The sequence below is a fragment of the Arachis ipaensis genome, chromosome B2 (assembly GCF_059453495.1).
Source record: "Arachis ipaensis isolate K30076 ecotype BB chromosome B2, ASM5945349v1, whole genome shotgun sequence".
Classification (NCBI taxonomy): domain Eukaryota; kingdom Viridiplantae; phylum Streptophyta; class Magnoliopsida; order Fabales; family Fabaceae; genus Arachis; species Arachis ipaensis.
The window spans coordinates 73,312,190-73,384,278 of record NC_142437.1 but is presented as its reverse complement, the minus strand read 5'-3'; the positions used below and the strand labels follow the sequence as shown (position 1 = coordinate 73,384,278).

General features: G+C 39.5%; 4 non-coding genes across 4 annotated transcripts; 2 read left to right on the top strand and 2 right to left on the bottom strand.

Moving 5' to 3' along the window:
• Positions 1-24,351: 24,351 nt before the first annotated feature.
• On the bottom strand, positions 24,352-24,458 carry LOC148574387 (small nucleolar RNA R71). The gene has a single exon (XR_015906404.1). It is a non-coding gene; the product is annotated as a small nucleolar RNA R71 (small nucleolar RNA).
• Positions 24,459-41,925: 17,467 nt separating this feature from the next.
• LOC148574386 (small nucleolar RNA R71) lies at positions 41,926-42,033 on the top strand. Its single transcript, XR_015906102.1, has one exon. It is a non-coding gene; the product is annotated as a small nucleolar RNA R71 (small nucleolar RNA).
• A 9,181-nt stretch (positions 42,034-51,214) lies between these two features.
• On the bottom strand, positions 51,215-51,318 carry LOC148574385 (small nucleolar RNA R71). Its single transcript, XR_015906626.1, has one exon. It is a non-coding gene; the product is annotated as a small nucleolar RNA R71 (small nucleolar RNA).
• A 9,448-nt stretch (positions 51,319-60,766) lies between these two features.
• Positions 60,767-60,874, top strand: LOC148574384 (small nucleolar RNA R71). Its single transcript, XR_015906636.1, has one exon. It is a non-coding gene; the product is annotated as a small nucleolar RNA R71 (small nucleolar RNA).
• The last annotated feature ends 11,215 nt before the right edge of the window (positions 60,875-72,089 follow it).

The window sequence follows — 72,089 nt, the reverse complement described above, 5'->3', positions numbered from 1 at the left end:
TACTTGAGGTGTGGAGGGAGGGTCTTTAATTCTAATTTCTGCTCATAGCTAGGCTCTGGATCATCCAGGGCTGGTGATAATGGCAAAGGGTTCTCATTGTTTTCAGAAAGTGTCTCCACACTTGGACCTTGCTCCATGTACTTCTCTTCCATTTATTCTTGGTGAACCTCAGCTACAGTTTCATCAATGATGTCGCATTGGAAGATAGAATGATCTTCCAGAGGATGCTTTATAGCTTCATTTAAACTAAATTTCACAGTTCTGCCATCTATTTCAAAGGAGTAAGTTCCTGAAAATGCATCCAGCTTGAACTTCGAAGTTTTCAGGAATGGTCTTCCAAGCAGGATTGATGATGGTCTTCCTGAGTCATTAGGGGCATTTCCAGGATATAGAAGTTAATAGGAAATGTGAGCCCCTTAATGCTCACTAATACATCTTCAACAATTCCAACTACTGTAATAATACTTTTATCTGCTAACACAAAACGAGCTGCCGACCTTTTTAAGGGAGGGAGCCTCAAGGTATCATATATAGATAATGGCATTATACTAACACACGCTCCTTGATGTTGAAAATTGTCGTCGGTCTAGATTTTCTTCATAAAGAAAGGAATCACTTTGTTGTAAGCATAGCTCCAAAATAACAAACAACTCTCACATCAAATTAAAATATGGTTTTGTCACAAGTACAAACCCCAAATGAAAACCGAAGTATTTAGACTCTGGGTCGTCTCACGAGGAATTGCAATGAAGTGTATAATTATTGGCTAAGAAGGATGTAAGGGGGGGTTTTGGTTGATAAAAGGGCAAGAAATTAAATGACAAGGAAAGTAAATCAAGCAAGTAATTAAAGAAAGCAATTAATAAAGAGAGACATTCATGGCAAGGTTGAGATCATAAGCTTTCTATCCTAGTCATACAATGATTAATTCATCTTATTTAGTCAACTCCAACAAATGGAAGAAAGTATCATGTTATCTTCACATAGGGAGAATGTCAAACAAGACTAATCAATAATATCACAATGATAAACACGAATTTATCTCATTTCGTCATCTCCAACATTGGAAGAAGATATAGGTTATCTTCCATGAGAGAAAGTCAAACAAGACTAGTTAATCTCAAATCAAAAGTCCTAATCAACTCACTAATTGAATTAGCAAAAGATTAGCGTCATTAAAAATGATATTAACTAACAACTCTATATCACCAACATAAGTTGGGTTTTCATGACTCAAGATTGCCTAATTACTCTTTCCAAGCCAAGAATGCTCAAAATCTACTCTAAAATCCAACCAAGCATTTTGTCAAACACTTGGAAGGCATAAAAGGAAAGCATAATAAATGACAAGAAATAGTAAAATCTACCAACTACAAATTGCAAGAAAGTAAATCAACAACTCAAATCAACAATTATAAGACATCAACATTAAATTTCATTAAATGTAAACAAGATCCAACATGAGTGTTCATAAACATAAAGAGACATAAAAGTAAAATTGACAAGAGAACTAAGTAGAATAGAGTAGTAGAAACAAAAAATTGTAAAAGAAACAAGATGAGAACAATAATCAAAACCTAGATCTAAGATGGATTAGCCTAACCTAATTCTAGAGAGAAGAGGGAGCTTCTCTCTCTAGAAACTAACCTACATGATGCTAATGCTACAAACAATTGCTCTCCCCTTGCCCAAGCTTGAATTCTGCATGAAATAGTATCAGAAATGAGTTGGGTTGGGCCCAAAGTGCTTTAGAAATTGCTGGGGGCGATTTCACTTTAGTGGGCCACGAGCAGCATCGGCGCGCACGCGTACATGGTGCGTGCGCGCCCCTAAACGCGAAGTAACATATGGCAAATTTTATATTATTACGAAGCCCGGATGTTAGCTTTCCAACGCAACTAGAACCGCCTCATTTGGACCTTTGTAGCTCAAGTTATTGTCGTTTGAGTGCGAAGAGGTCAGGCTTGACAGCTTTACGGTTCCTTCATTTCTTCATGAGTTCTCCCACTTTGCATGCTTTTCTCCTCACTTCTTCCATCCAATACTTGCCTTATGAACCTGAAATTACTCAACAAACATATCAAGGCATCGAATGGAATTAAAGTGAATTAAAATACTAATTTTAGGGCCTAAAAAGAATGTTTTCACATTTAAGCACAAATCAAGGGAGAATTGTAAAACCATGCTATTTCATTGAATAAATGTGGGAAAAGGTGATAAAATCCCCCAAAATAAGTACAAGATAAACCACAAAATTGGGGTTTATCAAATCTCCCCACACTTAAACTAAGCATGTCCTCATGCTAAGAATAGAGAAGGACAAGAAAAGGGTATGAACATTTATTCAATGCAAATAAACTATATAAACCTATCTACATGCATGCAACTAAATGCAAAATGATTCTACCTACTTGGTTAAAAGAAAATCAATCTCCAAGAACATATATAAGCAAGTAGGGCAGAGGTGATATGACGACTCACAAACTCTACCAATTCAAATATCAAAATGAAGTTCAAATAGACTTGCAAGAAGAATGCTCATGAAAGCCGGGAACAAGGAATTGAGCATCGAACCCTCACCGGAAGTGTATCTGCTCTAGTTGCTCTAGTGTATAGGGTCGATCACTCAATTCTCTTCTAATCATGCTTTCCATGATTTGTTTTTCATCTAACAATCAACAATTATTCAATGCATGCATACATTCATCATGAGGACTTATTGATAGGTCGTAATGGGGCTAGGGTCAAGGTAGTATGCATATGGTCAAGTGAGCTTGAAATTTGTATCTTTGATTAGCCTAAGCTCTCACCAAACACATATAACAACCTATATAATTCTAATGCAATACCTAGCTACCCATGATTCCCACTTTTTCACATACTCATGCATTCTCTTCAATTCACATTCCGTATACATTGATTTTTATTGAACTTTACTTTGGGGCATTTTTGTCCCCTTTTTATTTCTTTTTCTCTTTTTTCTTTTTCTATATTTTTTTCTTTATATATATATATATATATATTTTTTTTTTCTTTATTTTGTAAATTTTTTTTCTTTTTGTAATAAATCATATACAAGAGTATCAATGCATATGGTTTTACATATAGTGCATGAATATGTACCCAATTCCCAATATTTTTAACAAAAATAAAAATTACACTTTTACCTCAACCAATGTCCCAAGTTTCCCATACCCAAATGATACACACCCTCACTAGCCTAAGCTAATCAAAGATCCAAATTAAGGACATTTATTATTTCTCGCTTAAGGGTAGTGATGTGCTAAAATTAAGAACGAAAGGGATTAAATAGGCTCAAATTGGCTAACAATGGTTGATGAAAGGTAGGCTATTTGGGTAAGTGAGCTAAATAAAATGATGGCCTCAATCATATAAATGCATGTATACATGGAATAATGGACATAAAGAATCAAACAAATCAAAGATTACAATCATAGAAAGAGAATAATGCACACAAGAATGAAAATAAGTGGTTATAAGATGTAACCACACAATTAGGCTCAAAACTCACATGCTTGTGTTCTTAGCTCAAAAACCATGTTCCAAAATAAATTCTTCAAGAAAGTTCAACAAATTTTTTTTAAATTGGTAGGGTGCCCTAAAAACAGTTTCTCTTTGAAAAGAAATCATCACCCTAACCAAGTAGTCCTAACATAAAAAGAAATGGTGAAATATGTACAAATTCTAATTGACATGCAACCTATCATGCAATGGAATAACTAATCTAACAAAGACAAAAATTAAAAATTGGTGTTGAAAAAAGAAGTTGTTACCCATGGAGATCGGTCGGACGACCTCCCCACACTTAGAAATTTGCACCGTCCTCGGTGCATGCAAAGAAGAACAATGTGGATGGGTTGCTACAATTGATGAGCTCCTTCAAAAGGTTGTGCGGGTGGACTTATTTGTTGCCCCATTTAGAGGCTTTCTCATTCCTTTCCTTCTTGGTGGCCAATCTAAAAGGAAAGAGAAAGAAGGAATTTAAGCCTACAACAAAGATATGAAAGTAATTAGAACATAGGCGGGGCTAATGCCAAATAAAAGTATGGTTCTCACCACATGTTAGCTACGCATGTGAGTGAGAAAATAATGTAAGCTAAGGCATATTAACTAACACTTGATGCAATAGTAAGGTCTAAGCATGAAGAGCACTCAAAAGCATCAAGTTCAACTAGGAAGAGTGGGTCATGAAAGACATGTAAGCTCATATCAATGCATAAAGAATATAAAAGTCATACAAGATTAAGCATTGATTTAAAAGTTTCATCACCCAACAATATCAAACAAGTCAATAGGCACCAAGATTAACCAAGAAATTCTCAACAATTGAGTAAGAGCATTCAACACCATTATTAAAATAAGAAACTCGAAAAAAAATAAAGTAAAAATAGACTATAAAAACAAAATGAAAATGCAAAGAATAAAAGTATGCGAATGCAATGGAGAAAAGAAAATGGAGGATGAGAAAGAAAACTCTTTTTTTTTACCGGTGCGGACGCGTCATGCACGCTTCCGCGCCGATGCGCAGTTTGGCCAAAGGATGCGTACGCGCCAGGTGCGTGCACGCGTGGGTTATAGGCATAGAATAGGCACAAACTGGGCATCACTCTCTGGAACATGTACCAGGAGGGCAGGTGGCACTATCGGCGCGCACGCGCACAGTGTGCGTACGCGCGCATTGCACAATTAGCTTCAAGGACGCGTACGCACCAGGTGTGCGCACGCGCGGATGGTTTGTGCTTCAAGCATGGTGCTAGCGCAGTGTAGGCGCAACTCTCGGGTCAATGTATGGAGGGGTGGGATTTTTCAATCCACGCGTCCACGCACATGGCGCACCCGCGTGGATGGTCGAAAATGCTTGAGGCGCGCGTACGCGCCAGGTGCGCGCATGCGTGGGTTGGTGCTCTGTTTTTTCAAAATTTTTCCAAGTTCTTGCACCAAACCAAGCATTCCAAACCTCCAACACAGCTACCCAAACACCATAAAACCTTATTTAACATATTACACTACCAAATAGACTCAACAAACTACTCTAAATATGAATTTAAACTAATTCTACCAATATTTACAAAAGAAAAAATGAAAAGATATTACCATGGTGAGGTGTCTCCCACCTAGCACTTTTTGTTTATTGTCCTTAAGTTGGACTTATGGGGAGCTCCTCTTAAGGTGGCTTGTGCTTGTAACCATCTTGGAACATCCACCAATGCTTGAATCTCCAATAAGCTCCGTTCTTCAATGTTAATATCTTCAAGCTTTGATGGAGTTCTTCACAAACCATGAGCTTTCAAAGTTGATTTTCCTTGTGCGATCCGGGATCCCACACTTTGTTTTGACTCCCATCTTCAAATTGATCATCATGATTCCAATTGGGTGGCATGACCTTAGAATTCTCAATTAAACATCCAAACATTCTCCTAGACCCATGCAATTTGGTTCTACACCAACCATTGCTATTCAACTTTGAGCATGCAACCATCATAAACTTAGAATGATGTTTCCAACCACTACACAACTCTCTCCTACTCTTAATTCCACAAAGAGCTCTAAGTTGACCATCATTTTCAATCAAACCATATTCAAGTGAGAAAGTGAAGCTTAGGGATAGAAATTTTACCCACTTGAATGTTGTGTTGGATGATGGTGACTTAGGAAGGGGTGGTCCCAATGATCTTGCAAGCTCCACTCCCTTGTACTCTTCCTTGATTACCTCCACCTCTTTACAACTTTCCTCAACTTTAACCTCTTCCTCTTGGTGGCTCTCTTCCAATTCAATCTCTTCTTCATTGCTCACCAAGGGCATGAGAGGTTGTTCATATTTTTCTTTGACCTCAATTTCAAGCCCAATGGAAGAGGATTCAATTGTAGATAAGAACTCCTTAATGATTGAATCCATCTCTTGGTCAACCTCTTCAAAGTCTCCACCCATGATATGTCTTGGAGGTTGTACACCCTTCTCAACAACAATGTCAAGCTTCTTGGAAGAGGGCTCTATGACTTCACATTCCCATGGACTTTCAACATCTCCTAAGACTTCAACCACTTCTTCCGGCTCAATTACCTTAATTTCCTCCCCTTGTGACAATCCTTGTTTCAACCCTTCTTCTATGCCTTGAAGCTCTAAACTTACTCCCTCACTATGCTCCTTGATTGCTTCTCTACATTCAACAATGGGAGTTCCTTGATCACATAGGCTTAGGCAGGAGGAGACCATATTACGAACGGCTTCCGCTATGGTAGCTATCTTGGCTTCTAACTCCTTGAACTCCTTTTGATTCTCTTCTTGCCTTTGAATATATGAACTAACACATTCTTGAAGAGAATCATCCATTGGAGGTGGTGTGGAAAAAGAAGGTTCATTGTTTAGGAAGGAGGTTTCATAATTGGAAGTTAGTTCATCTTGGAAAGGGTATGGAGATGGCGTATATTAAGGTGGTTCTTGAGAGCAATTGTGTTGGAATGGTGGTGGTTCCATGTATGGTTCATATGGTTCATAAGGTGGTTGGTATGGTGGATAAGGATTAGGGTCATAATGAGATGTTTGGTGGTAGGGGGCTTGTGAGTAAGGTGGTTCAAAGTCATGTTGAGGAGGTGGTTTATAGGCATGTGGTGGTGGTTGTTGACAATTATAATAAGGGTCAGCACATCCATTAAATTGATATACATTAGGATTAAGATTATACCCATAAGAATCCGGAGGTTGTTGTTGCCAAGAAGGGTGATCAATCCTTTGAGGCTCCTCCCACCTTTGATTGTTCCATCCTTGATGCACATCCTCATTGTAGCTCCCATTTCCTACAACATAATTGTAACCAAACTCATAGCCAAAGTGAGGATAAGAATTCATAATAGCAAATAAAAACAAAAACTAACAAAATTAAGCAACAAAGTCCTAAGCCTAACAAAAACTAACAAATAAGCAAAAGGCAAACATATTCACAATATTCACAATAGCCAATAATATAACACCATTGCAACTCCCCGGCAACGGCGCCATTAATTTGATGTTGAAAATTGTTGTCGGTCTAGATTTTCTTCCTAAAGAAAGGAATCACTTCGTTGTAAGCATAGCTCCAAACCAACAAACAACTCTCACATCAAATTAAAATATGGTTTTGTCACAAGTACAAACCCCAAATGAAAATTAACAGAAGTATTTAGACTCCGGGTCGTCTCACGAGGAATTGCAATTAAGTGTATGATTATTGGCTATGAAGGATGTAAGGGGGGGTTTTGGTTGATAAGAGGGCAAGAAATTAAATGACAAGGAAAGTAAATCAAGCAAGTAACTAAAGAAAGCAATTAATAAAGACAGACATTCATGGCAAGGTTGAGATCATAAGCTTTCTATCCTAGTCATATAATGATTAATTCATCTTATTTAGTCAACTCCAACAAATGGAAGAAAGTATCATGTTATCTTCACATAGGAGAATGTCAAACAAGACTAATAATCAATCATATCACAATGATAAACAAGAATTTATCTCATTTCGTCATCTCCAATATTGGAAGAAGATATAAGTTATCTTCCATGAGAGAAAGTCAAACAAGACTAGTTAATCTCAAATCAAAAGTCCTAATCAACTCACTAATTGAATTAGCAAAAGATTAGCATCATTGAAAATGATATTAACTAACAACTCTAGATCACCAACATAAGTTGGGTTTTCATGACTCAAGATTGCCTAATTACTCTTTCCAAGCCAAGAATGCTCAAAATCTACTCTAAAATCCAACCAAGCATTTTGTCAAACACTTGGAAGGCATAAAAGGAAAGCATAATAAATGACAAGAAATAGTAAAATCTACCAACTACAAATTGCAAGAAAGTAAATCAACAACTCAAATCAATAATTATAAGACATCAACATTAAATTTCATTAAATGTAAACAAGATCCAACATGAGTGTTCATAAACATAAAGAGACATAAAAGTAAAATTGACAAGAGAACTAAGAAGAATAGAGTAGTAGAAACAAAAAATTGTAAAAGAAACAAGATGAGAACAATAATCAAAACCTAGATCTAAGATGGATTAACCTAACCTAATTCTAGAGAGAAGAGGGAGCTTCTCTCTCTAGAAACTAACCTACATGATGCTAATGCTACAAACAATTGCTCCCTCCTTGCCCAAGCTTGAATTCTGCATGAAATAGCATAAAAAATGAGTTGGGTTGGGCCCAAAGTGCTTTAGAAATCGCTGGGGGCGATTTCACTTTAGTGGGCCACGAGTAGCATCGGCGCGCACGTGTACATGGCACGTGCGCGTCCCTAAACGTGAAGCAACATATGGCAAATTTTATATTATTTTGAAGCCCCAGATGTTAGCTTTCCAACGTAACTAAAACCGCCTCATTTGGACTTCTGTAGCTCAAGTTATGGTCGTTTGAGTGCAAAGAGGTCAGGCTTGACAGCTTTACGGTTCTTTCATTTCTTCATGAATTCTCCCACTTTGTATGCTTTTCTCCTCACTTCTTCCATCCAATACTTGCCTTATGAACCTGAAATTACTCAACAAACATATCAAGGCATCGAATGGAATTAAAGTGAATTAAAATACCAATTTTAGGGCCTAAAAATCATGTTTTCACATTTAAGCACAAATCAAGGGAGAATTGTAAAACCATGCTATTTCATTGAATAAATGTGGGAAAAGGTGATAAAATCCCCCAAAATAAGCACAAGATAAACCACAAAATTGGGGTTTATCACTCCTAAATCACATATGCAATCAGAAAATATTACACCTCTAATGGTACAGTTAACCATACATGGACCCGGATCACTACATTTTTCAGGTATACCTCCCATTAAAGCAGATATAGAGCTACCTAAAGGAATAGTTTCTAACTCATTAATTTTATCTTTATGTATGCACAAATATTTTAGAAACTTTGCATATTTAGGTACCTGCTGAATAACATCAAAAAGGGAAACAATTACGTCAACCTTTTTGAATATTTCTACCATTTTGGGGTCAAGTTCCATCTGCTTTCTAGGCTTCCTGGCAAGTTGTGGGAATGGAATAGGAAGGGCGTTACTTGCAGCTTCTGCATCCTTTGGTGTTTTATTCTGTGGTTGAGCTGCTTCTTCTTCAACTATGTTTTCTACGTCCTCTTCCTCTTCAGCATCTTCCACTTCCACTACATCCTCAGCTGGGATGTGTTCTGGTGAGCTTGGCTCCTCCTGGTTCCTCTCTTGTAGTGTGGTTCTGGACCTCAAAGTGATGGCATTGATGCCACCTTTGGGATTAGGTAAGGGTTGAGAAGGAATTCCACTAGAACTTGAAGGTTGATTGGTGGAATTAGGTGATGAATCTAACCGGGAGACGAGAGCTTGTAAAGTAATAGTCAGACCATTTAAAGTAGAGTTCAGCTGTGTCTGCATGTCTTGTTGTCCTTGTGCAAGAGAACGGAGCATCTCGTCAATTAATGAGGAATTAGAATAAGTGATTTGAGGAACCTGTTGTTGGTTGTGCTGGAATCCTTGAGATTATCTTAGGTGAGGTGCTCTGTAAGGCTGGTTCTGATTCTGCTATCTGTTGTTGTTATTCCACCTCTGGTTTCCATTGTTATCTCTGCCTCCTCTGTTATAGTTGTCCCTCCAACTATGGCTAGAATTATCTCTCCAACCTTGAATGGAGTTATCCTGCAATCCATGGTTATAGTTGCCACCTTGGTTGTAGTTGCCACCTTGTTGATTGTATCCTTGATTCGGGCGGTCATAGAAGTTATGAGTGGCTGCCACAGTGTTGTCTTCCTGTTGGAGCTGTGGACATTCATCTTTTTGTGGAACCAACTGTTGGCTTTGTTGTGGTGAGGGAGGCTGAGCTTGTTGTGCTTGTTGTTGATTTAAGTGCATCTGCTTCAGTAGGTTGGTCATTTCACATATACTCTGGGTAAGAGCAGTAGTTTCAACGCTAGAGGAAACCTCTGCAATAGCTTTTGAGTGGCTACGCCTCTGCCTGTGATTCTTGGTGGACTCAGCTAAGTCACTGATCAGTTGCCATGCTTCATCTGCGGTCCTGTACTTTTTCAAAGACCCATTACTAGCACCATCCAGTGTGGTCTTATCCTGGGGTTCATGCCTTGAGTGAAGTAGCTGATCAACACTAGTCTGTCAATCATGTGATGGGGACATGCGTCTAGAAGGTTCTTAAAATGCTCCCAGTATTCATAGAGAGTCTCCGAGTCTCCTTGAACAATGCAGAAGATCGCTTTTCTCAGTCTATCTGTGACTTCAGTTGGAAAGTATTTTTCCAAAAATTCTCTCCTGAGTGTATCCCAGTTGGTAACAGTCGCTTCAGGTTGGGAGTAGTACCACTCCCTTGCCTTTCCCTCAAGAGAAAATGGGAAGGCAATTAATAAAATAGAAGTTTCATCTGCACCATTACGCCTAACAGTAGAACAGGCTGTCTGGAAATCCCTAAGGTGCTTAATAGGCTCTTGAGCAAGTAAGCCATGAAACTTGGGCATCAAGTTGATTAGTGCAGTCTTCAATTCAAAATCTGCAGCCAGATTTGGATGATGCACTTGATAAGGTTGCATTGTAAAATCTGGGGCTCCAGCTTCCTGGAGAGTAATTCTCCTAGGTTCTGCCATGTTACCTGCACATGAATCAACTGGATCAGTAGTAAAGGAGCTTGTCTCGCTCTCAGATGGCGGTTCAGATTCGCCCTCAGATGAGACTGGTGAATCGATAACAATCACTTCACCACCCTCAGAGGCTAACCGACATCGAGCTCCCCTAATACGTGAAAGAGTTCTTTCAATTTCAGGATCAAAAGCGGCTAAGCTCGGATCAGGCAGTGAATGCGTCATTCAATGAGAAAGACATACAGCTCATGGTAACAGAAATAAAAATAAAATATGCAAATAAAAATATAAATATGTACACTAATTAATAATCTAGCACGCTATTGCAACTCCCCGGCAACGGCGCCAAAAATTGATGGGGGCGGAAATTAACCAGTTAAGAAATTAATAAACAAGATGCGTTGCAAGTACAGTTCTCAACCAGCTAAGATCCGCCTTCTCAATTTAAAAAGGGTTGTCATAAATTTTAGAAATAAAAATACTGAGAGTATGAGTCCCAGGTCGTCTCCCAACGAGTTGCAGGAAGGCGTGCTAATTTATTAATCAGAAATTTTCCAGAAGGTTTGAGTTGGATAATGAGTAATTAAAATAATTGTAAATTAAAGCAATAAAACTAAGAATTATTATTAATATTAAAAGGCCTTGACTGGAGGAATGATTAATTGAAAGTTCTATCCTTGTTGGAATCTTCTTAAGTGTAGTGTAAAGAGGTTGTTGTTTTCACTTAGTTAACCCTTACTAAATAAAGGAAAGTTAAGTGATTGAGCTAACTCTTACCCGCAAATCCTAGTCCTCTCCCTTGGGAAGGTCTAGCATTAGTAGGTACAGAATTAGCCAACAACGTCCAATTTAATAAAGCACTTGAGCATTCCAACTCAAGTGTCTCCTCTTAATCAACCCCCATGTCAAGTAGAAAATCTACTCCATTGACATGGAATTAATACTCATAAAAATATAAGAAGACATAATTAAATGAAATAAAATAGAGATTTAAAATTAATTAAAAATAAAAGTAACTCTATATATTAATAAATCCAAAATGCAACATACTTATTTGAATAGGGTCAATGAGCAACTAATAAGAGTAAAGGAATATGGAAACAAACTAATGTGATGTCTTCACGGAGGTAATGACTCTTCAGCATCCAAAATCCAAAGCGAAAGCATAAACTATCAATGTAAAGCTAATTTAGATTCAGATCTAAAACTAAAAGTAATCCTAATATCAATGTATCTGAATGTGTGTGGATGCGTCTTGAGTCTCTGCATGTTCCCTAACTTTAGTTTGTGTTTCTGGGCCGAAAACTGGGTCCAAACGCGGCCCGAAATCGCCCCCAGCGTATTCTATTATTTCTACAGATCGCGCAGGTCACGCGTACGCGTCGTCCATGCGTTCGCGCCATTCAGCAATTTTTCTTTTCACGCGTTCGCGTCGTCCACGCATTCGCGTCATTCGTGCAGACTCCAATCCACGCGTTTGCGTTAGGCACGCTTTCGCGTCGCTGCGATTTCTTCATTTCGCGCGCTCGCGTGAGCCATGCGGTCGCGTCAGTGTTCGCTGGTCATCTCCTTGGTTTCTTGTGTTCCTTCCAATTTTGCAAGCTTCCTCTCTATTCTCCGAGCCATTCCTGCCCTATGAAGCCTAAAACACTTAACGCACGGATCACGGCATCGAATGGGATAAAGGAGAGTTAAAATGTACTAATTAAAGGTTTCTAGGAAGCAACTTTTCAACCATAAACAATACTAGGAAGGAATTATAAAATTCATGCAATCTATATGAATAAGTAGGTAAAGACTTGATAAAACCACTCAATTAAACACAATATAAATCATAAAATAATGGTTTATCAATGACCCTTTATTCTACATGAGTTCTTTACGAGTCCTGACCCGGATAGTATTGAGCTACATCTTGAGAGTACATCACAGGTTCTAACAAGTTACTTGGGCTAATTGGGATATATGACATGAAATCTCGTTAGTCATGGTAACTGAGGTTCCTGTGGCTCTAGGGCTAGAACCATAGAGCATCATTCTCCGATCCAGAAGATTCGACCTTGTTTGTGGCATTTTGAGTAGGATCAATAGAGATTGAATTGCGTGAGCTTCACCCTCGTCCAGATTGAATGATCAGCGTCCTGGTATTTGGTTTGGACCATGGGGATTAATGACCACGACCCATGGCTTAATCACTTACAACCTTGCCATTGAATGAATCACTCATCGTTAAAGTAGTCAGTAAGAAGTATTAATCCGGAAGAACAAGCATCTCCAAGGCCTTAACTGATTTCTCACTATTGTTTCTACTTTAATTCATTATTGATTTCTTTATTATTCTATTCTGTGAGCCTACAACAATAATCAACTTTCTATTCGCCTGGCTAAGATCTGCAGGATAGCCACAGCTTGCTCAATCTGACAATCCTCGTGGGATTTGACCCTTACTCACCGGAGGTATTACTTGGACGACCCGGTGCACTTGCCGGTTGGTGTGCGAAATCGTGATCATTCTATTCCTTGGTAACGGCGCTAAAAACTCAATACACACGTTCATGATCTTATATCTGTTTCACAACTTCGTACAACTAACCAGCAAGTGCACTGGGTCATCCAAGTAATCAACCTTACGTGAGTAAGGGTCGATCCCACGGAGATTGTCGGCTTGAAGCAAGCTATGGTCACCTTGTAAATCTCAGTCAGGTGGATTAAATTGTATTAAGAAATTATAGTAGATGAAAATTAAATAAAATATAAAATAGGATAGTGGTACTTATGTAATTCATTGGTGAGAATTTCAGATAAGCGTATAGAGATGCTTTCGTTCCTCTGATCTCTGCTTTCCTGCTGTCTTCATCCAATCAATCCTACTCCTTTCCATGGCAAGCTCTATGTAGGGCATCACCGTTGTCAATGGCTACATCCCATCCTCTCAGTGAAAAAGGTCCAAATGCTCTGTCATGGCACGACTAATCATCTGTCGGTTCTCGATCATACTGGAATAGAATCCATTGATCCTTTTGCGTTTGTCACTACGCCCAGCACTCGCGAGTTTGAAGCTCGTCAGAGCCATCCCTTCCCAGATCCTACTCGGAATACCACAGACAAAGTTTAGACTTTCCGGATCTCAGGAATGGCCATCCATGGGTTCTAACTTATACCACGAAGACACTTATAACTCGGACTCGGTCCCCTGTATTAGATATCCAAGAGATATTCATTCAATCTAAGGTAGAACGGAAGTGGTTGTCAGGCACGCGTTCATAAGTTGCGAATGATGATGACTTTCACGATCATCACATCCATCATATTAAAGTACGAATGAATATCTTAGAAGCGGAATAAGTTGAATTGAATAGAAAAACAGTAGTACTTTGCATTAATCTTTGAGGAACAGCAGAGCTCCACACCTTAATCTATGGTGTGTAGAAACTCTACCGTTGGAAAATACATAAGTGAAAGGTTCAGGCATGGCCGAATGGCCAGCCCCCATGATCTAAGAACTAAACATCCCAAGATGTCTAATACAATAGCAAAAAGTCCTATTTATACTAAACTAGTTACTAGGGTTTACAGAATTGAGTAAATGATGTAGAAATTCACTTCTGGGGCCCACTTGGTGTGTGCTTGGGCTGAGCATTGAGCTTTACACATGTAGAGGCTTCTCTTGGAGTTGAACACCAGTTTGTAGCCTGTTTCTGGCGTTGAACTCCACTTTGCAACCTGTTTCTGGCGTTTGACTCCAGAATACAGCATGGAACTGGCGTTGAACGCCAGTTTACGTCATCAATCCGTATTCAAAGTATGGACTATTATATATTGCTGGAAAGCTCTGGATGTCTACTTTCCAACGCAATTGAAAGCGCGCCATTTGGAGTTCTATAGCTCCAGAAAATCGACTTTGAGTGCAGGGAGGTCAGAATCCAACAGCATTTACAGTCCTTCTTCAACCTCTGAATCTGATTTTTGCTCAGGTCCCTCAATTTCAGCCAGAAAATACATGAAATCACAGAAAAACACACAAACTCATAGTAAAGTCCAGAAATGTGAATTTTAATTAAAAACTAAGAAAAATATAATGAAAACTAATTAAATCATACTAAAAACATACTAAAAACAATGCCAAAAAGCGTATAAATTATCCGCTCATCACAACACCAAACTTAAATTGTTGCTTGTCCCAAAGTAACTGAAAATCAAATAGGATAAAAAGAAGAGAATATACTCTAAATTCCAAAATATCAATGAAACTTAGCTCCGATCAGATGAGCGGGACTTGTAGCTTTTTGCCTCTTGAATAGTTTTGGCATCTCGCTTTATCCATTGAAGTTCAGAATGATTAGCATCTATAGGAAATTAGAATTCAGATAGTGTTATTGATTCTCCTAGTTCAGTATGTTGATTCTTGAACACATCTACTTTGTAAGTCTTGGCCATGGCCCTAAGTACTTTGTTTTCCAGTATTACCACCGGATACATAAATGCCACAGACACATAACTGGGTGAACCTTTTCAGATTGTGACTCAGCTTTGCTAAAGTCCCCAATTAGAGGTGTCCAGGGTTCTTAAGCACACTCTTCTTTTGCTTTGGACCTTGACTTTAACCGCTCAGTCTCAAGTTTTCACTTGACACCTTCATGCCACAAGCACATGGTTAGGGACAGCTTGGTTTAGCCGCTTAGGCCAGGATTTTATTCCTTTAGGCCCTCCTATCCACTGATGCTCAAAGCCTTGGATCCTTTTTATTACCGTTGCCTTTTGGTTTTAAGGGTTACTGGCTTTTTGCTCTTGCCTTTTGGTTTTAAGAGCTTTTGGCTTTTTCTGCTTGCTTTTTTTTTTTCTTTTTTTTTTCTATTTTTTTCGCCATTTTTTTTTGCAAGCTTTCTGTATTCACTACTTTTTCTTGCTTCAAGAATCATTTTTTTTATTTTTCAGATTATCAAATAACATGTCTCCTTTTTCCTTATTCTTCAAGAGCCAACATATTTAACATTCATAAACAACAACTTCAAAAGACATATGCACTGTTCAAGCATTCATTCAGAAAACAAAAAGTATTGTCACCACGTCAAAATAATTAAACTAGTTTCAAGGATGAATTCGAAACCCTGTACTTCTTGTTCTTTTGTTTTTTAAAACAGTTTTCATTTAAGAGAGGTGATGGATTCATATTCATGACTTTAAGGCATAGACACTTAGACACTAATGATCATGTAATAAGATACAAATATAGATAAACATTTAACATAAAAAAAAACAAAAAACAGAAAATTTAAGAACAAGGAATGAGTCCACCTTAGTGATGGTGGCGTTTTCTCCTTGAGGAACCAATGATGTCCTTGAGCTCTTTTATGTCTCTTCCTTGTCTTTGTTGCTTCTCCCTCATTGCTCTTTGATCTTCTCTAATTTCATGAAGGATGATGGAGTGCTCTTGATGTTTCACCCTTAGTTGCTCCAAATAATTGTGTGGAGGAAAATGTATCCCCTGAGGTATCTCAGGGATCTCTTGATTTGCAGTCAAATGTTCTACCACTGAGCTATAGACCCTTGAGATGAATCTCTCCATCTCCTATGACTCGAAGGTGGAAGCTTTTGTCTTCCCTTTCCTCTTTCTAGAGGTTTCTCTGGCCTTAGGTGCCATCAATGGTTATGGAAAAATAAAAAAGCTATGCTTTTACCACACCAAACTTAGACTGTTGCTCGCCCTCGAGCAAAAGAAGAAAGAATAGAAGAAGAAGAAGAAGATATGGAGGAGATGGAGGGATGTGTGTATTTGGCTATATGGGTGGGATTGGGTGGGAAAGAGATTTTGAATTTTGAAGGTAGGTGGGGTGTATGGATGTGAGTGGTGAATGGAAAACAGAAGGGATAAGAGATTGAGGTGATTGGTGAAGGGTTCTTGGGAAAGGGTGATATAGGATTATGAGGAGGGAAGGTGAGTAGAGGTGATGCACGGAAAACTTGTCTCGTGACAAATCTCCCTTCGGCAAGTGTACCGAATTGTCGTCAAGTAAAACTCACAATAGAGTGAGGTCGAATCCCACAGGGATTAACGGATTAAGCAATCAATGGTTAATTGATTATTCTAGTTAGACAAATCAAATTGGAGAGTGATAAGTAACAAGGAAATGTAAATGGCAGAAAAGTAAAGAAAGCAATAAAGTGCAGGAAAGTAAAATGGCAAGAAAAGTAAATGTAAGAACTAAAAATAAAATGAACATTGGGATCAAGAGATATTGCAATCCTCCGGATCAAGTTTATTCCCATCTCTTCCTCAATCAATGCACTCATTGATCTCCTTGGCAATCTTAAGTGATTGAATTACAATTTCTTGTAATTCAATCTCTCAAATCTTGATCAATAGCCAATTCCTTGGTCAATTGCTCATGAGAAGAGATGAAGTATGGTCGCTGATTATACCACATGCATTTCCCAAATCAAGCATTGAGAGGATTATAGTCACATATCCATCCATACCCAATTTGGTCCAGCATGAAAAAGCATTTCTAGCTTGATCTCTTCATTCCTCTTCCAAGGTTCAGAAGAGATCCAAGTATGAATAGTTTCTTTTCCAAGATAACTACCCAATTGGATGAAGATCGAAAGCTTTCAAGTAAAATCAAGAGAAAAGAAAGAAGAAAGAAGAATAAGAACTACAATTGATCCATTGAATCACAATAGAGCTCTCTAACCCAATGAAAAGAGTTAGTTGATCATTGCTCTACCAAAATAGAAAAGAAAGAAAATGCAGAAAAGTAAAGATGAAGATTCAAACTGAAATTGAAAATTCAACATTCATAAATGAAAATTACAACTAAAAGAAAAACTACTACTAAGAAAAAAAAAAGAAAAGAAAAGGAAGAAGAGTGGTTGAGGGGAGGGGTCCGAAGACCCACTCCCCTTGGAGTGTGCCAATTCACAGAAGTTCGAATTGGTCTTCACTCTCTCCCCCTTCCTTCAATTTCCAGAATTCCAGAATGACTTGAATCTAAAAACTAAGGCCTTTATATAGGCTCTCCTAAATTACAAAATGAAATTAAAAGCAAATTACACTTAAATAAAAATTCCTATTCTAGATGCTTCTTGTGGCCTTGGTTGACAATTGTGGGCTTGCTTGCTTGAGCTTTGAAGTGGACTTGAGAGAGAAGTGAGTTAAGTTGAGATCCAGGTGCTAAAGTTAGTGCTAAAGTTAGCCACACTAACGCTACAAGTGTGGCGTTAGTGCTAAAGTTATTGTGGCTAACGTTGCACTTGCTGCCCAGTTGGTGTTTTTGGGGCTTAAAAGATGCCTCTTGTTTGTACTCAAATTTCATGCCCACTATGAAGTATTATATATTGTTGGAAAGATCTGAATGTCAGCTTTCTAACGCAACTAGAATCATTTCAATTGGATCTCTGTAGCTCAAGTTATGCTCCTTTGAAGTGGACATGGTCGCTGGCATATATGCCAACGTTACTGGAAATGTTGATTGCCAATAACGCTAGCAATCAGGGCTTCATTATTGCCAGTTTCTGAAGCTCAAACTTAGTGTCCACCCCATACTATTATACATTGTTGGAAAGCCCTGGATGTCTGCTTTCCAATGCCTTTGAAAGCGCATCATTTGGAGCTCTACAACTCGAGTTACACTTCTTGGAAGGTGAAGAGGTCAGTTGACCTTAATACAGGTTGATACCATGTTCATCATTGCACTTTAGGGGCAGGTTTTATCCCTCAAATTTTGTGTCAACCATGTAGTGCCATATATGCTTGGAAAGCTCTGGAATCCTACTTTCCAATGCCACTGGAATCACCTCATTTGGAGTTTTATGGCTCAAGTTATGCGTGTTTGAAGAAGGCATGGTCAGGCTGTCAGGTGTCACGTTAACTTCCACGTTAACTAAGTTAACGTGGGAGTTAACGTGGCTCATGGTGGCATGTGTGGCTCCTTCCAACGTTAGTGACAATGTTGGGTTAACGTGGGAGTCAACGTGGCTCATTGGGGCTTGTGTTCTTCCAACGTTAGTGACAATGTTGGGTGTCACTAACGTTGTCGACCACTTTGTTCCTTCACGTTAGCTTCCACGTTAACTAGGTTAACGTGGAAGTTAACGTGGCTTAATGTGTTTTGGCCAATGTTAGTGACAATGTTGAGTGTCACTAACGTTGGCTTCCCCCCTTCCTTCTTAACGTTAGAGGCCACGTTAACTAGGTTAACGTGGACTCTAACGTGGCCACTCATGAGCTTGGTCCAACGTTAGTGACAATGTTAAGTGTCACTAACGTTGGCTCCATTTCCTTTCTTCAAAGTTAATGCCACTAACTTTTCTCACTAACGTTGTGGCTTTCCTTCCTTCCACGTTAGTGCCCACGTTAGTGTAACTAACGTAGCCACTAACGTGGCTCTTCTCTTCTTCTTTTGGCCTAAAATCAATCAAACAAAGTGCATCAAAGTCTTGCTCTTAATCATGGGATCAAGCATCATTCAATTTATCATATAATTCATGCAAAAAATCCTCATGAAATCATGTAAAGTGCACAATGTATGCTTGAATCAAGATGTAAGTGAATATCTACCCAAAACTAGCTTATTTCCTAAGAAAATGCATGAAACTACCTTAAAAACAGCAAAGAAAAGGTCAGTGAAATTGGCCAAAATGCCCTGGCATCAAGAGGTATATGGGGATCTTGTGGGGTCCACAGATCCTGAGGTGTCAAGGATTTACATCCCTGCACCAATTAGGCATGCAAAATGCCATTGCATGCATTTCTGGCATTTAAACGCCGAAGTGATGCTTATTCTGGGCGTTCAACGCCCATGTGCCGCATGTTTCTGGCGTTGAACGCCAGCTTCATGCTTGTTTCTGGCGTTCAGCGCCAGCTCTTCTCAGGGTGTATTCCTGGCATTTAAACGCCAGGATGTTACTTGTTCTGGGCGTTCAACACCAGATCCATGCTCTGTTCTGGCGTTAAACGCCAGCCAGATGCTCCTTACTGGCGTTTAAATGCCAGTAAGTCCTTCCTCCAGGGTGTGATTTTTCTTCTGCTGTTTTTTATTCTGTTTTTAATTTTTATATTTATTTTGTAACTCCACATGATCATCACCCTAGTAAATCATGAAATAACAAAGAGAAACGAAAATAAAATATATTAAATAACATTGGGTTGCCTCCCAACAAGCGCTTCTTTAATGACAATAGCTTGACAGTGGGCTCTCACTGAGCCACACAGGTGATCAGGTCAATTTTATAGATTCCCAACACCAAACTTAGAGTTTGGATGTGGGGATTCAACACCAAACTTAGAGTTTGGCTGAGGCCTCCCAACACCAAACTTAGAGTTTGATTGTGGGGGCTTTGTTTGACTCTGTACTGAGAGAAGCTCTTTATGCTTCCTCTCCATGGTTACAGAAGGAGGACCTTGAGTTTTAAACACAAGGTAGTCCTCATTCAGTTGAAGGACCAACTCTCCTCTGTCCACATCAATCACAGCTCTTGCTGTGGCTAGGAAGGGTCTTCCAAGGATGATGAATTCATCCTCTTCCTTCTTAGTGTCTAGGATTATGAAATTAGCAGGGATGTAAAGGTCTTCAACCTTTACTAACATGTCCTCTACTAGTCCATAAGCCTGTTTTCTTGAGTTGTCTGCCATCTCTAATGAGATTCTAGCAGCTTGTACCTCAAAGATTCCCAGTTTCTCCATTACAGAGAGTGGCATGAGGTTTATCCCTGACCCAAGGTCACATAGAGCCTTCTCAAAGTTCATGGTGCCTATGGTACAAGGTATTAAGAACTTTCCAGGATCCTTGATGCGGGCAGAAATTGGTGAATTAAAAATTATTAGAATATATGCATTGCAAGTATAGTTCTTAACTCGCCAGAAATCCACCGCCCAATTTAGAAAGGTGTCACAGAAAATTGAAATTTAAAATACTGGGAGTATGAATCCCAGGTCGTCTCCCAACGAGTTGCAGGAAATGGTGCTATTTTATTAATCAGATGTTTTTGAAAAGGGTTGAGTTGAGTAAATAGGAAATTAAATTGATGAAATTGAATAATGTAAATAAAAGCCTTGACTGGGAGTTGATTACATGGAAGCCCTATTCTTGATGGAACATTCTTAAGATTAGTTGACAATTGAGAGTTATTTCGTTTAGTTATCCTTTACTAAGTAAGGGAAAGTAAAACAAGTTGGAGTGCTGTTCTATTCACAAGTCCCAATCCACTCTGGGGAGGATTGGTGTCAGGAATTAGAGAGCAATCCAACAATAACCCAATTACAACCTTTCTCTTGAACCTTCCAACTTAAGGGTTCCTTTTAATCAACTCCCCATCAAGTTAGGGAACTACTCACTCATTGTAAATGTAAAATTCATAGCATATGAAAAAGAATTAAAGAAAGACATTGTAAATAAAAATTAAAAATAATCAATTAAAAATAAAAGTGATCTTTGTATTAAATAATCCTAAAAATATTCCAATGGTAAAATTAAACAAACCAAGGAACATGGAAGAGTAAGCCAAGTAAAGAAAACAAACTAGAATGACGAAGTCTTGATGAGGTAATAACTCTTCTCAATATTCTGATGCCAGGGCATCTTGGCCAATTTCACTGACCTTTTCTTTACTGTTTTTAGGTTAGTTTCATGCATTTCCTTAGGAAATAAGCTAGTTTTGGGTAGATATTCACTTACACCTTGATTCAAGCATACATTGTGCATTTTACATTATTTCATGAGAATTTTACATAAGTTTAGTGACAAATTGTATGTTGCATTGCCCATGACTTGGACTAGAACTTTGATGCGCTCTATTGCTTGATTTCAGGACCAAAGGAAGCAAGGAATGGGAGGTAACTTGCAAAGTTGATGAGAAAAGTGATTGCCAATAACGCTCTCAAAGCCATCATTGACCACGTTAAGAGTCACGTTAACTAAGTTAACGTGAACTCTAACGTGGAGAAGGGAAATTGACCCAACGTTAGTGACACTTAACATTGTCACTACCGTTGGCAAATGCTCATAAGTGGCCACGTTAGAGTCCATGTTAACTTAGTTAACGTGGCCTCTAACGTTAAAAAGGGGGAAGAAACGCCAACGTTAGTGACATTCAACATTGTCCCTAACGTTGGCCTAACGAGAAATATACCACTTTAACTCCCACGTTAACTTGGTTAACGTGGGAGCTAACGTAAGAAGCAAGAGTGGTCGAAAACTTTAGTGACACCCAACATTGTCACTAACGTTGGAAGCAACCACACAACCTCCCAAGGAGCCACGTTAACTTAGTTATCGTGGAAGCTAACGTTGATGAGTGAAAGTATGGCCAACGTTAGTGACACTCAACATTGTCACTAACGTTGGGGATCGCTAAGCATGGCCACGTTAGAAGCCACGTTAACCTAGTTAACATGGACTCTAACATGAGACATAGGAGCACCTTGGAACGTTAGTGACAATGTTGAGTGTCACTAACGTTCTCAAAGGATGGCAAGCCCACATTTAAGAGCCACGTTAACTAAGTTAACGTGGGCTCTAACGTGGGAACAAAGGGGGCCTTTCAAAGTTATTGGGAATGTTAAGTCTCAATAACGTGTGCGAAGGACTTAGAGGCAATGTTAGTGGCAACGTTTATGCCACTAACGTTGAAGTTAACGAGGCTTTTACTTTGTAACGTTAGTGAGAAACTTGATTGTCACTAACGTTCTCGAACTTATATTTTCACTAAACGTTAACACCCCTAATGTCCTGAGCTAAAGTCTTTGCCCACTCCACATTTTTTCTCTGCAAGTAAAGCCAAGCCCAAATGAAGAAGAGAACTGCTTCAAACTCAAGATCCAAAGGCCCAAGACTTGAAGAGCCAACTAGAAGCTGAGAGAAGTAGTAAATATAGGAGTAGCTTTGAATTGTTGACAGAGTTCGAAAGAAAGGGAAAAAAAGGGAACTACTCTCTGTATTTTACTTTCTCTACAATTTCTAGTTCTATGATGTATTCTCCATCTTTGTTTTCATTTTCTAGAGCTATGAACAACTAAACCCCTTTCATTGGGTTAGGGAGCTCTGTTGTAATTTGATGGATCAATACTAATTTTCATTATTCTTCTTCTATCTTTTCTCTTGATTTTACTTGAAGGCTTTCGATCTTCATCCAATTGAGTAGTTATCTTGGAAAAGAAGCTATTCAAACTTGGATCTCTTTTGAACCTTGAAAGAGGAATGAAGAGATCAAGCTAGAAATGCTTTCTCATGCTGGACCAAATTGGGTTTGGATGGGTATGTGACTATAACCCTCTCAATACTTGATTTGGGAAATGCATGTAGTATAATCAGTGACCATACTTCATCTCGTCTCATGAGCAATTGACCAAGGAATTGGCTATTGATCAAGATTTGAGAGATTGAATTGCAAGAAATTGTAATTCAATCAATTAAGATTGCCAAGGAGATCAATGAGTGCATTGATTAAGGAAGAGATGAAAATGAACTTGATCCGGAGAATTGCAACATCTCCTAAGCCCAATGAACTCCCCATCTCTGATCTTACCCATTCTCTTTAATTTCTGCCATTTACTTTTATGAGCAAATCCCCCATTCCTATTTACAATTCTGCAATTTATTTTCAGTCATTTACTTCCAGTCCTTTAATTCTAGCATTTACTTTTCTGTTATTTACATTCCCGCCATTTTATTTTCTGCAACTCTCAACCCAAATTCTGGATTCGCTCAACTAGAACATTCTTCTAATTAAAGTTTCTTGATCAATCAATCCCTGTGGGATTCGACCTCACTCTATTGTGAGTTTTTACTTGACGACAAATTCGGTACACTTGCCGAAGGAAATTTGTTGAGAGACAGTTTCCACCCGCATCAAGTTTATGGCGCCGTTGCCGGGGATTGATTGTGCATCAACAATGATTAAATTGGAAGATCACTAGATTGAGCATTTTTACTTTGTGAATTTCATTTTTTTTGTTTGAGTGATTTACTTTCTGTTTTAGTTAAACTTCTTCCCTTCCCCCTCTACTCTTTTGTTTTTCTTTGTTATTTTCTATTCTGTTTGCTAACCCACTAACTGTTTGATATATTGCATCACCCACAACTAACAGTAATTCTGACAAAAAAATACTCTTTGCACCTATCTTTTCTTGCTTACACTTGATGGTTGTATGACAGGGAGAAGAAGCGGGGCTTCAACTTCCTTCGATTCTGAACCTGAGAGGACCTTCCTTAGATTAAGGAGGGAGGCAAGAGGAAAGAAAGTGGTTGGTGCTGAGGAAGAAGAGGAATTCTTTGAACCAAACATGGAAGACAACATGGAAAACCATCATGAAGAAGAGGATCACAACCATGGGGGAGGAGGTAGAGCAAATCATGCTGGGGAGGATAGAAGAGTTTTGGGCTCTTACATCAATCCAAACCCAGGCAATTGTGGAAGTAGCATCCAAAAGCCAACAATCCATGCCAACAACTTTGAACTTAAACCACAGCTCATCACCCTTGTTCAGAACAACTGTTCGTTTGGAGGAGGTGTTCAAGAAGACCCCAATCAACATTTGACCACCTTCCTGAGAATATGTGACACAGTGAAGTCTAATGGTGTTCATCCTGACACCTATAGAATGCTCTTGTTTCCATTCTCACTTAGGGACAAAGCAGACAAGTGGCTGGAATCTTTCCCAAGGGAAAGCTTGACAACTTGGGAAGACGTGGTGAATAAATTCTTAGCAAGATTTTACCCTCCTCAACGAATCAATAGGCTGAGAGCTGAGGTCCAAACTTTCAGGCAACAAGATGGTGAGACTCTATATGAAGCGTGGGAGAGGTTTAAAGACCTAACAAAGAGGTGCCCACCAGATATGTTCAACGAATGGGTGCAGCTGCACATTTTCTATGAAGGGCTCTCTTATGAGTCAAAGAAGGCCGTAGACCATTCATCCGGAGGATCTTTGAACAAGAAGAAGACTATTGAGGAAGCCATAGATGTTATTAAAACAGTAGCAGAGAACGACTACTTCTATGCTTCCGAAAGAGGGTACACAAGAGGAGTAATGGAGCTAAACAATGTAGATGCTCTGTTGGCCCAAAACAAGCTCATTACCCAGCAGTTGGCTGACCTCACCAAGAAGATGGAGAGGAACCAAGTAACAGCAATCTCAACTTCATCAACAACCCAAGAAAGAGTGAATGAAGAAGCAGAGGGTAGTCAGGAGCAAGCCAACTACATTGGGAATTCACCAAGGAAAAACTATGATCCATACTCCAAGACCTACAACCCTGGGTGGAGAAACCACCCAAACTTTGGGTGGGGAAGTGAGCAAGATCAAAACCAAGACTAGAGACGTTACAACTCCAACAACAATGCAGCTCACCAGCAATTCACACAGAGGACATCTCAACACCCCCACAACAACACTTCTCCACACGCTTATCAAAACCAAAACAGCACATCTGCTCCAAATCACCCATCAATTGATGACAAGCTCTCTAAGATTGAAGCCTTACTTGAAGAAATATGCCAATAGATTCAAGAAAATAAGGTGTTCAAAGAGGAGGTGCGAGCCAATATTAAGAACCAGGGAGAGACCATTAGGAAGCTGGAATTCCAGGTGGGATATTTAGCTGAGAAGATTCCCAAACCTACTGATAGCTTCCCAAGTGACACGGAGAAAAACCCCAAAGGAGAAGCAAAGAAAGTAAGATGGAAAGATTGCAAAATGGTCACTACAAGTGATCAAGAGACTGAAGACAAGCAAGGCACACTTTTCGAACAACCTGAAGATAACTCAACAAAGGAGGAGGATAGAGATCACCAAGAACCAGAAATCTCACAACAAGAGCTGCTGAAGCTCTATGCACCCTTCCCTCAACTGCTCAATGGTGCTGTGGGAAAGAGAATATACTCAAGGTTCCTAGACTTGTTTGCATCTCTGCATGTAAACATACCATTCATCAAAGCAATTCAACAAATGCCTGCATTCATCAAGTATATGAAGGAACTTCTTCCCAGGAAAAGCTCACTCAAAAGAGGCCAGACTATAGTGATGAACAAGGAATGTAGTGCCCTTATTCAACCTGAGTTGCCTACAAAAAGAAGAGACCTAGGGAGTTCTCACATCCCTTGTGCCATAGGTGAAACTATGTTCGATAGAGCACTATGTGATTTGGGGGCCAGCATCAACTTACTGCCCTTATCCCTGGTGAAGAGGGTGCAGATCAATGAGATAATGCCCACAGATGTAATCATCAGACTGGCTGACAAAACTCAAAAGCAAGCAATAGGAGTGGTGGAAAATGTGTTGCTAAAGGTTGGGAAATACTTTCTCCCAACAGACTTTGTCATCCTGGACATGGAAGAGAGTCACACTCATCCAATCATATTGGAAAGACCATTCCTAGCTACGGCCAGAGCACTTATCGATGTAGAGAAAGGGGAGCTAATATTGAGAATCCATGATGAACGACTCAGTTTCAATGTTTTCAAACTCTCACAAGAAACAGATCAATAGGACAAGGAACTAAGCACAAATGATAATGAGACACTGAAGGAGGAGACAAGCACTGAAGCACAGCCAGATCATTCTGAGATCCCCTTAATTGATAAACAAGGAAAACAGCAATTGCCACAGCTCAAGGAAAAATTGGAGGAACCTAAACCTCTAGAGGCAGGTAAAGACAGCATCACAACCCCTTTAGAAAAAGAGGTCACCAAGGGGAAGGCAACCTCAAAAGAAACAAAGAAGAAGGTACCAAGGAGGTGGAGAAACAAAAAGATCCCTACGGAAGACTTCTCTCTAGGGGATAGAGTTGTCTCAGCTTACTTCCCAGATATTCCCCCTAATCTCCCTACTGTACCATCTCAGTTACCCAAGGTCTTCACTATCAACAGAGTTCTTTCCCTGGAACATGTGGAGATCATTGATCCAACCAATGGATATAAGTTCACAGCAAGAGGGGAGGACTTTAAGCACTACCAACCACCCTGATGAGGGAAAAACGTCAAGCTAGTGACGCTAAAGAAGCGCTTCATAGGAGGCAACCCATATTTTATATGTTTTTAAAATAATGAATAAATCAATGTTTATGAATTTCAACCCAAACTTGACAAACACTTGGTGAAATCTTTATCATGCAGTATATAGTGAAGAACAAGTTTGGTGTTCAAAGCAAACCAAGATGCATGCTAGTCTTGGGAGCTTTGAATAAAACTTTTCATCACATTACTTCAAACTAAGTTTGGTGTCACTCCATGGTGCCACCAAAATGCATAAGGATACACAAGTAGTTAGTTAGTTGAAATTCATAAATAAACAAACTCTTTTTCTTCTCTTTATTATTCTAGCCGTAGAGTTTGATATTAATTTCCTTATTTTAAATCTTTATAGGAAAAGAAAAGAAGCATAAAAGGGGATGGATTGGACAACTAAACAAAGAAGGATTGGACACCACAAAAGGAAGGGCTACACACTTGTTCTAAAAAGGGAATACATTGGAAAATGTTGCCATGCAACATTAGAAAAATGGAACCCCTAAAAGACCGAGCAATCTCATTCATAAAGTGATGATCCTTGTCTTTTATCCATGCATCACCCCAACCGTCTATCAAGTAACCACTCAATCAATCCACACCCTCCATTCTCTCACAACTTCTCTATAAATGACCCTTGTTCCGTACCCACCTTCATTGTCATTACCCAATCTTCACCACTCTCCATTTCGGTACAAGACACTCCCTACCCCATTAAAAACCTTTTTCCCACCTCACTCTCTTCATCGCAATAAAACCTTAAACAACCAAAAATCTCCACAACTTTGCCACCTTCACATATTAACTATCATTCATGGCGTCTTCGGGTTCTAAAAGAAGGAAGGGAAAGGAACCCATGGAAGAACACCCATATGATGAAAAGAGATTTAGAAGCTTGCATCATGCATTGCAATACGGGTGGATGGTTGATAAGGAAATCATTTATGAGCTGGGATTTCAAGTTAAAAAGACTGAGTGCCCTGAAATCACAGAGAAGATAGAAAGGAGAAGATGGGAGCTCCTCACTGACCCGATCATTAAGGTGAATGCAAACCTCATAAGAGAATTTTATGCAAATGCGTTTCGATATGATAAGAAGGATGAGTCGTACACAAGCTTTGTGAGAGGAAAGATGGTGGACTTTGGTCCCATGAGTGTCATGAGAGCATTGAAACTATAGTCTATACAGTTTGAAGAAGAAAGCTATCACTCAAGATTGGACAACCCCAATTATGACCACATTCTGCAAGATATGTGTGTACCAGGAGCTGACTGGGAAAGGGGTGCAGGAAATAAACCAAAGTTCATCAAGAGAACAGATCTCACTCCTGAAGCCAAGGGGTGGTTTGAGCTAATGCGAAGGTCTATTCTCCCAGCTGCAAACAACTCGGAGGTGAATGTCAAGAGAGCTACAATGGTGCACTGTATACTGAAGGGAGGAGAAATCAAGGTTCATGAACTCATAGCTGAAGGTATTAGAAAGATGGCAGAGAAAAGCGACTCAAGAGGAACGTTAGGTTACCCCAGCACTATTTACCGAATATGCAAGAAAGCTGGGGTGGTTTTTGAAGATAAGAACCCCATGTGGATAAAGGAAGGCATCTCAATAACTGTACGAAGGATGAATGCTGCAGCATCTCCTTTGCCTCAGCAGAAGCAAAGGAAGAGGACAATCCCTTAAGTAGTGGAAGGACAAGTCTTAGAGGGCCAAGCACAATAGACCTTGGACATGCACCAATTGCAGGAGGCCATTGATGGCTTGTCTAGACAATATTTGGAAAGCCAAGGAGCACAGAAAGAGCTTCAACTACAGATGATGGGGCAGCAAGAGGAAACACTCTCAAGATGGATGACTCAACAAGGTGAGTGGCAAAGGCAATTGATGAAACAGCAACTAAGTCAAGGACAACAATGGGGAGAAACATTTAATAGGATGGAACAAAGGCAAAATGAGCAACAAGAATCCATCCAGAGGCTAATCAACATCCAAGCACATCAAGGGGCACACATACATGAGATGCATCGAAGACAAATAGAACAGGCAGAACTATTGGACGAGCAAAGGGCATTCGCAGAAGGAGTTTACATGAGCGAAACAGGACATCACATAAACACTCAAGCCAGGCTCGGCTACTTAGTGGGACAGCTGCCAATATTGCATCCAGGAATAGCCAGATATGAAGAAATGAAGGATGAATTAGCACGAGAGAAAAGACAAAGGGTGGAAGAGAGTCATGAGTCAGTGAGGAAGGCACTTGAGGATTGGAAGCAAGCAATATTGGCACGGATGCGAGGAAATGCAAGAGGAAACAAGGAGGACAAGCAAGGAAAAGAGCATGGACATCCACAACAGTAAAAGGTGGTGGAGTTCCTTCTTTATTCCACCTTTCTCTATGTTTTAAATAAGGAAGATCTTGTATGAAATAGAACTTGCTTCCATGTTATGTTTAAACCTTTTTCAATTATGTCTTTTAAGTTTTTGGTATTGAAGAAAGACTCTGTGTGCTAGTCTTTATGTCACTGCATCCTTATTTTACTTACTTGTATGCTTGTCCCTTTTAATCAAATGAAGAGAGAATGTTTATGTTTCAAAAGACCAGAGTGGAGTTCACACTATGGAGTACATTCATGAGTTTGTGGTATGATCATAAGTTAGCTAAGTTGGTTCAACCATAAGGTGGGATGACAACTATCTGGCCTGAATACTTTGCTTTGAATATACTCATGAGACTAAGTATATGACAAGATCCTAATAAGAGAAAGAGAAAAGAATAATGAAAGTGGAAAAACAAAAGAAAAAGAGTAAGCAATAAGGCTAGGAACCAATGGTTTTGATCTTAAAATATGTGTCTGTGGTGTTCCTGTGTGAGGGATCTACTTGGATGAATAAGCTCTTAGGGGTGCTTTATCACCTGGTAACTTGGGTTAACTAACCCGAGATTATCAGCTGAAAGTCCATTATCAAGAGTAACCCTCACCACAGAGCATTTAGTAACCCAAAGAGGTGCTGGACACCAAGGTCTCAAGAAGGAAAATAAATGAACTATATGCCTGTGGTGTGTATGTATAGGGGAGAGACTTGAGGGAGTAAGTCCTTAGGGGTGCTTCAACACCTAGCACCTTGAACCAACTGGTTCGGGAGTGTTGGCTGAAAGCTTATCTTAAAAAGTTGCCCTTTACAGAGCACTTAGCCTAAGAACACCAATAAGCTCTGAAATGACAATAAAGGGATCAATGAATAAAAGTCTCATGGGATGTAAGCAAAGTGAGTGTTTTAAGACATGATAAAGGTCTGAAAGCCAAGAATGAACCTAAGTTGCTATGCATGAAACCACCATAAAATCAGTGATATGACTTCCACAAGAATGACTCATTGCTCTTGGCACTCCATTCATCATTCTCTTGTTCCAGTACTTGCTTAGGGATAAGCAAGCTTTAAGTTTGGTGTTGTGATGCCAGGGCATCTTGGCCAGTTTCACTGACCTTTTCTTTACTGTTTTTAGGTTAGTTTCATGCATTTCCTTAGGAAATAAGCTAGTTTTGGGTAGATATTCACTTACACCTTGATTCAAGCATACATTGTGTATTTTATATTATTTCATGAGGATTTTGCATAAGTTTAGTGACAAATTGTATGTTGCATTGCCCATGACTTGGACTAGAACTTTGATGCGCTCTATTGCTTGATTTCAGGACCAAAGGAAGCAAGGAATGGGAGGTAACTTGCAAAGTTGATGAGAAAAGTGATTGCCAATAACGCTCTCAAAGCCATCATTGACCACGTTAAGAGTCACGTTAACTAAGTTAACGTGAACTCTAACGTGGAGAAGGGAAGTTGAGCTAACGTTAGTGATACTTAACATTGTCACTAACGTTGGCAAATGCTCATAAGTGGCCACGTTAGAGTCCACGTTAACTTAGTTAACGTGGCCTCTAACGTTAAAAAGGGGGAAGAAACGCCAACATTAGTGACATTCAACATTGTCACTAACGTTGGCCTAAGGAGAAATATACCACGTTAACTCCCACGTTAACTTGGTTAACGTGGGAGCTAACGTAAGAAGCAAGAGTGGTTGACAACGTTAGTGACACCCAACATTGTCACTAACGTTGGAAGCAACCACACAACCCCTCAAGAAGCCACGTTAACTTCCACGTTAACTTAGTTAACGTGGAAGCTAACGTTGATGAGTGAAAGAATGGCCAACGTTAGTGACACTCAACATTGTCACTAACGTTGGGGATGGCTAAGCATGGCCATGTTAGAAGCCACGTTAACCTAGTTAACGTGGACTCTAACGTGAGACATCGGAGCACCTTGGAACGTTAGTGACAATGTTGAGTGTCACTAACGTTCTCGAAGGATGGCAAGCCCACATTTAAGAGCCACATTAACTAAGTTAACGTGGGCTCTAACGTGGGAACAAAGGGGGCCTTTCAAAGTTATTGGGAATGTTAAGTCTCAATAACGTGTGCGAAGGACTTAGAGGCAACATTAGTGGCAACGTTTATGCCACTAACGTTGAAGTTAACGAGGCTTTTACTTAGTAACGTTAGTGAGAAAGTTGATTGTCACTAACATTCTCGAACTTATATTTTCACTAAACATTAACACCCCTAATGTCCTGAGCTAAAGTCTCTGCCCACTCCACATTTTCTCTCTGCAAGTAAAGCCAAGCCCAAATAAAGAAGAGAACTGCTTCAAACTCAAGATCCAAAGGCCCAAGACTTGAAGAGCCAACTAGAAGCTTTGAATTGTTGACAGAGTTCGAAAGAAAGGGAAAAAAAGGGAACTACTCTCTGTATTTTACTTTCTCTGCAATTTCTAGTTCTATGATGTATTCTCCATCTTTGTTTTTATTTTCTAGAGCTATGAACCACTAAACCCCTTTCATTGGGTTAGGGAGCTCTCTGTTGTAATTTGATGGATCAATACTAATTTTCATTATTCTTCTTCTATCTTTTCTCTTGATTTTACTTGAAGGCTTTCGATTTTCATCCAATTGAGTAGTTATCTTGGAAAAGAAGCTATTCAAACTTGGATCTCTTCTGAACCTTGAAAGAGGAATGAAGAGATCAAGCTAGAAATGCTTTCTCATGCTGGACCAAATTGGGTTTGGATGGGTATGTAACTATAACCCTCTCAATACTTGATTTGGGAAATGCATGTGGTATAATCAGTGACCATACTTCATCTCTTTTCATGAGCAATTGACCAAGGAATTGGCTATTAATCAAGATTTGAGAGATTGAATTGCAAGAAATTGTAATTCAATCAATTAAGATTGGCCAAGGAGATCAATGAGTGCATTGATTGAGGAAGAGATGAAAATGAACTTGATCCGGAGAGTTGCAACATCTTCTAAGCCCAATGAACTCCCCATCTCTGATCTTACCCATTCTCTTTAATTTCTGCCATTTACTTTTATGAGCAAATCCCCCATTCCCATTTACAATTCTGCAATTTATTTTCAGTCATTTACTTCCAGTCCTTTAATTCTAGCATTTACGTTTCTGTTATTTACATTCCCTCCATTTTATTTTCTGCAACTCTCAACCCAAATTCTGGATTCGCTCAACTAGAACATTCTTCTAATTAAAGTTGCTTGATCAATTAATCCCTGTGGTATTCGACCTCACTCTATTGTGAGTTTTTACTTGACGACAAATTCGGTACACTTGTCGAAGGAAATTTGTTGAGAGACAGTTTCCTCCCGCATCATATCCCAAAGCAAAAAGCTAGAGAATCTAAAAATCCTAAGAACTATGAATGTGTAGAGAGAAAACCTAGAGGAGGAGTAAAACTAGATCTAAAAACTAAAACTGTGTAGAATGAATGTTCCTCTGGTTTTTGCATGTTCTTTGGCTCTAGTCTGCTGTTCTGGGCCGAAAACTGGGTCAAAATAGGGTCCGAAGTCGCCCCCAGCGAAATTGCAAATTATGCAGATCGCGCACGTCACGCGATCGCGTCGCTCATGCGGACGCGTCATTCGTGTTTCTGCTTTGCCACGCGGACGCGTTGTCCATGCCTCCGCGTCGCTCGTGCTTTTCCATTCCGCGCAGTTGCGTCGTCCATGTGGCCGCATCACTGCGATTTGATCTTCTCCGCGCAGTCGTGTCGTCCATGCGGCCGCGTCACTTCTCGCTGGTCATCTCCTCAATTTCTTGTGTTCCTTCCATTTTTGCCTGCTTCCTTTCCAATCTCCAACTCATTCTTGCCCTATAAAGCCTGAAACGCTTAACACACAGATCACGGCATCGAATAGAATAAAGGAGAAGTAAAATGTATAATTAAAAGTCTCTAGGAAGCAGTTTTCACTCATGTAATAATTTCAGGAAGGAAATATAAATGCATGCTATATTAATGAATAAGTGGGTCAGGATCATGATAAAACCACACAATTAAACACAATATAAACCATAAAATAGTGGTTTGTCAACCTCCCCACACTTAAACATTAGCATGTCCTCATGCTTAATTGAAGGAGATGAAGTAAATAAGTATGAACATGCAGAAACTCATGCAATGCAATGCAATCCTATATATATATGAATGCAACTATATGATTCTTGTCCACTTGATCAAAAGTAAATAAGTTCTTCAAAACAATTATAACTCAAATTCCACTAATTTAATTCTTATAAAGTAAGAGCAGATAAAAATGCAAGAGGATAGCTCATGAAAGCAGGAAACATAGAAATTCAAGCATGGAACCCTCACTGATGGTGTATGTACACTCTAGTCTCTCTAGTGTATAGGGTAATCACTCTATCCTTCTCTAATCATGCTCTCTAACTTTTGTTTTTCCCCTAATCAATCAACAACAGTTAACATACCAATGCAAACATCATGAGGTCTTTTCAAGGTTGTAATGGGGCTAAGGTAAAGGTAGGGATACATATATGGTCAAGTGAGCTTATAGATTGAATCTTTAATTAACCCAAGCTTCAACCCAACCTATATATTTCACATAACTTTAGAATTCATGCCTAGCTACCCATAATTCCCCTTTTACATTCCATACTCATGTATCAACTTTTTTTTTTAACATAAAAATAAACATAGCTTATCAATACACATAAATTTTTAATTCTTATAGTTTCACATGAGTAGGTATCCAAATTCCCATTGTATTATCATGACACATTCCCTTAATAACTTTTGTTCCTACAATTTCCCATACTTAACTAGCACACACAATTCTATCTTAAGCTAACCAAAGATTCAATTTGGGATATACAATTGTTTTTCCGCTTAAGGCTAGTAATGTGGTGAAATATAGAACAAATGGGATTTAAAGGCTCAAAGTGGTTAACAAAGGTAATTGAAAAGGGTAGGCTTAATTTGGATAAGTGAGTTTAAACAAAAGATGGCCTCAATCATATGCAAGCATATAAATATAATAAATATTGGACATATAGGATGAAACAAAATACAGATTACAATCATAGAGAAGTAAACACACAAGAATAAATTAATTATGGTTAAATAGTGTAACCATGCATAATGGCTCAAATCTTCACAGGTTGTGTGTTCTTTAGCTCAAACATCATGTTCCAAATACAACTTCAAGCAAATTTATCATAAAAATTTTTAAAAATTAGTGAAATTTGTTCCAAAGATAGAGTCTTAGAAGAAACTTATTGCCTTTTTAATCTAGTAGAGCATGCATACAACTAACCTATTACTATGCAATTTATCCTATTCTATAAAGGAAAGAAAATCTAACTAAATATCCTAATTTATTGGTGCTAGGGAAGAGAAATTACCTCCGGAAGTCAGGTACTGACCGACCTCTCCACACTTAAGGCTTTGCACCATCCTCGGTGCCATCTGTCAGGAACGGGGGTGGGCTGGTAGCAGTATCTCCACAGTCGGGACCATCATGGCTCCCTGTACTGGTAAAGGAAGTGGAGTCCGGGGTGTCTGAGTCCTTGAATTTTCCCTTGAGTAGCTCCTTGAGGTGTTTGAATCGGCGCTCGTTACGGCGCTCTCTTAACTTCGCTTTCTGTTCTTGTCGATCCAACCTTTTGATTATCTGCTGGAGCAGTTCATCTGTTGTAGGTGCTTGTGGTGTTGAAGAAGGGATGTCTTCAACTGGAGCCGTGGGAAGGCTTGTAGTGGCTGCTGAAAGTCTGAGGTATTTCCCATTAGGGACATACTGATCATCCCGTGGAAGCATGGCTTTGGTGTCTCCAGCATTGTAGGAAACTCCGGCTGCTGAGACAAGATCAGAGACCAAGGCGGGAAAAGGTAAGTTGCCCACAATTTGTACGTGTCCCATGGCATTCCGGATATGTCTTGGTAGATTCAGAGGCTGGTCTGTAAGGATGCACCATAGTAGAATGGCCATGTCCGCTATGAAGGAGGACTCGTGAGTGCTCGAAAAGACGTAATGGGACATGATCTGTGCCCATATGCGAGCCTCCAAGGTAAGTGCTGAAGGCGATATTCCCTTAGGGCGGGTACGATGGTAACCGTAGATCCAACGGCTGCCAGGTGATGTGATAACTTTGAGAACATCTTCCCAGTCAAATTGGTACTGCTGGCGCTTGAGTGCGGCTTCTTGAAAGGCGTCCATTCCTTCTGGAATAGGGGAAAGACTTAGATCTTGTCGAATAGCCTCTTCTGTAATGGGGACTTGCTTCTGACGTACATAGACAGACTGTAGAGTAGGCAGGTAGAAGTTAGAGTAGAACTCAACTACCCAAGAAAGATTGACCTGCTTCTGTTGTCTCTGTAGGAAACCCCATTGTCTTCGTTCATTTTGCGGCTCAACAAAAGTAGCAATATTGGGCGGGAGGATAAGAAGGTGTTCGTTGTTGTAACTCCTTTCAGCTAGAATAGGGAACATCTGCTCACAATAGCGATTGGAAAATCGCGAAGTGTCCTTTGCTGGAAAGGCTTTCTCCTTTTCATCAACCTTTATGATCCTCTTAACTCTTTTTGTTGAGGGCTTGACTGCAGTTGAAGAAGGCTCTGCCACTAGTGCTCTTTTAGTTCCTCTTCTTGCTGGTGGTTTGGGAGTGACTTTCTCTTTTCCTTTCTTGGTGGCCATCCTGAAAAAGGGAAGAGAAAGTAAATTAAATTCAAAGAGATAGATAGCAATGAAGAGAACGAAAAAGAATGGTTATAAATGCACATTAAAAGGTAAATGATGTTAACACACGCTCATGAGTACATGTGAAAGATCATTAATGGAAAATAGTTAGTGCATATGATGACAAGTGAATGCAAGGTGTTTATTGGCATGCCGGCAAAAGGCATGAGTAGCATAGACTAAGCATTACTTTGTAACAAACCATCACGTTTGTATTGACAATTAAATTCAATTAATATAATAGTAAAGGGAATTTGTGAAAAGCAAGCATTGAATAGTAGAATAACATAGAGAAGTGCATAATGCCATATGGGCTTTTTCGCAAACACATAGCATGCATGGTGAAGAAGGTATAGAAAGTATTAAAGTGAACATGCAAGCATCCCTTTAAAGAAAATAATATATAATTGTCAAATAATTTGTAACAATCCACAAGCATATAATGAGGAATAATGACTCAAATAAAATTCCAACACCATGTAAAAAAAAAAAAGAAAAAAGAAGAAGGAAAATATGAATAACGAAAAGAAAAAGAAAAGAAAAGAAAATAACATATAAAATAAGAAGAATGAAGGAAAACAAAAGGGGGAAGAAGAAAATAAAACCTGGTTAATGGAGGTGAGGGAGAGAGAGTGAAAGGTGAGATAGAAGGAAGAAGGGAGGAGGAAGAAGTAAGGGGGGAAAAGAAAAATTAGGATTAGAGAGGAAAAAGATAAGATATTTTGGCAATTCAGGTTGAGCTGTGCGGCGCAAGCGACGCGACCACGTAGGGCACGCGTTCGCGTGATTGCGCTTCAAGTAAGGTGACGCGATCACGTCGGTCATGCGGTCGCGTGACCCATGTTAGGCTCTGGTGCGAGTGCAGCCTCGCGCCTGCACAACTCTCTGTTCAAATTGATGTATTTGCCAAAATTGGGGTGACGCGATCGCGTGGGGCATGCGATCGCGTGAGTGGGCAGTTTATGGGGTACGACGCGGCCGCGTGGCCGCGTGAGGGGGATTGCGTGTCCAGCGCCAATCCACCACCACTCTAGCACAACTTTCAGCTGTGCACCCGTTTTACGTCGAAAATCAGGGCACGCGGCCGCGTGGGGCACGAGGTCGCGTGGGAGGCTATTATGCCCATACGACGCGGACGCGTCGGCGACGCGATCGCGTGGGCTGATTTATGCCACTTGCACACCTCCAGCCACGCTCCAGCATGACTCTCTGTTTGTTTTTATTTTTCTCTCTTCTCCTTGCCACGCGGACGTGTCGCTGATGCGGTCGCGTCGCGTAGCTTTTTTTTTTAAATATGTTAATGCAGATGCACGAAAATACTAATAAAGAGAAGAGTTATTGAATAAGAAAAATTAAAAATAAAGAAAAGAACGATGATACCATAGTGGGTTGTCTCCCACCTAGCACTTTGCTTTAACGTCCGTAAGTTGGACGCTCCACTAGCTCAGTCTGTGGCTATGTGGGGATCTTCCAAGAGGAAGATCTCGAGTTCCTTGTCTTTCTTCCGCTTTTCGTCATGGTACAACTTTAAACGATGTCCATTAACTTTGATAAGCTCCGAGCTCGAAGGATGGATAAGGTGATAAACTCCGTACGGCTCGGCCTTCTCTACTCTGTATGGACCTTCCCATCTTGATCTCAATTTGCCTGGCATGAGCCTCAGTCGAGATTTGTAAAGGAGGACTAAATCCCCAGGTTGGAACTCTTTCCTCTTGATGTGCTGATCATGTGCAGCCTTCATCTTTTCCTTGTATAGTCTTGAGTTCTCATAAGCTTCTAGGCGAAGGCTTTCCAGTTCTTGCAGTTGCAACTTCCTTTCAGCTCCGGTGTTCTCCATCCCCATGTTGCACTCCTTGACTGCCCAAAAGGCTTTGTGCTCTACCTCAACAGGGAGATGACAAGCTTTTCCATAAACTAAGCAGAACGGACTCATCCCAATGGGTGTTTTGTATGCTGTTCTGTATGCCCAGAGTGTATCTTGTAGCCTGGTGCTCCAGTCTTTTCTATGAGGTTTGACTATCTTCTACAAGATACGCTTTATCTCTCTGTTTGACACCTCGGTTTGCCCATTGGTATGAGGATGGTATGCTGTTGCAACCTTATGAATTATCCCATGCTTCTTCATTAATCCTGTTAGTCTCCTGTTACAAAAATGGGTGCCTTGATCGCTCACGATTGCTCATGGTGATCCAAAGCGACAAATAATATGGTTTCTCACAAAGGAAACAACAGTGTTAGCATCATCGGTGCGGGTAGGAATTGCTTCCACCCATTTTGAAACGTAATCTACAGCTAACAATATATAAAAATGTCCATTAGAATTTGGAAATGGACCCATGAAGTCAATGCCCCAAACATAAAAAATTTCACAGAAAAGCATAATTTGTTGGGACATCTCATCCCTCTTGGATATATTACCAAATTTTTGGCATAGGGGGCAAGATTTACAAAATTCAGCAGCGTCTCTAAAAAGAGTAGGCCACCAGAATCCACAGTCTAAGATTTTTCTAGCAGTTCTTTGAGGGCCAAAATGTCCTCCACTCTCAGATGAGTGACAGACCTCTAAGATGGACTGGAATTCTGATTGAGGCACACACCGTCTAATTACCTGATCAGCGCCACATCTCCATAAATATGGGTCATCCCATATATAATATTTAGACTCGCTTTTCAGCTTGATGCTTAGAAAAGTTAGGAGGAGAATTATCATCTATAGGAGTAGAATCATCCTTAATGTGCTCAAGGCGACTCAAGTGGTCTGCCACTAAATTCTGGTTACCACTCCTATCCTTTATTTCTAAATCAAATTCTTGTAATAGCAGTATCCAACGTATAAGCCTTGGTTTGGACTCCTTTTTAGATAATAAATACTTTAAAGCTGCATGGTCCGAATACACTACTACTCTAGTACCAAGTAAATAAGCTCAGAATTTATCCAGAGCAAAAACAATAGCAAGAAGCTCTTTCTCAGTAGTAGTATAATTGGACTGGGCAGTGTCTAAAGTCTTAGACGCATAAGCAATAATAAAAGGGTCCTTACCTTCGCGTTGAGCCAGCGCTGCTCCTACTGCATGGTTGGAAGCATCGCACATGATTTCAAACGGCTGGCTCCAGTCTGGTCATCTCACAATTGGCGCTTGAGTCAGGGCGGTCTTCAGCTTATCAAACGCTTCTTTACAATCCTCACTGAACTCGAACTCGATATCCTTCTGCAGTAATCTGGATAAGGGAAGTGCTACTTTACTAAAGTCCTTAATAAATCTCCTGTAAAAACCTGCATGGCCAAGGAACGAACGGACTTCCCTCACAGAAGAGGGGTAAGGTAAACTGGAAATAACATTCACCTTTGCTGGGTCTACAGAAATGCCAGTATTAGATACCACATGTCCTAATACAATCCCTTGTTTCACCATAAAATGACACTTTTCAAAATTCAATACAAGGTTTGTATTAACACATCTATCTAATACTCTAGATAACCCATCTAAGCAAAGGCTAAAAGAATTACCATAAACGCTAAAATCATCCATAAATACCTCCATACAGTCCTCAATAAGATCAGAGAAAAGACTCATGATACACCTTTGGAAAGTAGCTGGTGCATTGCACAAGCCAAAGGGCATTCTCTTGTAAGCATCAATCCCAAAAGGACATGTAAAAGTGGTCTTTTCCTTATCCTTAGGAGCTATATGAATCTGGAAATAACCTGTATAACCATCTAAAAAGTAATAATGTGATTTACCTGACAGGCGATCCAGTATTTGATCAATGAATGGAAGTGGGTAGTAATCCTTACGGGTAGCTTGGTTGAGACGCCTGTAATCAATGCAGACTCTCCAAGCATTCTGAACTCTAGTTGCTATGAGCTCTCCATGCTTATTCTTCACTGTGGTGACTCCAGACTTCTTGGGCACCACTTGTACTGGGCTAACCCATTCACTGTCTGAAATGGGATAGATGATACCTGCTCCCAATAGTCTGGTCACTTCCTTTTTGACAACTTCCAAGATAGTGGGATTCAATCTTCTTTGGGGTTGACGGACAGGTTTTGCTCCCTCTTCTAAAAATATTTTGTGCTCACATACTTGAGGGTTGATGCCTACTATGTCTACCAAACTCCACCCAATCACCTTCTTGTGCCTCCTCAGTACATCAAGTAACTGCTCTTCTTGTTGAGAAGTAAGTTCCCTTGCAATGATAACCGGAAACTTCTGTTCATCTTCAAGATAAGCATATTTGAGATATGGAGGGAGGGGTTTTAACTCTAACTTCTGATCATGGGCAGGCTCTAGATTATCTAGAGCTTGTGAAAATGGCGAAGTGCCCTCATTGTCAGTTAAGAGGGTCCCCACACTTGGACCTTGTCCAGTGTGCCTCTCTTCGAACTCTTCCTTGTGAACTTCAGCTACAGTTTCATCTATGACATCACACTGGAAGATAGAATGATCTTCTGGAGGGTTGTTTATGACTCCATTCAGATTGAAGATTACTATGCGGCCATCTATTTCAAAGGAGTATGTTCCTGAAAAAGCATCCAATTTGAATTTTGATGTCTTCAGGAATGGTCTTCCAAGTAGGATTGATGATGGCTTATCTGAGTCATTATGGAGCATCTCCAAGATATAAAAATCAGTGGGAAATGTAAGCCCTTTAATGTTCACTAAAACATCTTCAGCAACTCCAGCCACTGTAATAATGCTTTTATCTGCTAACACAAAACGAGCTGCCGACCTTTTTAAGGGAGGGAGCCTCAAAATATCATATATAGACAAAGGCATTATACTAACACAGGCTCCTAAATCACACATGCAATCATAAATTACTACTCCACCAATAGTAAAACTAACTATACAAGGACCTGGGTCACTACACTTCTCAGGTAATCCTCCCATTAAAGCAGATATGAAACTATCTAAAGGAATAGTTTCTAATTCATGAATTTTGTCCTTATGTATACATAAATCTTTTAGAAACTTTGCATATTTAGGTACTTGTTGAATAACATCAAAAAGAGGAACGGTTACCTCAACCTTTTTGAATATTTCTACCATTTTGGGATCGGGTTCCAGTTGCTTCCTGGGCTTCCTTGCAAGTTGTGGAAAGGGAATGGGAGTAGTGTTTTCTGCAGTGTCTGCGCCTTTTGGTGCTTCCTTTTGTGGTTGCACTTCTTCTTCTTCAGCTATGTCCTGTATGTCCTCTTCTTCTTCGACATCTTCTATTTCTACTACCTCTTCAGCTGAGGCGTGATCTGGTGAGCTTGGCTCCTCCTGATTCCTCTCCTGCAGTGTGGTTCCGGACCTCAGGGTGATGGCATTAATGCCTCCCTTTGGATTGGGTAATGGTTGAGAGGAGATTCCAGTGGAGCTTGAAGGTTGGTTACTGGAATTTTGCATTGATCCAATCTGTGAAACAAGAGCTTACAAAGTATAGGTCAGACCATTTAGACTGGCATTAATGTTATTCATAATGTTATTTTCCATGGTCTGTTATCTCCACTCAAAGGATTGTAGTAACTCTTCATTAGGAGATAAAGAAGAATGAGTAAATTGAGAGGTCTGCTGTTGGGTATTCTGTGGTCTTTGGGATTGCCTCAGGTGAGGTACTCTGTAAGGTTGGTTCTGCTGCCTGTTGTTGTTATTATTCCACCTCTGATTTCCCTGATTATCTCTGCCTCCTCTATTATTGTTGTCCCTCCAATTCTGGTTAGAATTGTCCTGTCATCCATGGTTATTATTTCCACCTTGATTGTACCCTTGGTTGGGGCGATCATAGAAGTTATGAGTGGATGCCACCATGTTGTCTTCCTGTTAGAGTTGCGGGCATTCATAAGTATAATGGCTATAATCAGCACAAATTCTACAAACTCTCTGTGGGACTAACCGTTGGCTTTGCTGTGCTGGAGAAGGTTGAGCTTGCTGAACTTGTTGTTGATTCAATTGCATCTGCTTTAGCAAGTTGGTCATCTCACAGATACTCTGAGTTAGAGCAGCCGTCTCTCTGCTAGAGGATACTTCTGCAACGGCTTTTGAACGGCCTTGCTTCTGTCTGTGGTTCCTAGTGGATTCAGCTAAGTCGCTGATCAATTATCATGCCTCATCTGTGGTCTTGTACTTCTTCATAGACCCATTGCTAGCACTTTCCAATGTGGTTTTATCTTGGGGCCTCATGCCCTGTGTGACATAACTGAGTAACACTATCTTGTCAATCATGTGGTGGGGGCATGCTTCCAGAAGATTATTGAAGCGCTCCCAATATTCAAAGAGAGTCTCGTTGTCATCTTGAACAATAGTGGAAATATCTTTCCTTAGTTTATCAGTAACTTCAGATGGAAAGAATTTCTCCAAAAACTCTTTTCCGAGCGTGGTGCGCAGAAATTGTGATTACACTACTGATTATGTAAAATTCATCGCTCTTTCTTTCCCTGGTAATGGCGCCAAAAACATGATGCCAATACCATGGTTCACAACTTCACACAACTAACCAGCAAGTGCACTGGGTCGTCCAAGTAATACCTTACGTGAGTAAGGGTCGAATCCCACGGAGATTGTTGGTATGAAGCAAGCTCTGGTCACCTTGCAAATCTCAGTCAGGTAGGATTAAATGTGATTGGATTAGATAATTAAAAGATAAATAATAAAGGATAGAAATACTTATGTAATTCATTGGTGAGAATTTCAGATAAGCGAATAGAGATGCTTTCGTTCCTCTGAACCTCTGCTTTCCTGCTATCTTCATCCAATCAGTCTTACTCCTTTCCATGGCTGGCTTTATGTGATACATCACCATTGTCAATGGCTACTTTCGGTCTTCTCTCGGGAAAATGATCCAAATGCCCTGTCACGGCACGGCTAATGGTCTGGAGGCATCACCCTTGTCAATGGCTTCATCTTATCCTCTCAGTGAAAATGGTCAATGCACCCTGTCACGGCACGGCTATTCATCTGTCGGTTCTCGATCATGCTGGAATAGGATCTACTATCCTTTTGCGTCTGTCACTACGCCCGGCAATCGTGAGTTTGAAGCTCGTCACAGTCATTCAATCATTGAATCCTACTCGGAATACCACAGACAAGGTTTAGACCTTCCGGATTCTCTTGAATGCCGCCATCATTCTAGCTTATACCACGAAGATTCCGATTAAGAGATCTAAGAGATACTCATTCAGTCGAAGGTAGAACGGAAGTGGTTGTCAAGCATGCGTTCATAGGGAATGATGATGATTGTCACGTTCATCACATTTAGGTTGAAGTGCGAATGAATATCTTAGAAGCGAAATAAGATGAATTGAATAGAAAACAGTAGTACTTTGCATTAATCTTTGAGGAACAGCTGAGCTCCACACCTTAATCTATGGAGTGTAGAAACTCTACCATTAAAATTACATAAGTGAAAGGTCCAGGCATGGCCGAATGGCCAGCCCCTCTGATCTAAGAACCAGGCATCCAAAGATTCAAAGATGGTTCAAAAGATGTCAAATACACTAGTAAAATGTCCTATTTATAATAAACTAGCTACTAGGGTTTACATGAGTAAGTAATTGATGCATAAATCCACTTCCGGGGCCCACTTGGTGTGTGCTTGAGCTGAGCTTTAGCTTTCCACGTGTAGAGGCCATTTGTGGAGTTGAACGCCAGGTTTTGATCCATTTCTGGCGTTCAACTCTGGTTTTGGATCCTTTTCTGGCGCTGGATGCCAGAATTGGGCAGAGAGCTGGCGTTGAACGCCAGTTTGCATCATCTATTCTTGGCCAAAGTATAGACTATTATATATTTCTGGAAAGCCCTGGATGTCTACTTTCCAACTCAATTGGAAGCGCGCCATTTCGATTTCTGTAGCTCCAGAAAATCTACTTTCAGTGCAGGGAGGTCAGAATCCAACAGCATCAGCAGTCCTTCTTCAACCTCTGAATCTGATTTTTTGCTCAAGTACCTCAATTTCAGCCAGAAAATACCTGAAATCACAGAAAAACACACAAACTCATAGTAAAGTCCAGAAATATGAATTCAACATAAAAACTAATGAAAACATCCCTAAAAGTAACTAGATCCTACTAAAAACATACTAAAAAAAATGCCAAAAAGCGTATAAATTATCCGCTCATCACAACACCAAACTTAAATTGTTGCTTGTCCCCAAGCAACTGAAAAGAAAGTAGGATAAAAAGAAGAGAATATACTATAAATTCCAAACTATCAATGAAACATAGCTCCAATCAAATGAGCGGGACTTATGGCTTTTTGCCTCTTGAATAGTTTTGGCATCTCACTTTATCCATTGAGGTTCAGAATGATTGGCATCTATAGGAACTCAGAGTTCAGATAGTGTTATTGATTCTCCTAGTTCAGTATGATGATTCTTGAACACAGCTTCTTTTATGAGTCTTGGCCGTGGCCCTAAGCATTTTGTTTTCCAGTATTACCACCGGATACATAAATGCCACAGACACATAATTGGGTGAACCTTTTTAGATTGTGACTCAGCTTTGCTAAAGTCCCCAATTAGAGGTGTCCAGGGTTCTTAAGCACACTCTTTTTTTGCTTTGGACCTTGACTTTAACCGCTCAGTCTCAAGTTTTCACTTGGCACCTTCATGCCACAAGCACATGGTTAGGGACAGCTTGGTTTAGCCGCTTAGACCAGGATTTTATTCCTTTAGGCCCTCCTATCCACTGATGCTCAAAGCCTTGGGATCCTTTTTATTTGCCCTTGCCTTTTGGTTTTAAGGGTTATTGGCTTTTTGCTCTTGCCTCTTGGTTTTAAGAGCTTTTGGCTTTTTCTGCTTGCTTTTTTCTTTTTCTATTATTTTTTTTTTCGCCTATTTTTTTTTTCTGCAAGCTTTGTTCTTTGCTGTTTTTTCTTGCTTCAAGAATCATTTTTATGATTTTTCAGATTATCAAATAACATGTCTCCTTGTCATTATTCTTTCAAGAGCCAACATATTTAACATTCTTAAACAACAACTTCAAAAGACATATGCACTGTTGAAGCATACATTCAGAAAACAAGAAGCATTGTCACCACATCAATATAATTAAGCTAAGTTCAAGGATAAATTTGAAACTTATGTACTTCTTGTTCTTTTGAATTAAAACATTTTTCATTTAAGAGAGGTGATGGATTCATAGGACATTCATAACTTTAAGACATAGTCACTAACTACTAATGATCATGTAATGAAGACACAAACATAGATAAGCACATAACATAGAAAACGAAAAACAGAAGAATTAAGAACAAGGAATGAATCCACCTTAGTGATGGTGGCATTTCCTTCTTGAGGAAGTGAGGAACCAATGATGTCCTTGAGCTCTTCTAAGTCTCTTCCTTGTCTTTGTTGCTCCTCCCTCATTGCTTTTTGATCTTCTCTTATTTCATGAAGCATGATGGAGTGCTCTTGATGTTCCACCCTTAGTTGTCCCATATTGGAACTCAATTCTCCTAGGGAGGTGTTGATTTGCTCCCAATAATTTTGTGGAGGAAAGTGCATTTGAGGCATCTCCGGGATCTCATGGTAATGAGCTTCTTGCGCCTCTTGAGCTCCATAAATGGGCTCTCTTGCTTGCTCTATCTTCTTCTTAGTGATGGGCTTGTCCTCTTTAATGAGGATATCTCCCTCTATGTCAATCCCAGCCGAATTGCATAGGTGGCAAATGAGGTGAGGAAAGGCTAACCTTGCCATAGTGGAGGACTTGTCAGCCACCTTGTAGAGTTCTTGAGGTATAATCTCATGAACTTCTACCTCTTCTCCAATCATGATGCTATGGATCATGATGGCCCGGTCTATAGTAACTTCAGACCGGTTGCTAGTGGGAATGATTGAGCATTGAATGAACTCCAACCATCCTCTAGCTATAGGCTTGAGGTCCAATCTTCTTAGTTGAACCGGCTTGCCTTTGGAGTCAATCTTCCATTGAGCTCCTTCTACACATATGTCCATAAGGACTTGGTCCAACCTTTGATCAAAGTTGACTCTCCTTGTGTAGGGGCGTGCGTTCTCTTCCATGTTTGGCAAGTTGAACGCCAACCTCACATTTTCTGGACTAAAATCCAAGTATTTCCCCCGAACCATTGTAACATAGTTCTTTGGATCCAAGTTCTTACTTTGATCATGGTTCTTGGTGATCCATGCATTAGCATAGAACTCTTGAACCATTAGGATGCCGACTTGTTGGATGGGATTTGTTAGAACTTCCCAACCTCTTCTTTGAATTTCATGTCGGATCTCCAGATACTCATTTCTTTTGAGTTTGAAAGGGACCTTGGGGATCACCTTCTTCTTGGCCACAACATCATAGAAGTGGTCTTGATGGGCTTTGGAGATGAATCTTTCCATCTCCCATGACTCAGATGTGGAAGCTTTTGTCTTCCCTTTTCCCTTTCTAGAGGATTCTCCGGTCTTTAGGTGCCATCAATGGTAATGGAAAAATAAAAAGCTTATGCTTTTACCACACCAAACTTAAAATATTGCTCGTCCTCGAGCAATAAAAGAAAGAATAGATGAAGAAGAAGAAGAAATTGAGGAGAGGTAGAGTGGGAAGTGTTTCGGCCAAGAAGGGTGTAGAGGGGTGTGTTGTGTGAATTTGATGAAGAATGGAGGGCTTTATATAGGGAAGGGAGGGGGGGTTAAGGTTCGGCCATATGGGTGGGTTTGGGTGGGAAATTGGTTTTGAATTTTGAAGGTAGGTGGAGTTTATAAGGTAGGTTTATGGGGAAGAGTGGATGGATGTGAGTGGTGAAGAGATGATCGGGAAGAGAGATTGAGGTGATTCGTGAAGGGTTTTTGGGGAAGAGTGTTTATGGGATTGTGTGAAAGAGAGTGGTGAGAAGAAGTGAGTGGAGGTAGGTGGGGATCCTGTGGGGTCCACAGATCCTGAGATGATCCTGTGGGGTCCACAGATCCTGAGATGATCCTGTGGGGGCCACAGATCCTGAGGTGTCAAGGCATTTACATTCCTGCACCAATTTAGGCATGCAAAATGCCCTTGCACACAACTCTGGGCGTTCAGCGCCAGGTTGGTGCCCATTTTGGGCGTTCAACGCCCATTTGTTGCCATTTCTGGCGTTGAACGCCAGAACCATGCTTGTTCTGGGCGTTCAGCGCCAGGATGCTGCCCATTTTGGGCATTCAGTGCCAGAACCATGCTCTGTTCTGGCGTTGAATGCCAGGCAGATGCTTCCTCCAGGGTGTGATTTTTCTTCTACTGTTTTTGATTCTGTTTTCAATTTTTATATTTATTTTGTGACTCCACATGATCATGAACCTATAAAGACATATAACTAAGAAAAATATAGTTAGATAAAAATTGGGTTGCCTCCCAACAAGCGCTTCTTTAATGTTAGTAGCTTGACAGTGGGCTCTCATGGAGCCTCACAGATGTGCAGAGCTTTGTTGAGACTCTCTAACACCAAACTTAGAGTTTGGATGTGGGAGTTCAACACCAAACTTAGAGTTTGGTTGTGGCCTCCCAACACCAAACTTAGAGTTTGACTGTGGGGGCTTTGTTTGACTCTGCTTTGAGAGAAGCTTTTCCTTCTTCCTCTCCATGGATGCAGAGAGAGATCCTTGAGTTGTAAACACAAGGTTGTCCTTATTTAATGAAGGATCAATTCTCCTCTGTCCACATCAATCACAGCTCTTGCTGTGGCTAGGAAAGGTCTTCCTAGGATGATGGATTCATCCTCTTCCTTTCCAGTATCCAGGACTATGAAATCAACAGGGATGTAAAGGCCTTCAACCTTTACTAACACGTCCTTTACTTGTCCATAAGCCTGTTTTCTTGAATTATCTGCCATCTCTAATGAGATTTTAGCAGCTTGTACCCCATAGATTCCCAGTTTCTCTATTACAGAGAGGGGCATGAGGTTTATTCCTGAACCAAGGTCACACAGAGCCTTAAAGATCATGGTGCCTATAGTACAAGGGATTATGAACTTTCCAGGATCCTGTCTCTTCTGAGGAAATGTCAGTTGATCCAGATCACTTAGTTCATTGATGAACAAGGGAGGTTCAACTTCCCAAGTATCAATACCAAATAATTTGGCATTTAGCTTCATGATTGCACCAAGAAACTTGGCAGCTTGCTCTTCAGTAACATCCTCATTCTCTTCAGAAGAGGAATACTCATCAGAGCTCATGAAGGGCATAAGGAGGTTCAATGGAATCTCTATGGTCTCTAGATGAGCCTCAGAGTCCTTTGGTTCCTCAGAGGGAAGCTCCTTATTGGTCACTGGACGTCCCAGGAGGTCTTCTTCCTTGGGATTTACGTCCTCCTCTCCTTCTTTGGGTTCGGCCATGGTGCTTGATGCCAGGGCATCTTGGCCAGTTTCACTGACCTTTTCTTTACTGTTTTTAGGTTAGTTTCATGTATTTCTTTAGGAAATAAGCTAGTTTTGGGTAAATATTCACTTATGCCTTGACTCAAGCACACATTGTGCATTTTACATGATTTCATGAGGATTTTGCATAAGTTTAGTGACAAATATTATGTTGCATTACTCATGACTTGGAACTGGAGCTTTGATGCACTTTGTTGCTTGATTTCAGGACCAAAAAGGAGCAAGAAAGGGGAGGTAACTTGCAAGGATTAATGAGAAAAGTGATTGCCAATAACACTCTCAATGATAGCCATCAATGCCCACGTTAGAGAGTCACGTTAACCAAGTTAACGTGAACTCTAACGTGGAGAAGAGAAGTTGAGCCAACGTTAGTGACACTCAACATTGTCACTAACGTTGGCAATCACTCATAAGTGGCCACGTTAGAAGCCACGTTAACCTAGTTAACGTGGCCTCTAACGTTAAGGGGGAGGGAGAGAAGCCAACGTTAGTGACACTCAACATTGTCACTAACGTTGGCCTATGGTGCTAAGTACCACGTTAACTCCCACGTTAACTTGGTTAACGTGGGAATTAACGTAGAGGATGAAGAGTTGTCGACAACGTTAGTGACACTCAACATTGTCACTAACGTTGAAACAACCACACAACCCCCAAGAGTCACGTTAACCTCCACGTTAACTTGGTTAACGTGGAAGCTAACGATGAGAAATGAAAGATGAGCCAACGTTAGTGACACTCAACATTGTCACTAACGTTGGGATGGCTAAAAGATGGCCACGTTAGAAGCCACGTTAACCTAGTTAACGTGGACTCTAACGTGAGACCCAGGGGCACATTGGAACGTTAGTGACAATGTTGAGTGTCACTAACGTTCTCGAAGGTTGGCAAGGACCACGTTAGAAGCTACGTTAACCTAGTTAACGTGGGCTTTAATGTGAAACAAGAAGGGGCACACTGGAACGTTAGTGACAATGTTGAGTGTCACTAACGTTCTCGAAGGACTAACAATGCAACGTTAAAAGCCACATTAACCTAGTTAACGTGGGTTTTAACGTAAGGCAAAGGGGTGCATTGGAACGTTAGTGACAATGTTAAGTGTCACTAACGTTCTCAAACTTATATTCTCACTAAATATTAACACCCCTAACGTCCTGAGCTGAAGTCTCTGCCCACTTAGCACTTTCTCTCTGCAAGTAAAGCCAAGCCCAAATGAAGAAAAAAACTGCTTCAAACTCAAGATCCAAAGGCCCAAGACTTGAAGAGTAAACTAGAAGTTGAGAAGAGTAGTATATATAGAGGAGTAACTTTGAATTGTAAAGGAGTTCTGGAGGCTGAAGAATTACTCTCTGTATTTACTTTCTTTGTAATTTCTAGTTTTATAATGTATTCTCCATGTTTGTTTTCATTTTCAAGAGCTATGAACAACTAAACCCCTTTCATTGGGTTAGGGAGCTGTGTTGTAATTTGATGGATCAATACTAATTTTCATGTTCTTCTTCTATCTTTCCTCTTGATTTTACTTGAAAGCTTTCGATCTTCATCCAATTGAGTGGTTATCTTGGAAGAGAAGCTATTCAAACTTGGATCTCTTTTGAACCTTGAAAGAGGAATGAAGAGATCAAGCTAGAAATGCTTTCTCATGCTGAACCAAATTGGGTTTGGATGGGTATGTGACTATAACCCTCTCAATACTTGGTTTGGGAAATGCATGTGGTATAATCAGTGACCATACTTCATCTCTTCTCATGAGCAATTGACCAAGGAATTGGCTATTGATCAAGATTTGAGAGATTGAATTGCAAGGAATTGCAATTCAATCACTTAAGATTGCCAAGGAGATCAATGAGTGCATTGATTGAGGAAGAGATAAAAATGAACTTGATCCGGAGAATTGCAACATCTCCTAAGCCCAATGAATTCCCCATCTCTAATCTTACCCATTCTCTTTAATTTCTGTGATTTACTTTTATGAGCAAATCCCCCATTCCCATTTACAATTCTGCAATTTATTTTCAGTCATTTACTTCCAGTCCTTTAATTCTAGCATTTACTTTTCCGTTATTTACATTCCCGCCATTTTATTTTCTACAACTCTCAACCCAAATTCTGGATTCGCTCAACTAGAACATTCTTCTAATTAAAGTTGCTTGATCAATTAATCCCTGTGGGATTCGACCTCACTCTATTGTGAGTTTTTACTTGACGACAACTTCGGTACACTTGCCGAAGGGAGATTTGTTGAGAGACAAGTTTTCTGCGCACCAAGTTTATGGCGCCGTTGCCGGGGATTGATTGTGCATCAACAATGATTAGATTGGAAGATCACTAGATTGAGCATTTTATTTTGTGTATTTCATTTTCTGTTTGATTGATTTACTTTTTGTTTTAGTTAAACTTCTTCCCTTCTCCATCTACTCTTTTGTTTTTCTTTGTTATTTTCAATTCTGTTTGCTAACCCACTAACTGTTTGATATATTGCATCACCCACAACTAACATCAATTCTGACATAAATACTGTCTGCACCTATCTTCTCTGCTTGTACTTGTTGGTTGTATGACAGGGAGAAGAAGCGGGGCTTCAACTTCCTTTGATTCTGAACCAGAGAGAACCTTCCTTAGACTAAGGAGGGAGGCAAGAGGAAAACGAGTAGTTGGTGCTGAAGAAGAGGAGGAACAGTTTGAGGAATACTTTGAACCAAACATGGAAGAAAACATGGAAAATCATCATGAAGAAGAGACTCACAACCATGGCAGAGGAGGTGGAGCAAATCATGCTAGGAAGGATAGGAGAGTTTTGGGCTCTTACATTAATCCAAACCCAGGCAATTGTGGAAGTAGCATCCAAAAGCCAACAATCCATGCCAACAACTTTGAACTTAAACCACAGCTCATCACCCTTGTTCAGAATAACTGTTCGTTTGGAGGAGGTGTTCAAGAAGATCCCAACCAATATTTGACCACCTTCCTGAGAATATGTGACACAGTGAAATCTAATGGTGTTCATCCTGACGCCTATAGATTGCTCTTATTTCCCTTCTCACTCAGAGACAAGGCAGCCAAGTGGCTGGAATCCTTCTCAAGGGAGAGCTTGACAACTTGGGAGGATGTGGTGAACAAATTCTTAGCAAGATTCTACCCTCCTCAACGAATCAATAGGCTGAGAGCTGAGGTTCAAACCTTCAGGCAACAGGATGGTGAGACTCTGTATGAAGCATGGGAGAGGTTCAAAGACTTAACAAGGAGGTGTCCACCTGACATGTTCAACGAATGGGTCCAGCTGCACATTTTCTATGAAGGGCTCTCTTATGAGTCAAAGAAGGCAGTAGATCATTCATCTGGAGGGTCTTTGAACAAGAAGAAGACAATTGAGGAAGCTATAGATGTTATTGAAACAGTAGCAGAAAATGACTACTTCTATGCGTCCGAAAGAGGGAACACAAGAGGAGTGATGGAGCTAAACAATGTAGATGCTCTGTTGGCCCAAAACAAGCTCATTACTCAGCAGCTGGCTGACCTCACCAAGAAGATGGAGATGAACCAAGTAGCAGCAATCTCCACTTCATCAACAACACAAGAAGGAGTAAACCAAGAAGCAGAAGGGAGTCAGGAGCAAGCCAACTACATTGGGAATTCACCAAGGAAAAACTATGATCCATACTCCAAGACTTACAATCCTGGATGGAGAAATCACCCAAACTTTGGGTGGGGAAGTGAGCAAGATCAAAACCAAGACCAGAGACGTTACAACTCTAACAACAATGCAGCTCACCAACAATTCACCCAGAGGACATCTCAACACCCCCACAACGACACTTCTCTACATACTTATCAAAACCAAAACAGCACATCTGCTCCGAACCACTCATCAATTGATGACAAGCTCTCTAAGATTGAAACATTCATTGAAGGAATATGCAGAGACATTCAAGACAGTAAAGCATTCAGAGAGGAAGTGCAGTCAAACATGCAGAATCAAAATGCTGCCATCACAAAACTGGAGACACAAATCAACTATCTTTTTAAGCAGCTTCCGAACCACAATTTTTGCTATGATACCTATTCAAGCAAAAGGGAGGAGTGTCAAGCTATCACACTTAGGAGTGGAAAGGAACTGAAGGAACATCCTCAAAAACCACTAGAAGAAAGCTCAATTGAAAAGGAAGAGGAGCAAGATGGAATGCAACCCGCCACACCAAGTTTGCAGAAAGAGAAAAGGATACCCCAACTCAACATCTCAAGAGCTCCATACCCCCAACTATTGAAGAAAAAAGAAGATGACAACCAGTTCTTGAGATTTTTGGAAATCTTCAAGAAGCTACAAATCAACATACCATTTGCTGAAGCCATAGAACAAATGCCACTTTATGCCAAGTTTTTGAAGGAGCTAATGACTAAGAAAAGAAGCTAGAAGAACAATGAGACTGTGATACTAACTAAAGAGTGCAGTGCTATCATTCAGCATAAAGTACCTCAGAAACTGAAGGATCCTGGGAGTTTTCAGATCCCTTGCATTATAGGAGAAATCACAGTAGAAAAGGCTCTTTGTGACTTAGGGGCCAGCATCAATTTGATGTCAGTAGCTATGATGAGAAAGATGAAAATTGAGGAGGCTAAACCAACAAAAATGGCTCTACAACTGGCAGACTGATCGTTCAAATTCCCTCAAGGGATAGTGGAGGATTTGCTAGTAAAAGTAGGAGATTTCATATTCCCAGCAGATTTTGTGGTGCTGGACATGCAGGAAGACGCCAAAACCTCCATCATTCTGGGAAGGCCATTCTTGGCTACTGCTGGAGCTGTCATTGATGTTCAAAAGGGTGACCTCACCCTTAGATTACACAATGAAAAGATGACATTTAATGTGTTCAAGGCCATGAGTTATCCACCAGAACAATTGGGGGAATGCATGAGGTTAGATGCACTTGAGGATGAAGTGCAGGAGAATTTTGAAGAAGATGAACCTGAAGAGAACGAGAGATTGGTGGAGGAAGAATCTGAATCAAGTGAAGAGGTAGCTACAACAGAAACACATATACCAGATGCACCAAAGGAAGGGAGCGAAAAATCAGAAGTACCCAAACTTGAACTCAAAGCACTGCCACCCACTCTCAAATATGTATATCTAGGAAAAAATGAAAACTACCCAGTGATCATAAATTCATCCCTCAGTCAAGATCAAGAGGACGAGCTACTTAAGGTGCTGCGGGAGCATAAGGATGCCATTGGATGGACCCTTGCTGACTTGAAGGGAATCAGTTCAGCCATATGCATGCATAAAATACTGTTGGAAGATGACGCCAAGCCATCCATTCAATCCCAAAGAAGGCTGAACCCAATCATGAAGGAAGTGGTGCAGAAAGAGGTTATGAAGCTTTGGCAAGGAGGAGTCATATACCCAATTTCGGACAGCCCTTGGGTTAGCCCCATACATGTCGTACCGAAGAAGGGAGGGATCACTGTGGTTACCAATGAGAAGAACGAGCTCATACCTACAAGGACCGTCACAGGATGGCGGATGTGCATAGACTACAGGAAGCTCAATGAGGCTACACGAAAGGACCATTTTCCCCTTCCATTCATGGATCAGATGTTGGAAAGACTTGCAGGGCACGCTTATTATTGTTTTCTCGACGGTTATTCAGGATACAACCAAATAGTGGTTGATCCAAGAGACCAAGAGAAAACTTCATTTACCTGTCCGTATGGAGTGTTTGCCTATAGGCGCATGCCATTTGGGTTGTGTAATGCCCCTGCAACTTTCCAACGTTGCATGCTTTCTATCTTTTCAGATATGATAGAAAAATTCATTGAAGTTTTTATGGATGATTTCTCGGTATTTGGAGATTCTTTTCCTAGTTGCCTACATCACCTCGCCTTGGTATTGAAAAGGTGCCAAGAGACCAATTTGGTCTTGAACTGGGAAAAATGCCACTTCATGGTGACAGGGGGAATAGTCCTTGGTCACAAAGTCTCTCGCCAAGGCATTGAGGTTGATAGAGCTAAAGTGGAACTTATTGAAAAACTACCCCCACCCAGTGATGTCAAGGCAATTAGAAGTTTTTTAGGGCATGCTGGTTTTTACAGAAGATTTATTAAAGATTTTTCAAAGATAGCCAAGCCCTTAAGCAATCTCCTTGTGTCTGATACACCATTCATCTTTGATGAAACCTGCATGCTAGCATTTACACATTTGAAAAAGAGGTTATCCTCTGCTCCTATCATTTCCCCACCTGATTGGAATTTACCATTTGAATTGATGTGCGTTGCATCTGATTTTGCAGTTGGGGCAGTGTTAGGACAAAGGAAAGATAACCTAGTTCGTGTGATATACTATGCTAGCAAAGTCCTTAATGAAACTCAAAGAAATTATACCACTACTGAAAAGGAATTGCTAGCAATAGTTTTTGCATTTGACAAATTTAGATCATACCTCATTGGTGCTAAAGTGATCGTTTTTACAGATCACACAACACTTAAATATTTGTTTGCCAAGCAAGAATCGAAGCCAAGACTAATAAGGTGGATCTTACTGTTGCAGGAATTCGATATTGAAATCAGAGACAAGAAGGGAGTGGAGAACAAGGTGGCAGATCACTTATCTAAAATCCCTCATGATCAAGGTGGAGAAAATGATACAAGTGTTAACGAGCTCTTCCCTGATAAGCAGTTGATGACAGTTCATAAAGCACCATGGTTCGCAGATATTGCAAATTTCAAGGCAACTGGAGCATTACCCCCAGGGATCAATAAGCATCAAAAGAGGAAGCTCATGAATGATGCAAAATACTTTGTCTGGGACGAGCCATATCTCTTCAAGAAATGTTCAGATGGAATTCTTAGAAGATGTGTCTCGGAAGAGGAAGGGAGAGAAGTCCTGTGGAACTGTCACGGTTCATGCTATGGCGGGCTCTTTGGAGGGGACAGAACTGTAGCTAAGGTGTTACAAAGCGGATTCTTTTGGCCCACTCTTTTCAAGGATGCCAAAGAGCTAGTAAAAAGTTGCAATGAATGCCAAAGATCTGAAAACCTGCCCAAAAGAAACGCCATGCCACAAAATTTCATCTTGGAACTTGAACTGTTTGATGTGTAGGGAATTGATTTTATGGGACCATTCCCAACCTCATATGTAAACAATTACATCTTGGTAGTAGTAGATTATGTTTCCAAGTGGGTAGAGGCTATTGCAACCCCAACTAATGATAACAAGGTAGTCATGAACTTCTTCAAGAAGAATATCTTCAACCGGTTTGGAGTCCCAAGAGCCCTCATCAGTGATGGAGGGAGCCACTTTTGTAACAAACCACTGGAAGCTCTCCTCTTACGATATGGGGTAAAACACAAAGTAGCCACACCTTACCATCCTCAAACAAGTGGGCAAACTGAGATATCCAACAGAGAGCTGAAGAGAATCCTGGAAAAGACTGTGGGCGCATCTAGAAAGGATTGGTCGAAGAAGTTAGATGATGCTCTGTGGGCATACAGAACAGCATTCAAAACCCCACTTGGAATGTCTCCATATCAATTAGTCTATGGGAAAGCTTGTCATTTACCACTGGAGCTAGAACATAAAGCTCTTTGGGCTATCAAGATACTAAATTTTGACAGCATTGCTGCTGGTGCAAAAAGAATCTTGCAGCTGCAAGAGATGGAGGAATTCAAGTCACAAGCCTATGAAAACACTAAGATGTATAAAGAGAAGGCAAAAAGAAAACATGACATGCACTTGGCACCCAGGAGTTTCGAAAAAGGGCAGCAAGTACTCCTCTACAATTCTAAATTAAGGCTATTCCCAGGGAAACTCAAGTCAAGGTGGTCCAGACCTTTCTTGGTTACAAAAGTGTCACCATATGGCCACATCGAAATCACGGATGAAAGCTCAAAGAGGACTTTTACAGTGAATGGACAAAGACTCAAGCATTATCTGGGCAACATGGGGGAAGACCCCAGAGTAAAGTACCATCTCAAATAATTAAGAACTCGTCGAGCTAGCGACGATAAAAGAGCGCTCTGTTGGGAGGCAACCCAACCTCAGGTAGTTTCAATTTCATCCTTATTTCAATAAAAGTCACAAGTGGTTTCCCCTGTATTGAAAGGAGCTAAGTTTGGTGTTCCACACCAGAACAATCCAAGAGTGATGGCGTAATTCTAAGTTTGGTGTTCCACTAAAGGACATTGGTTAGAATTACATCCCACTCCCAAAAGAACATTGCTAGCTCCATCCAACCAAGAGAAACCACTTAGGTGTAGTTAGACTATAGATGATCATTGCTTTGTTGATAATAAGATATGAGGGTCTCTGCATATATGCAATATTGTATACTGGGCAAAGAACTAAGTTTGGTGTTCACACACCAAACTGAGTTCAAGAGGCACAAGCATACATATAAGCTAACTATGTCTCAAGTGCTTTGGGAACAAGCAACTTCCAGTGACCTTGTAGGAATCTTATAAGGAAATGGTGCACTTTCACCCAAAGAAGCGAGGCAACAGAAACAAGGAGGACAAGCAAGGAAAAGAGCGTGGACACCCACAACAGTAAAAGGTGGTGGAGTTCCTTCTTTGTTCCATCTTTCTCTGTGTTTTAAATAAGGAAGATCTTGTATGAAATAGAACTTGCTTCCATGTTATGTTTAAACCCTTTTCAAATCATGTTATTTTTAGTTTTTGGTATGGAAGAGAGTCTATGTGCACTGGTCTTTATGTCACTGCATCATTCCCTTATCTACTTGTAAGTTTGTCCCTTTTTATCAAATGAAGAAGAGAATGTTTATGTTTTTAAAAGACCAGAGTGGAGTTTATATTGTGGAAGTGCATTCATGAATCCTTGGGGTAGTCATAAGTTAGCTAAGTTGGTTCAACCACAAGGTTAGGAGGACAATTATCTATCCTGAATACTTTGCTTTGGATACACTCATGAGACTAAGTTAATAACAAGATCCTAAGAAGAGAAAAGGGAAAGAACAATGGAAGTGAAAAAAACAAAATAAAAAGAGTAAGCAATAAGGCTAGGCATCAATGGTTTTAAGCTTGAGGCAAGTGCCTGTGGTGCCCCTGTGTGAGGGATCTACTTGGATGAATAAGCTCTTAGGGGTGCTTTATCACTTGGTAACTTGGGTTAACTAACCCGGGATTATCAGCTGAAAATCCACTATCAAGAGTAACCCTCACTACAGAGCATTTAGTAACCCAAAGAGGTGCTGGACACCAAGGTCTCAAGAAAAGAAAACAAATAAACTATATGTCTGTGGTGTGTATGTATGGGGGAGAGACTTGAGGGAGTAAGTCCTTAGGGGTGCTTCAACACCTAGCACCTTGAACCAACTGGTTCGGGAGTGTTGGCTGAAAGCTTATCTTAAAGAGTTGCCCCCTTACAGAGCACTTAGCCTAAATAACACAAATAACCCTTGAAACAACAATAAAAGGATCAATGAATAAAAGTCTCATGAGATATAAACAAAGTAAGTGTTTAGGGACATGATAAAGGTCTGAAAGCCAGTAATGGAATGAACCTAAGTTGCTATGCATGAAACCACCATAAAATCAGTAATATGACTTCCACAAGAATGACTCATTCCTCTGGATATTCCATTCATCATTCTCTTGTTCCAGTACTTGCTTAGGGACAAGCAAGCTTTAAGTTTGGTGTTGTGATGCCAGGGCTTCTTGGCCAGTTTCACTGGCCTTTTCTTTACTGTTTTAGGTTAGTTTCATACATTTCTTTAGAAAATAAGCTAGTTTTGGGTAAATATTCACTTATGCCTTGACTCAAGCACACATTGTGTATTTTAAATGATTTCATGAGGATTTCGCATAAGTTTAGTGACAAATATTATGTTGCATTACTCATGACTTGGAATTGGAGCTTTGATGCACTTTGTTGCTTGATTTCAGGACCAAAAAGGAGCAAGAAATGGGAGGTAACTTGCAAGGATTAATGAGAAAAGTGATTGCCAATAACACTCTCAAAGAAAGCCATCAATGCCCACGTTAGAGAGTCACGTTAACCAAGTTAACGTGAACTCTAACGTGGAGAAGAGAAGTTGAGCCAACGTTAGTGACACTCAACATTGTCACTAACGTTGGCAATCACTCATAAGTGGCCATGTTAGAAGCCACGTTAACCTAGTTAACGTGGCCTCTAACGTTAAGGGGGAGGGAGAGAAGCCAACGTTAGTGACACTCAACATTGTCACTAACGTTGGCCTATGGTGCTAAGTACCACGTTAACTCTCACGTTAACTTGGTTAACGTGGGAATTAACGTAGAGGATGAAGAGTTGTCGACAACGTTAGTGACACTCAACATTGTCACTAACGTTGAAGCAACCACACAACCCCCAAGAGTCACGTTAACCTCCATATTAACTTGGTTAACGTGGAAGCTAACGATGAGAAATGAAAGATGAGCCAACGTTAGTGACACTCAACATTGTCACTAACGTTGGGATGGCTAAAAGATGGCCACGTTAGAAGCCACGTTAACCTAGTTAACGTGGACTCTAACGTGAGACCCAGGGGCACATTGGAACGTTAGTGACAATGTTGAGTGTCACTAACGTTCTCGAAGGTTGGCAAGGACCACGTTAGAAGCCACGTTAACCTAGTTAACGTGGGCTTTAACGTGAAACAAGAAGGGGCACACTGGAACGTTAGTGACAATGTTGAGTGTCACTAACATTCTCGAAGGACTAACAAGGCAACGTTAAAAGCCACGTTAACCTAGTTAACGTGGGTTTTAACGTAAGGCAAAGGGGTGCATTGGAATGTTAGTGACAATGTTAAGTGTCACTAACGTTCTCGAACTTATATTCTCACTAAATATTAACACCCCTAACGTCCTGAGCTGAAGTCTCTGCCCACTTAGCACTTTCTCTCTGCAAGTAAAGCCAAGCCCAAATGAAGAAAAGAACTGCTTCAAACTCAAGATCCAAAGGCCCAAGACTTGAAGAGTAAACTAGAAGCTGAGAAGAGTAGTATATATAGGAGTAACTTTGAATTGTAAAGGAGTTCTGGAGGCTGAAGAATTACTCTCTGTATTTACTTTCTTTGCAATTTCTAGTTTTATGATGTATTCTCCATGTTTGTTTTCATTTTCAAGAGCTATGAACAACTAAACCCCCTTTCATTGGCTTAGGGAGCTCTGTTGTAATTTGATGGATCAATACTAATTTTCATGTTCTTCTTCTATCTTTCCTCTTGATTTTACTTGAAAGCTTTCGATCTTCATCCAATTGAGTAGTTATCTTGGAAGAGAAGCTATTCAAACTTGGATCTCTTTTGAACCTTGGAAGAGGAATGAAGAGATCAAGCTAGAAATGCTTTCTCATGCTAGACCAAATTGGGTTTGGATGGGTATGTGACTATAACCCTCTCAATACTTGGTTTGGGAAATGCATGTGGTATAATCAGTGACCGTACTTCATCTCTTCTCATGAGCAATTGACCAAGGAATTGGCTATTGATCAAGATTTGAGAGATTAAATTGCAAGGAATTGCAATTCAATCACTTAAGATTGCCAAGGAGATCAATGAGTGCATTGATTGAGGAAGAGATGAAAATGAACTTGATCCGGAGAATTGCAACATCTCCTAAGCCCAATGAATTCCCCATCTCTAATCTTACCCATTCTCTTTAATTTCTGCGATTTACTTTTATGAGCAAATCCCCCATTCTCATTTACAATTCTGCAATTTATTTTCAGTCATTTACTTCCAGTCCTTTAATTCTAGCATTTACTTTTCCGTTATTTACATTCCTGCCATTTTATTTTCTGCAACTCTCAACCCAAATTCTGGATTCGCTCAACTAGAACATTCTTCTAATTAAAGTTGCTTAATCAATCAATCCCTGTGGGATTCGACCTCACTCTATTGTGAGTTTTTACTTGACGACAACTTCGGTACACTTGCCGAAGGGTGATTTGTTGAGAGACAAGTTTTCCGCGCACCAGTGCTTATGTCAATGGCCTTGCACTCTCCTTTTGGGTTCTCTTCTGTATTGCTTGGGAGAGTACTAGGAGGGATTTCAGTGATCCTCTTACTCAGCTGGCCCACTTGTGCTTCCAAATTTCTAATGGAAGACCTTGTTTCATTCATGAAACTCACAGTGGCCTTGGACAGATCAGAGACTAAGTTTGCCAAATTAGAAGTATTTTTTCAGAGTTCTCTGTCTGTTGCTGAGTGGATGATGGAAAAGGTTTATTATTGTTAAACCTATTTCTTCCACCATTATTAAAGCCTTGTTGGGGATTTTGATCCTTCCATGAGAAATTTGGATGATTTCTCCATGATGAGTTATAGGTGTTTCCATAAGGTTCACCTAAGTAATTCACCTCTGCTATTGCAGGGTTCTCAGGATCATAAGCTTCTTCTTCATAAGAAGCCTCTTGAGTACTGTTGGATGCAGCTTGCATTCCATTCAGACTCTGAGAGATCATATTGACTTGCTGAGTCAATATTTTGTTCTGAGCCAATATGGCATTCAGAGTATCCACTTCAAGAACTCCCTTCTTCATAGGCGTCCCATTACTCACAGGATTCCTCTCAGAAGTGTACATGAACTGGTTATTAGCAACCATGTCAATGAGTTCTTGAGCTTCTGCAGGCATTTTCTTTAGGTGAATGGATCCACCTGCAGAGGTATCCAATGACATCTTAAATAACTCAGACAGACCATCATAGAATATATCCAGGATGGTCCATTCTGAAAGCATGTCAGAAGGACACTTTTTGGTCAGTCCTTTGTATCTCTCCCAAGCTTCATAGAGGGATTCACCTTCTTTCTGTCTGAAGGTTTGAACATCCACTCTAAGCTTGCTCAGCTTTTGAGGAGGAAAGAACTTGGCTAGAAAAGCCTTGACCAGCTTATCCCAAGAGTTCAGGCTATCCTTAGATTGAGAGTCCAACCATACTCTAGCTCTGTCTCTTACAGCAAAAGGGAAAAGCATGAGCCTGTAGACTTCAGGATCTACTCCATTAGTCTTAACAGTATCACATATCTGCAAGAATTCAGTTAAGAACTGAAAATGATCTTCAGATGGAAGTCCATGAAACTTGCAGTTCTGCTGCATCAGAGAAACTAATTGAGGTTTCAGCTCAAAGTTGTTTGCTCCAATGGCAGGAATGGAGATGCTTCTTCCATGTAAATTGGAATTAGGTGCAGTAAAGTCACCAAGCATCCTCCTTGCATTATTATTATTTTTGGCTGACATCTCCTCTTCCTGTTCGAAAATTTCTGACAGGTGCTTGCTGGTTTGTTGTAATTTAGCTTCTCTTAATTTTCTCTTCAGAGTCCTTTCAGGTTCTGGATCTGCTTCAACAAGAATGTTCTTGTCCTTGCTCCTGCTCATATGACAAAGAAGAGGGCACAAAAAAATAATAATAATAGAGATCCTTTATACCACAGTATAGGGATTCCTTTGTGAGTGGAAGAAAAGAGGGAGACAAAGAATGTGGTGTAAAGAAAGAAACACAACTGTCAGGAGGGCAGAGATGTGAGATGAGATGTTAGTAAATGAATAAATAAATAGAATAAGACGGGAGAGGGAGAATTTTCGAAAATAATTTTTGAAAAAGAGTTAGTGATTTTCAAAAATAGTTTTTGAAAAAGGTTAGTATTTTTTTCGAAAAATTTTAAAATCAAAAATAAAAATAGTTAGTTAATAAAAAAGAAATTTTTGAAAAAGAGGGAAGATATTTTCGAAAATTAGAGAGAGAGTTAGTTAGGTAGTTTTGAAAAAGTTAAGGAACAAACAAAAAGTTAGTTAGTTAGTTGAAACAAATTTTGAAAAGATAAGAAGTTAGGAAGTTAGAAAAGATATTTTGAAATCAAATTTTTGAAAAAGATAAGATAAAAAGATATTTTGAAAAGATATGATTGAAATTAGTTTTGAAAAAGATTTGATTTTTAAAATCACAATTAATGACTTGATTCATAAGAAATCATAAGATATGATTCTAGAACTTAAAGTTTGAATCTTTCTTAACAAGCAAGTAACAAACTTGAAATTTTTGAATAAAACATTAATTGTTATTGTTATTTTCGAAAATTTGATACAAAAATAAGAAAAAGATTTTTGAAAAATATTTTTGGAATTTTCGAAAATAACTAAGAAATTTGAAAAAGATTTGATTTTTGAAAAAAGATTTTGAAAAAGGTGAGATTTTTAAATTGAAAATTTGATTTGACTCATAAAAACAACTAGATTTTTAAAAATTTTTGAAAGAGTCAACTCAAATTTTTGAATTTATGAGAGAAAAAAAGGAAAAGATATTTTTTTGATTTTTGAATTTTTATGATGAGAGAGAAAAACAAGAAAAATGATGCAATGCATGAAAGTTATGGATCAAAACAATGAATGCATGCAAGAATGCTATGAATGTCAAGATGAACACCAAGAACACTATGAAGATCATGATGAACATCAAGAACACATTTTTGAAAAATTTTTAATGCAAAGAAAACATGCAAGACACCAAACTTAGAATTCTTTAATGCTTAGACACTAAGAATCCAAGAATGCATATGAAAAACAAGAAAAGACACAAAACATGCAAATGCAAAGATCAAACAAGAAGACTTGCCAAGAACAACTTGAAGATCATGAAGAACACTATGAATGCATGAAAATTTTCGAAAAATGCAGGATGCACATGCAATTGACACCAAACTTATAACATGACTCAAGACTCAAACAAGAAACAAAAAAATATTTTTGATTTTTATGCTTTTCTAAATTTTTTTGGATTTTTCGAAAATTAATTGAAAAAGGAAAATAAGGATTCCAAAACTTTTAATATGAATTCCAGGAATCTTGCATTCTTAGTCTAAAGCTTCAGTCCAGGAATTAGACATAGCTCACTAGCCAGCCAAGCTTTCAATGAAAGCTCCGGTCCAAAACACTAGACATGGCCAATGGCCAGCCAAGCTTCAGCAAACATAGAGACCTCTCATGTATACAATAGCTGATATTTCATCCAACTTCATATACTTATGAGTGGAAGCCTCAGTCCAAAAGAATTTAGACATGGCTTTACAGCCAGCTAGGCTTCACATGCTTCATGAAACACTAGAATTCATTCTTTAAAAATTTTGAATAAATTTTTTTTTTGAAAACAGGTGAGAAAATTTTGAAATATTTTTGAAAAATTTTTGAAAAGAAAACAAAAAGAAAATTACCTAATCTGAGCAACAAGATGAACCGTCAGTTGTCCAAACTCGAACAATCCCCGGCAACGGCACCAAAAACTTGGTGCGCAGAAATTATGATTACACTTCTAATTATGTAAAATTCATCGCTCTTTCTTTCCCTGGTAATGGCGCCAAAAACATGATGCCAATACCATGGTTCACAACTTCGCACAACTAACCAGCAAGTGCACTGGGTCGTCCAAGTAATACCTTACGTGAGTAAGGGTCGAATCCCACGGAGATTGTTGGTATGAAGCAAGCTATGGTCACCTTGCAAATCTCAGTCTTACTCCTTTCCATGGCTGGCTTTATGTGATACATCACCATTGTCAATGGCTACTTTCGGTCTTCTCTCGGGAAAATGATCCAAATGCCCTGTCACGGCACGGCTAATCGTCTGGAGGCATCACCCTTGTCAATGGCTTCATCTTATCCTCTCAGTGAAAATGGTCAACGCACCCTGTCACGGCACGGCTATTCATCTGTCGGTTCTCGATCATGCTGGAATAGGATCTACTATCCTTTTGCGTCTGTCACTACACCGGGCAATCACGAGTTTGAAGATCGTCACAGTCATTCAATCATTGAATCCTACTCAGAATACCACAGACAAGGTTTAGACCTTCCAGATTCTCTTGAATGCTGCCATTATTCTAATTTATACCACGAAGATTCCGATTAAGAGATCTAAAAGATACTCATTCAGTCGAAGGTAGAACGGAAGTGGTTGTCAGGCACGCGTTCATAGGGAATGATGATGATTGTCACGTTCATCACATTCAGGTTGAAGTGCGAATGAATATCTTAGAAGCGAAATAAGATGAATTGAATAGAAAATAGTAGTACTTTGCATTAATATTTGAGGAACAGCAGAGCTCCACACCTTAATCTATGGAGTGTAGAAACTCTACCGTTAAAATTACATAAGTGAAAGGTCCAGGCATGGCTGAATGGCCAGCCTCTCTGATCTAAGAACCAAGCATCCAAAGATTCAAAGATGGTTCAAAAGATGTCAAATACACTAGTAAAATGTCCTATTTATAATAAACTAGCTACTAGGGTTTACATGAGTAAGTAATTAATGCATAAATCCACTTCCGGGGCCCACTTGGTGTGTGCTTGGGCTGAGCTTTAGCTTTCCATGTGCAAAGGCCATTTGTGGAGTTGAACGCCAGGTTTTGATCCATTTCTGGCGTTCAACTCTGGTTTTGGATCCTTTTCTGGCGCTGGACGCCAGAATTGGGCAGAGAGCTGGCGTTGAATGCCAGTTTGCGTCGTCTATTCTTGGCCAAAGTATGGACTATTATATATTTCTGGAAATCCTTGGATGTCTACTTTCCAACGCAATTGGAAGCGTGCCATTTCGAGTTCTGTAGCTCCAGAAAATCTACTTTGAGTGCAGGGAAGTCAGAATCCAACAGCATCAGCAGTCCTTCTTCAACCTCTGAATCTGATTTTTTCCTCAAGTCCCTCAATTTCAGCCAGAAAATACCTGAAATCACAGAAAAACACACAAACTCATAGTAAAGTCCAGAAATGTGAATTCAACATAAAAACTAATGAAAACATCCCTAAAAGTAACTAGATCCTACTAAAAACATACTAAAAACAATGCCAAAAAGCGTATAAATTATCCGCTCATCAGAGCGTATCCCAGTTGGATACAATTGCTAGGGGTTGAGTGTAGTACCACTCTCTTGCTTTTCCCTCAAGAGAAAATGGGAAAGCTTTCAGCAGAATTGAAGTTTCATCTGTACGATCTCGCCTGACGGTAGAACAGGCTACCTGGAAATCTCTCAGGTGCTTGATAGGCTCTTGAGCGGGTAAGCCATGAAGCTTGGGCATCAAATTGAGCAGTGCGGTCTTTATTTCGAAATCTATAGCCACAGCTGGGTAATGCACTTGAAACGGTTGCATTGTAAAATTAGGGGCTCCTTCCTCCTGGATGGTAACTCTCATAGGTTCTGCCATGTCGTCTGCACGTGAATCAACTGAATCAGTAGAACGGGAGCTAGTTTCTTCCTCAAGTTCACTTTCAGATCCGCCCTCGGAGTGGGCTAACCGACGCCGAGCTCGCCTTATTTATGAAATAGTCCTTTCAATTTTAGGATCGAATATTAGCAAGCGCGGATCAAGAAGTGAACGCGTCATTTGACGAAAGAAACAGGCAGCTCATAGTAGCAAAATAAAATAAAATACAAATAAATAAATTCTAATTAATAACTTTAGCACTCTATTGCAACTCCCCGGCAACGGCGCCAAAAATTGATGCGGGCAAAAATTGGTGAATTAAAAATTATTAGAATATATGCGTTGCAAGTATAGTTCTTAACTCGCCAGAAATCCACCGCCCAATTTAGAAAGGTGTCACAGAAAATTGAAATTTAAAATACTAGGAGTATGAATCCCAGGTCGTCTCCCAACGAGTTGCAGGAAAGGGTGCTATTTTATTAATCAGATGTTTTTGAAAAGGGTTGAGTTGAGTAAACTGGAAATTAAATTGATGAAATTGAATAATGTAAATAAAAGCCTTGACTGGGAGTTGATTACATGGAAGCCCTATTCTTGATGGAACATTCTTAAGATTAGTTGACAATTGAGAGTTATTTCGTTTAGTTATCCTTTACTAAGTAAGGGAAGGTAAAATAAGTTGGAGTGCTGTTCTATTCACAAGTCCCAATCCACTCTGGGGAGGATTGGTGTCAGGAATTAGAGAGCAATCCAACAATAACCCAATTACAACCTTTCTCTTGAACCTTCCAACTCAAGGGTTCCTTTCAATCAACTCCCCATCAAGTTAGGGAACTACTCACTCATTGTAAAGGTAAAATTCATAGCATATGAAAAGGAATTAAAGAAAGATATTGTAAATAAAAATAAAAAATAATCAATTAAAAATAAAAGTGATCCTTGCATTAAATAATCCTAAAAATATTCCAATGGTAAAATTAAACAAAGCAAGGAACATGGAAGAGTAAGCCAAGTAAAGAAAACGAACTAGAATGACGAAGTCTTGATGAGGTAATAACTCTTCTCAATATCCCAATGCAAAAAGCTAGAGAAACTAAAAATCCTAAGAACTATGAATGTGTAGAGAGAAAACCTAGAGGAGGAGTAAAACTAGATCTAAAAACTAAAACTGTGTAGAATGAATGTTCCTCTGGTTTCTGCATGTTCTTTGGCTCTAGTCTGCTGTTCTGGGCCGAAAATTGGGTCAAAATAGGGCCCAAAATCGCCCCCAGCGAATCTGCAAATTATGCAGATTGCGCACGTCACGCGATCGCGTCGCTCATGCGGACGCGTCATTCGCGTTTCTGGTTTGCCACGCGGATGCGTCGTCCATGCCTCCGCGTCGCTCGTGCTTTTCCATTCCGCGCGGTCGCGTCGTCCATGCGGCCGCGTCACTACGATTTGATCTTCTCCGCGCGGTCACGTCGTCCATGCGGCCGCGTCACTTCTCGCTGGTCATCTCCTCAATTTCTTGTGTTCCTTCCATTTTTGCTAGCTTCCTTTCCAATCTCCAACTCATTCTTGCCCTATAAAGCCTGAAACGCTTAACACACAGATCACGGCATCGAATGGAATAAAGGAGAAGTAAAATGTATAATTAAAAGTCTCTAGGAAGCAGTTTTCACTCATGTAATAATTTCAGGAAGAAAATATAAATGCATGCTATATTAATGAATAAGTGGGTCAGGATCATGATAAAACCACACAATTAAACACAATATAAACCATAAAATAGTGGTTTGTCAATCCTGTTTCTTCTGAGGCAATGTCAGTTGATCCAGATCACTTAGTTCATTGGTGAGCAAGGGAGGTTCATCTTCCCAAGTCTCATTACCAAATAATTTGGCATTCAGCTTCATGATTGCACCAAGGTACTTAGAAACTTGCTCTTCAGTAACATCCTCATTCTCTTCAGAAGAAGAATACTCATCAGACTCATGAATGGTATAAGGAGGTTTAATGGAATCTCTATGGTCTCCAGATGAGCCTCAGAGTTCTTTGGTTCCTCAGAGGGAAACTCCTTATTGATCTTTGGACGTCCCAGGAGGTCTTCCTCACTGGGATTCACGTCTTCTCCCTCCCTTGTAGGTTCGGCCATGATGATCAATTCAATGGCCTTGCACTCTCCTTTTGGATTTTCTTCTGTATTGCTTGGGAGAGTACTAGGAGGGGTTTCAGTGATTCCTTTACTCAGCTGGCCCACTTGTGCTTCCAGATTTCTAATGGAAGACCTTGTTTCATTCATGAAACTTAAAGTGGCCTTAGATAGATCAGAGACTATGTTTGCTAAGCTAGATGGATCCTGCTCAGAACTCTCTGTCTTTTGCTGAGTGGATGATGGAAAAAGCTTGCTATTAAACCTGTTTCTTCCACCATTGTTAAAGCCTTTTTGAGGCTTTTGTTGATCCTTCCATGAGAGATTTGGATGATTTCTCCATGAGGGATTATAGGTGTTTCCATAGGGTTCACCCATGTAATTCACCTCTGCTATTTCAGGGTTCTCAGGATCATAAGCTTCTTCCTCAGAAGATGCCTCTTGAGTACTGTTGGGTGCAGATTGCATTCCATTCAGACTCTGAGAAATCATATTGACTTGCTGAGTCAATATTTTATTCTGAGCCAATATGGCATTCAGAGTATCAATTTCAAGAACTCCCTTCTTCTGAGACGTCCCATTACTCACAGGATTCCTTTCAGAAGTGTACATGAACTGGTTATTAGCAACCATGTCAATGAGTTCTTGAGCTTCTGCAGGCATTTTCTTTAGGTGAATGGATCCACCTGCAGAAGTATCCAATGACATCTTAGCTAATTCAGACAGACCATCATAGAATATATCCAGGATGGTCCATTCTGAAAGGTTTGAACATCCACTCTAAGCTTACTCAGCTTTTGAGGAGGAAAGAACTTGGCTAAGAAAGCCGTGACCAGCTTATCCCAAGAGTTCAGGCTATCTTTGGGTTGAGAGTCCAACCACACTCTAGCTCTGTCTCTTACAGCAAACGGGAAAAGCATAAGCCTGTAGACCTCGGGATCAACCCCATTGGTCTTAACAGTATCACAGATCTGCAAGAATTCAGTTAAGAACTGAAAAGGATCTTCAGATGGAAGCCCATGAAACTTGCAGTTCTGCTGCATCAGAGAAACTAATTGAGCTTTCAGCTCAAAGTTGTTTGCTCCAATGGCAGGGATGGAGATGCTTCTTCCATGTAAATTGGAATTAGGTGTAGTAAAGTCACCAAGCATCCTCCTTGCATTATTATTATTTTCGGATGCCATCTCCTCTTCCTGTTCGAAAATTCCTGTAAGGTTGTCTCTGGATTGTTGTATTTTATCTTCTCTTAGTTTCCTTTTTAGAGTCCTTTCAGGTTCAGGATCTGCTTCAACAAGAATATTCTTGTCCTTGCTCCTACTCATATGACAAAGAAGGGAACAAGAAAAGAAGAGGAATCCTCTATATTATAGTAAAGAGGTTCCTTATTGTTAGTAGAAGAAGAAAAGGAATAAGAGTGAAGAAGAATGGATAATCCAAACATAAGGGTGAGGATAGGAGCAGAGATATGAGATGAAGAGAAATGTTAGTAAGTAATTAAATAAATAGAAGAAGATGAGAGAGAGAAGTTTTCGAAAATAATTTTTGAAAAGGAGTTGATGATTTTCGAAAATTAAAGGGGAAATAAAATTAAAATTAAAATTTAAAATAATTAATTAATTAAAAAGAATTTTTGAAAAAGAGGGGGGTATTTTCGAAAATTAGAGAGGGAAGAGTAGTTAGGTAGTTTTGAAAAAGATAAGAAACAAACAAAAAGTCAATTAGTTAGTTGAAAAAGATTTGAAAATCAATTTTGAAAAGATAAGAAGATAAGAAGTTAGAAAAGATATTTTAAAATCAAATTTTTGAAAAAGATATGATTTAAAAAGATATGATAGAAAGATATGATTAAAATTAGTTTTGAAAAAGATTTGAATTTTAAAATCAAAATTAATGACTTGACTCACAAGTAATCACAAGATATGATTCTAGAACTTAAAGTTTGAATCTTTCTTAACAAGAAAGTAACAAACTTGAAATTTTTGAATCAAAACATTAATTGTTGATAATATTTTCGAAAATTATGAGATAAAATTAAGAAAAAGATTTTTGAAAAATATTTTTAAAATTTTCGAAAATAAATAAGAAAAATGAAAAAGATTTGATTTTTGAAAAAGATTTTGAAAAGATAAGATTTTCTAAATTGAAAATTTGATTTGACTCATAAGAAACAACTAAATTTTAAAAAGTTTTGAAAAAGTCAACTCAAATTTTCGAAAATTTATGAGTGAAAAAGGGAAAGATATTTTTTTGATTTTTGAATTTTTAATGATGAAAGAGAAGAACATTATCAAAAAGACTCAATGCATGAAAATTTTGGATCAAAACACATGATGCATGCAAGAACACTATGAATGTCAAGATGAACACCAAGAATACTTTGAATGTCAAGATGAACACCAAGAACTTATTTTTGAAAAATTTTTAAGAAAAGAAAAACATGCAAGACACCAAACTTAGAAATTTTTTTTTTTATATTAAGACACTAAGAATTCAAGAATGCATATGAAAAACAAGAAAATACACAAAACAATAAATTTTAAAGATCAAACAAGAAGACTTATCAAGAACAACTTGAAGATCATGAAGAATACCAGACATGAATTTTTCGAAAATTTTCAAGAAAAATTAAAAAGATGCAATTGACACGAAACTTAAAAATTGACACTAGACTCAAACAAGAAATACAAAATTATTTTTAATGATTTTATAAAATTTTTGTGTTTTTCGAAAATTATTTTGAAAAAGAAAAATAAGGATTTCAAAATTTTTAATAGGAATTCCAGGAATCTTGCAATATTAGTCTAAAGCTTCAGTCCAGGAATTAGACATGGCTCACTAGCTAGCCAAGCTTTCAGTGAAAGCTCCGGTCCAAAACACTAGACATGGCCAATGGCCAGCCAAGCTTTAGCTGGACATTACATGCATTGAAGTGATTAGTTGAAGCCTTAGTCCAAAAGAATTTAGACATGGCTTTATAGCCAGCCAGGATTTAACAAATCATCATGAAACACTAGAATTCATTCTTAAAAATTCTGAAGAAAAATATATTTTTGAAAATAATTTTTTTTTATTTTTTCGAAAATAGGAATAATAAAAACAAAAAGGTTAAAATTAAAATAAAGTTACCTAATCTGAGCAACAAGATGAACCGTCAGTTGTCCAAACTCGAACGATCCCCGGCAACGACGCCAAAAACTTGGTGTGCGAAATCGTGATCATTCCATTCCTTGGTAACGGCGCTAAAAACTCAATACGCACGTTCTTGATCTTATATCTGTTTCACAACTTTGTACAACTAACCAGCAAGTGCATTGGGTCGTCCAAGTAATAAACCTTACGTGAGTAAGGGTCGATCCCACGGAGATTGTCGGCTTGAAGCAAGCTATGGTCACCTTGTAAATCTCAGTCAAGCGGATTAAATTGTATTAAGAAACTATAGTGGATGAAAATTAAATAAAATATAAAATAGGATAGTGGTACTTATGTAATTCATTGGTGAGAATTTCAGATAAGCGTATAGAGATGCTTTCGTTCCTCTGATCTCTGCTTTCCTGCTGTCTTCATCCAATCAATCCTACTCCTTTCCATGGCAAGTGATAAACCCATATTTCATGAGTTCTTTTGTGCTTAATTAGAGTGATTTATTCAACTCTTCACCTACTTATTCACATTAATTGCATGATTTTACTTTCCCTTCCTTATTATGTCATATTATGAAAAACATGTTTCCTAAGTTTTAAAAACTAATTATTTTAATTACCTTTATTTCCATTCGATGCCGTGATCAGTGTGTTGAGTAGTTTCAGATTTTCTAAGGCAGAATGACTTAAAGGGTGAAAAAGGAAACATACTAAAATGAAAGGAGAAAGCAAAACGGAGCTTTAAGGAAACTGGTATCCACGCGATCGCATGGATGACGCGATCGCGTGCCAAGCCTGAGTCAGCAGCGACGTGGCCGCATGACTGACGCGGCCGCGCGCCTTAAGCAGAACGCATATGACGCGGTCGCATGACTGACGTGACCGCGTGGCAAGGAAAAGCTCCAAATGACGCGACCGCGTGACCCACGCGGACGCGTGACAGAGGCCACATATCAGAATTTACAGAATACGCCCCCAGCGAATTCTGAAGCCCTTTTTGGCCCAGATCCAAGTACAGACAGCATAGACCAGAGGTTATAAAGTATGGGAATGCACCCATTCAAAGGGAGCTCGCCAATTTCTAGTTTTCATGATTTAGATTTAGTTTAGAGAGAGATTCTCTCTCTCTCTTAGGATTTAGGACTTCTTGTTTTGGGAGTAACTCTGGATCCAGGTTTTAATGTTCTTTTATTTTAGTTCTACATTTATTTATTCCAATATTTGAATTGATTATTATAATTTGATTTAAGAATTCTTCCATGTTACAGACTGCTATTTGAATTTATGATAATTGAGGTATTTTCAGTTCATGATTGTTCACTTTGATTTAAGTTATCATTGCTTCCCATCTAAAGACATTTTTATTATTCTAGCAATTTTACTTTTTCCCCTTTTGGTCCTGGTTAAGAATTCAGTAACTCAACAGTTATTAAACTCAACATAACTGATAATCGTTATCTTTCTAATTGAGCTGAACTTAAATAATCCCAACCTTTTCTTAGGAAATAATTAGGATTCAAAGGTCAATTTAATTAGTCCCTTAACTTTCCTTTGCCCTGGTAAAGGTTGACCAAGTGGAATTAAGATACAACTTT